Below are 60,948 nucleotides of genomic sequence, written 5' to 3' on the forward strand. Positions count from 1 at the left end.
TTCAAAAGCAAATAAAAAAAAAAGAAAAATGTTTTCCAGGTGAGTATCAATATAGCTATCATAATTTTATAGTCACAACCCAAGCACAAATTTCGTGTTGACCTGTGAATCTGTCAAAAGCTACAATTTTGTCAAATCAAATAGATTTGAATTGGAAGAAAAACCAAAAAACTATGACCCGTAAGTATTTTGCAGCTGAAAACGCCAGAAAATGCAAGAGATTAACGATATACCAGTGGTAACCAAAGAATGCTACAACCTACAATTGAAACCATGAGAAGAAGAAGGAGTTAAGTGAAATTTTTAAGTTTTTCCATCGGTGTCAATATAACAACTTAAATTTAAGTGTTATCGGCATTCATCTCGTGTCATTGGTTTAGAAGTAAGCTTTATATCTCTTCTTCTCATGGCTTCAATTGCAATGTTATGTATGTTATGTATGTATTATGCAGCATCTCAAAAATGATTAGTTTTGAAGTGGAGAATATAATCTAGTAGATCTAGTATTATCTGTGCGAAGTAGACAAGAAATGCATTAATTTCTTTGAATTTTGTTCTTTTTTATGGTACAAATGCATGTGTGTATACCTACAAAAAATTGTAGCCTGGACTTTTTTCATAATTGTGATGTTTTTTTAATAATTCTTTAGCTCATTTGACATTTGGGGCATTTCACGTGAAACCAGCAGCGAAAAATGTCGTGGGTCGTCAAATTTGTTCATATTTGGTATATGTATTCCTCAATCGATTTAAAAAATACATCTGGGAGGATTTTGAATTTTAAGCCCTGAAAGCGGAGTTATGGGCTTCTTAAGTTTTGAAAAACTCTGGGAAGAGTTTATTTGAAAAATTTATATAAATTAAACGAAGGGGTTTCAAAATTATTTTAATGATGGATTATATGCAAAATTAGACGTGCTTTTCAAATATGAAACCTAAACCGGAAATAGATTTATTTTTTCGACAGAAAACCGGAAGTTGGCACTTCAAATCCAAATTTAAGAAACTTCGACCATTTTGATATTTTTTTAAATAGTCTTAAAATAAAGCTTATACAATTTAAAAACTACTTTAAAATTGTCATTTTTTTCGTTTTTTTTTTCTTTTTTGGCTTGCAACTTTTTTAATATTAAGAATATCGAAAAAGTTCTCTTAACATAAAAGACGCGAAATTTCCTACGTTTCTTGTATACACAACTTTTATGTAGGATAAATAGAAATCGAGATATTCAACAAAAACTAAAATCCGAAATGGCGGCTGAAAGGTGAATTTCGCGAGTGCGAAAAATCTGGATAATGATATTCAGCCAATGCTCTATCGAATGGGCAAAAAAAATTTGGGGGTGGTACAAACTGCTGGGTCAGAGCAGAGAAAACTGGGTACTTCCGGTCTTACATGCACGAAGACCCGTCACTAAAACCTATGTATCTTGAGATCCCACTCTGAAATTTGGCTTGTAGTTTTTAAATTGTATAAGCTTTATTTTAAGACTATTTAAAAAAATATCAAAATGGTCGAAGTTTCTTAAATTTGGATTTGAAGTGCCAACTTCCGGTTTTCTGTCGAAAAAATAAATCTATTTCCGGTTTAGGTTTCATATTTGAAAAGCACGTCTAATTTTGCATATAATCCATCATTAAAATAATTTTGCTACCCCTTCGTTTAATTTATATAAATTTTTCAAATAAACTCTTCAAAGAGTTTTTCAAAACTTAAGAAGCCCATAACTCCGCTATCAGGGCTTAAAATTCAAAATCCTCCCAGATGTATTTTTTAAATCGATTGAGGAATACATATACCAAATATGAACAAATTTGACGACCCACGACATTTTTCGCTGCTGGTTTCACGTGAAATGCCCCATTTTTCAAATAAAATAATAATTCAAATAAAAAAAATAAATGAAATGACATTTGACACTAATGGAGAGTGAATAAATAGAAATTCTGTTTAAAACCTCCATTAGCTCTAAAAATCCCTCTTAAAAGGTCGAATTTGGTGTTTTAACTAAAACTACTTTTAAATTTAATGCTCAATTAGTTAATGATGTCAAACTTCAAAAAAATCCTTAAAAGAGACTGAATTAAACGAAATTGGTTTTTAATTTTAAAATTCCCTTTTTTAATGGCGATTTAAGTTTAATGGAGAGTGTCCGAGGTTCGATTCCCAAAATTCACATTGTTTTTTTTATTTTCTCAATAATCGTCAATAAATAAACGATAGCTAAATAGGTCTCGTTTTTGGAGCATTTATTCGTTTTTGGATGCAACTATAGACTAGACTAACACGACTTCTAAGGATACGAAAACTTTTATTTATATAAACTATTTAGGAAATATTGAATCAGAATTGACTTAAAATAGCTTTAAAGATTCTCAAACTGTAAAACGATTATCATCGATTCGATTATCGTTTTCAAAATTACGGAATGACTTCCCTGAAATAAGATTATTTTGTCTTCATTTGGATAAAATAAGCTAGAAAATGATGTGACCTTTTCCACAGTAAAGTTTTGGATGAGCTCCGTTTGAGTAAGTTACTTGGTCAAAAAGTTAACTGATTTTTAACTTAATAAATTACTAAAATGGCTTTAGCATTTTACGAAATGTTTTAGAATTTTTCGCCAATAACCTTATATCCTAGTTCATTTCTTTCAAATGAGGTGGAAATTAACTCATTTCAGATTTGGAAAATAATTAAAAACTAAAAACTGAACGGATTAAAAAAAAAAAACAAACAGAGAGCAAAACTTTTACAAGATAGGAGGTAGTGAAACTTGATATAAGAATTCTTAAGGAACTGCTTGTTTCGCAGTTTTCATAATGCTTTCTAGCCAAATTCACATATATGTTGTTTTGATATTGATTCTTATGAAAAATGCAATTTTGCTGCGTCGAATGTGCACTCGATCTACGATTTTATCAAAAATTCAATTTTAATACATGTCTGTATTGTTTAATAGATAGGGGTCAAAATAATGGAGGTGAAAATTCGTTTTATCTCATTTACCGATTAAAATAACATTAGACACGCATCGTTTCTTTTTTATTTTATCTAATAAACTCAAAAAAGCGTTCCCAAACAGGACATGTCCATAACTCAAAAACTGGAATTCAACTGGCTTAAAAAGACATTTAAAGCATTTCTTTTCTTAACACCTTTTATACACAATATTCTTTATAAATAAATTTGTATATCTCTTAAAAAAATAAATGGTATTATTATTTATACATTAATAAAATTTGTCTCAAGAAATATGACGCATTGTACCAAAATTTAATAAATTTAATCATCTAACGTACAAATGGTACTGCAAGCAGTTTTTATAATATAAGTTACTTTAAGTTTCATTTATAGTAAGTAACCTACATTCCAGGAACGCTTGTTTTGGTATATTAGTATATTAAGATTGAAATTTAATTTTTGTTGTGATATAATCTCAAAAATATTTTGTTTTACTTTGTGACATAAAAAATAAAAATCAATTATGGTCAAAAACGTCATTTCCGGTAACGTCATTGCCGAGAACGATTTAATCTGAATAAATAATGTAGTACGTACATATTACATACATAAGTAGGCATATAATTTTGCTTGTTTTTAGTATATTTAATCAGAATCCTATACAAGTATGGCCGTAATATATAAACTTTTATCAAAAAAGTTACCAAGAAAGACAAAAAAAATTATATATGGCCTATGTATTTCGGACATGCAAAAAAGCATTTTTTATAGAAATTGGTCTCCGACCAAGGAAATAAAGTCATTTGTGAATTATTAAAGACCTAATTTATAGACCTCTATAGTCGTTTTCAAGAGATTACCACCAACGTTTTTGTAGTATACTAATTTTCGGGTTTGTCGGTAAAAAGAAGAATACACATTTTTGTGCTCTGCTCGTTTATGAGCGGACAAATGATAGCTATAAGCTATGTACATATGTATAAATAAATTTTGAACATGAAATTTTTAACTTAAAACAAAGTTGATTTTTTAAGAGTTCGATGCTTGAATTTTCACACTTCTATGATGTGGGCCCATTATAGGTACTTAGCAGTTGAAAAATTATTTTTTTTTTAATTGAAACACGTAGTCGCCCAGTTATTTCAAGTATTAAATTTAAAGAATGATTTTGACTGTATACCAAGTTGCTATTCTCACATCGATAAAAGAAGTATAGAAACATTTTGAGTACGAATATAATTCATACCAAAAATGAACTTTGTCCACTCACCGTTAAGGCATTTTAAGCTCTCATTTAATATGTTAACACAAAAGTTTGCAATTCTTTTTTAATTATGTGTGAAAATTTGAAGTGCTGCAATTTAAAAATGGATAGTGATACATACAGGGTGTCCCAAAAGTAATGGATCAAACCAAATATGATGATAGGCCAACTTTAGGGCTCTCAGAATTTGGTAACTTGTTCATCCCAAATCCTTACGGTTTTCGATTTAATGCAGTTTTTGTGAAATTTCGAAAAATCCCGACTTTGCAACAGTATTTTGCTTCTTCCGCTGATAATTGATTTTTGTTTTTCACAATTCTTTCACTAAAACATTGCCTAATAATAAGAAATAATTAATTAATCAAAATATTTTTTATTTCATAAGCCATTTTGCTGCAAATTAATTAACAGTTCCATGTTTTATAAAAACTCAATTTCTTTCTTTTATTTCAGAGCAACAGCCTGAAAAAAATTTGTATGGTGTAGCACTGGTTTATTATCTTGAAAACTTGTCGTGTTATTGCAGTTTCCAAAAATGTATAAAAGTTTCCAAAGTTGAAGTCAGAACTGAAGATATTACAATTTAAAAGCAACAAAACAGGGCTTTTCAGAGAAGAATAACAAAGAAAAATAAACACAGTTTCTCGAGTGTTGTTTGTTTATTTCTTTTTGAACAAAAGACTCGATTTTTGTTTGTTATTTTGCTCTGAAAACGTCTGTTTTTTTGCATTCAAATTTTAATATCTTTCGTTCTATTTGCAACTTTGGAATTTTTAATACATTTTTGAAAACTGCTATAACACGGCAAGTTTTCAAAATAATAAACCAGTGCCACACTATACAAATTTTTTTCAGGCTGTTGCTCTGAAATAAAAGAATGAAATTGAGTTTTTATAAAATATGGAACTGTTAATTAATTTGCAGCAAAATGGCGTATGAAATAGAAAATATTTTGATTAGTTAATTATTTCTTATTATTAAGCAATGTTTTAGTGAAAGAATTGTAAAAAACAAAAATCAATTATGAGCAGAGGAAGCAAAATACTGTTGCAAAGTCTGGATTTTTCAAAATTTCATAAAAACTGCATTAAATCGAAAACCGTAAGGATTTGGAACGAACAAGTTACAAAATTCTGAGAGCCCTAAAGTTGGCCTATCATCTTATTTGGTTTGATCCATTACTTTTGGGACACCCTGTATAAGAAATTAAATGTGATATACACTCGTTAAGTGGTAGAATATTATCTACACTCTGAACTCTTATACCTGTGACTCACTGCTGATTCCTACATATAAGATATAACTTGGTATAAAGTTATACCATATTCACATATGTGTGTCGGGAAATACTAGAAGAGAACCAGCGCAGCGTATAAATACTAGGTTTTTAAGCATAGCATAGCTTCTATACTATCAGTGTGTCACAGGTATTAGTTTAAACACATTAAAACTTTGTATGTTTCACAAGTACATATGCTTTTCACTGCTAGCTGTGATCTTTACCAAATAAATTTCATAATGACAAAATGAAAAACTGCCAACAAAAGTCCGTAAGATGCCCTCTTTTCATTGATTAACTATTTTTGTGCGTTATTTCGACAATTTTATTCTTAATATAATTATTTTAGACTGTTTGAGGCAAAGGTGTTAATTGTATAGTGTTAGTAGGCAGTGAATCTGTTAGTTCACTGTTGGAGTTCCCCGCCTTGAGAATGTCTTTTCTAGACATCTGCCTATCAACAAAAGCTTGTTCTTCATAACGGGCACACATAAAAGTATCATCTCTATCTGTATCGTCACCATCTCCATTGCTATGGTTTGTAACAGTCCCATCTATAGTTGCTGGCAGATCTCCATCTTCGCGATAGTTTGGATTTGTAACGGTGAGAATTCCATATCTACCACCTTCGCCATCTCTCAAATTATTATACATTCCTTGCTGAATTTTAGGGCCTCTCGAAGATGTGTATAACTTTAGAATGCGACAGTTACAGGTAACCAATAAAGTAGTAACTATTCCCTATGCAAAGAAAAAATTATATATGTTAATAAAGTTGTTGTTTCAGAAAAATCAACTAACCTGTACTCCTTGCGCAACAAAGTATACAGCCCAAAGTTCTATTATACCTATTAAGGCCGCCAGTGTACCAAATATGTTAACAATGGTAAATAAAAACAATATCTGAAAAAAAGTTTAATTTTTGAAACATTCTTGTATAAATAATATGAAAGTATTACGTTGTGTAACAAGGGTAAAATTAGTGTCATGACATGAGTCATTACCGGCCAGTCTCCATGTTCTAAACATTTTTTTGAAAAGCTCATAAAGGATCGTATGATGGCATTATTTGCAACCAACAACTACATAATTTGGATTTCGTGGAGGTAAAAACTAGGTTGAAGATGCTATATTGTTTGATCCTTTTATGAAAACTTTATAAAGCTGGGTTTAGGGGCCGAGTTTTCACTTGTTTTAAATAGTCGGCAAGACATCAAAAAGTTAAAATCAATAAAATATAAAGTGATGTTTGGAGCTTACTACCGGTGTCCCTTAAGGATCTGTGCTGGGTCCGATGTTATTTTAATGCATATTAACTCTGTCTTCAAACAATCATCAGCAAAACAACAACATTCGCTGATTAGTGATTTTCAATTGGCTGTAGATATCTCAGTTAAAAATGATCGTGTCATGACATAGCAAAGGGCAGTATTTAAGTACAAAATGGTGAAACTGTTTCACAGTTTATTTTAAACGCATTTCTTTATAATGTTTGCGACTGCAAATTTAAAAAAAATTATGCAGAAAGCTTATTTTGTTGGAAAATAGAAAAAAATTCTTTACTTTTGTACTTTTGCAAAAAATGGCCAATGTAGAATGTAGTTAAAGCCTAGTACGCAGCTGAAGTGAAACGAAATTTTCCATACCAATATATAGGCTATTGCTTATGTAGTTAAGAAAGGAACTAAGACATTCAATGGGTTATAAAAGAAGATAGAACCGCGGAGTGCTATAAAATGAGAGGGTGGAAACTGAAGATAGGGGTGCAAAAGCCCCCTTTTTGGTTTTTTCAATATACCTCGTAAACCGAGCAAAATTTTGATATATTGCAGATAAAACTTTTTGTAGAAAATTAAATTTCCTTTTGGGATAATGTTTTTAAAAAATTGAAAAAAAAAAAAATTTCCATACCAAAATAGTCGAAACAATCATAAAAAAAATATTAAAAAAATCGATTTTTTGAGTTTTTTTGGCTTTTTTAGTTGTACCTACTTTTTTTTTGGTTTAAGATAGACGAGTGATTCCGATAAAGAAAGTATTTTGTCTATTTTTCAATTTTCTCAAAAAGTAGAAGGCATAGGAACATTATGATTTTCATGATTTGATAAGAAATCAATTAAGGCAGTTTACTTTGTCGATCAATTTCGTATTGAAGTCCACAGTCTTTGTGAAAATTGTACTCAATGTGCTTTTTAAACTTTTTTTTCACAAGTTTTGACTTTGAAATCGGGTATTTCAAAAATAATTGATTAAAATAACTTCATTTTAAAATTAATATTAAGTTTTTAATTCTAGCTTTTGAAAAAAGTATCAATCAAAACTGTAAGTGTTGCCGTTGTTTTCTAATAATTTTTTTTAGAAAATAGCCCCTCCTACCAAAACGCGGGGACATTGACCCCTCCCATAGTAAACAATGATTGTATTTAACCCCTCTACAAAATCTCACTATTAGTTCTTGGTGCTTAAGTTATCGAACTTTCCCCTCAAATGTTTCTGTTTTGCTTGAGTAAAACTAAAAATACGAAAAAAAGATGGATTAAAATGGCCATACTTCGGTTAATTTTCAATGAAAAAATTTAGTGAGCACAGCATTTTGAAGGAAATTTAATCTTCTGTTTTTCTTTGGAGCAATGTTTATGTCTATCTCAACCCAAAAAAAAAGTACAACTAAAAAAGCAAAAAAACTCAAAAAATCGATTTTTTTGATATTTTTTTTATGATTGTTTCGACTATTTTGGTATGGACATTTTTTTTTTCAATATATATCAAAATTTTGCTTGGTTTACAAAGTATATTGAAAAAACCAAGTTTCCACCTTCTCATTTAATAGCACTCCGCGGTTTTATCTTCTTTTATAATCCATTGAACGATTCCTGCAATAAAAACCCGTGAACGTCATAGTTCCTTATTACCCTGTTTTTTTTTTACATAATCAATAGCCTAATAGCACAACGATATCTTGAACTAATTTTTTTTTGTTTTAAAACATATTTTGTGATGTTTTTTCTTATTGTTTTCTTATTTTTTTTTTATTTGTATTTTTATTATTCTGAGTTTGATAATTGATATAGCCAATACTCGATGGTATTTTTTCGTTTAGGTACATGTTTGCTGTTGACTTTGGAGACTTAAAAATTTGAGATTTTTTTAGATTGATTTTTGACATAAGTTATAAAATATCCAAACAGCGATAAAAACCAAAAAAATAGCCCATTAGCACTTATTCTAGGATTTTACAAGGATGTTTTTAGTGCATATCCTTAAATTTTCCCTTTTCTCAAAAAATACCAGTTTTTCATAGATATATCTGTTTTTTCATTGGATCGCTTTGATTGCACTGACTTTCCTGAATCTAAATCTCTTTTCAGAAAAATACTAGCACGTACTTGTAGAAAATAACCCTTTTAGATTCGGTTGACCTTGTACAAAAATAAAAATATTATTCATATTAAGCTCAAATTTGGAGGACTCATTTCTCATAACATGATCTCTCATATGACACCGAATTTGCATTTTTTAAACACATTTTAAGATACTAAATGACAAAAACAGCAAAAATATCTAAATCCTGCAGTTTTTAGTAAATCCCAAAAAAATAAACACCTTAATTAAGGAAAATGTAAAATGTCAACGCCCATTATATTTAAAAAGTCAAATATGTAAAGAAAAATACATTAAACGAAATTTTTACGTGTTTTGTAATTTTATGTACTATTTTTCTATTTACATAGAAATATCTTTATTTTTATAAACCATTCCATAAACTGCCTTGTAAAGCTTCAAATTTGTTTTTCCTAGAAACAAAAGCATACTTTTCTTATATAGTTTTTGATGTGCTGAGTTAGAATCCGAAGTCAAGAAAATTCTATTACGTCAGGATTTTGAGATATTCGCATTAAAGGATCACAAAATTATAAAATCTGAAAAAAACTACAATATCTCAAAAACCAGAGCTGACCGAAATTTTTTAAGTTCGGATTCAAAATCAGCACACTTAAATCTATTAGAAATGTATACTTTTGTATCACTTGAGATCACTTTCTTTATGGTAAAATATGCCAAACCTACTAAACTTACTTAAATTAAGATATCTCGGAGAAAAAAAGAGATATTGAGAAGATTGAAGCTGAATTTGAAAGAAAAAAATAATAATAATTTTAATTGAAAAAGATTACATTATGCCGAAATATTTCTTCGAAAACAGCAAAAAAATGGGTTTTTGAGATTTTTTAACGGGAATATCTAAAAAACATGCTAGGCCAATTCTGACTTCGGATTCAGAATCAGCATACAAAAATCCTTTAGAAAAGTATAGTTTTTTTAAAAGGAGGATTTCCTTGCAGACCAGTGTTGTTAATGTCAATGGATACGAAAACCTTCATGCGAAATTTGGTTCCTCTACCATAACTTTTAAAGGTTTTTCGGTAGTAAGTTTGCAACTGTTATAATAATATGGTCTGACAGATGGAAAAGAGAAATAACTTTTTTCAGAGATGACAGATTGCCTATAGATTTTTTGGAATTAGCTTTAAAATACCTTAACATCATGTATCACTGTGTGTAATTAATAACGTTGTATATTATTGCCTATTTCGCAAATAAAAATTTCGTGATTTGACCTTGGAAATCGTGACTTGCGGACATGAGATTTTTCTGGACTTTTGAGATAAGTTATAGAATGTCAAAACGAAGATATTTCACCTTATTTGACTGTACTTTGTGTTTTATTATTCTCGTGATTCAGATAAGATTGTTAACGCCACCTACCCACCAATGCAACAAGTTATTTCATTGACGACCCTGTTCTCATTAATTTCATTTTTACTTTTTCGCACTTTGCGCCTATTTTGTATTATATAACCTTATATAACCTTAAATTTGAATATTAATTTGGCTAGTTGCACTTATCAACGTGCTTTTAATTTTTATGCCACTGAATTGTAATACCAAGGTAAGAAATTTTCATTTATAATTTAATTATGAACACAAAAAATGTTAATGAAGTACGATACTAATAAAAAAAAATACGTTTCAGTATTTTTAGGCCTTAACAAAGGAAACCTCAAGAGTTTTATTTAAGGCTCTAAGATCTTGGCCACCACAATTCTTAAAAATACTTGTGTTCTACCTGCTGCATCATGCCAAACGGAAAACCACCAAATGCGATGTCATCACCATTGTAATGCTTGGTTCCATTTCCGATGCTTCAATGTAGACTCTGCAGTCAACGACACGAGTTGGATGTGTGAACCCTGTCGACATTCTACACCACACCAACCAAATCCACGTTAGAATCCACCTTCACGTCCACCTTCACGTCCGCCTTCACATCCACCTTCGCAGCCACCTTCACGTCCTATCAGCCCCATCGAAAATGTGAAGTCCAAATCATCGAAGTCCCGCAGAAGAAGAGATCTTCTTATCCAACGACTCGAAGAAGAAAAGCAACTGCGTGAACAAAGTACTTACAAGAGAAGTACAAAATTTTGTCTGAATTTAGCAATTCGGATGAGGATCTAGAAAAAGGTAAGTCGGTAGAAGTAGATCATACCAAACTAACCAAAATGTGGGTAGAAAATTAAAAAACCATGTACCAGAAACTTGTGCTATGAAAATACTCATGAAAACCCTATTAAGTCTGTTGTTGTGCCTCAGAGGCAGCCTGACCCATGCAACGTCAAACATTTTGAAAGTCAACCATCACAAATCCAAACTAAAATTCCAGCTGTAACCTTGAACCCTAATGATCGACCTGACATTTCGTCTCCCTCCACAAATTTAGAACCTAAACACGCTAATTTACTTTCACCATCTCAGTTAGCAGCGCGACAGGCAATATCAAAATATTTACCCTTGTTTCATAGTCATCCAGAAGAGTGGCCGATTTTCATTAGCTGCTTCGATAACAGTACCAGCATCGCTGGCTAAACGCATGCTGAAAACTTGATGCGCCTACAGAGATGCCTACGTGGTGCCAGCGTTACCGTTAAGCGAATTTAGTCGCTATTAGCGACCTTTTTGAAGCCTTAGCGACCAAGCGACGACTTTTTATTTAAATCGACCTTTTCACTAATTTCATAATAGCGACTTTTTTTTTCTTTCTAATAATTTTATTTCTTTTTTAATTCTGAACATTTAGAGCTTCAAATTTGTGTTTCTTTCTTCGTTCTGAACGAATTCTGAGCTTGTTCAGAGCACCATCGATGGACTCAGAATAAAATAATTGAGCAGACCGAGTTGAATGCTGAACACAAGCATTTAGCAAGTGAAATTGAAAAATAATTTCAAACTAATAAAATAATAATCGGTCTAGTTTTTTATTTTATTTCTTGTTTCTGTAAATAGGCAAATGTTCAGGTGTGTTTTAAATATAATTCTGAGCGCTCAGAACAAGCTTTGTTCAGAGGCTATTCAGAGCGTGCTCAGAATGTTCGGGCTCTGTTCAGAGCTTTTTTTTGAGTTATAAAAGAAAAACGCGTACCCATAAACTCATCCATTTCCATACCCACCACCACAGTACACATAATAAGGTAATATCTTCCGAACGTTGTTAAAATTTGTTTGTCAAAAATGGGCACCAATCTGTCAGGTCGGCCTTTAATTTTAATATTTCAATAGCAGTAAACAGGAAGTTTGTTTTTGTTTTAATTTATAAAATGTCATTTGAAAAAATTATAAATAGAAAAACATTCGGTTTTTGTGCGTTTTTCTACGGTTATTTAAAACAATTAAAAATAACGGTAGCTGTCACTATTCTTCAAACTGACATTGGTCGAGAAATTGTCAAAACATGTGCTCAGAAGATATTACGCGTATAGCCGAACAAAAAGAGGGAGTTTTAAATGGAATTTGAAAGGGAAAAAATGTGTTGGAAAGTTTGAAGGCCTTTTTTCATTTAATATTTTATTTTTGTTCAAATTAAATGTTTCAAACTTCAAATGTTACAGGCCAAGCGTAGCTTCCAACTAAATTTAATTTCCTAAAATGAAGACTGTTTTTTTTTAGTTTATAATTTTGTTATTTTTTTTGTTTTTAATAAAAAATTTGTTTCAAGACAACTTGTGTTTATTTTTCTATGTAAAAACATATGAAAACGGTTTAGCGACTTTTTTTTTTGTCAAATAGCGACTTTTTCAACAAAAAGCGACTGAAAGCGACTTTTTTAGCGACCTTTCAAAAATTTTCAACGGTAACGCTGCGTGGTGCTGCCCTCGAAGCAGTGAAGAACCGGCTCTTATTGCCAACGATGGTACCTGAAATTATAAAAACACTTCGTATGCGATTCGGTAGACCAGACCACATACTTCATGCTATGATTGCCAAAGCTAAGAACCAAGCACCTCCAAAAGCCGATAAGATGGAAACGCTTATTGACTACGCACTCGCAATCCAAAATGTATGTGCCACAATGGAAGCGTCGTGTATGACAGCCCACTTGAACAACCCCACGCTTCTTAAAGAGTTTGTTGACAAATTAACACCGCAACTTCTTTTAAATTGGGTAATTTTCTCAAAAAATTTGCAACAACCCACGTTGCACAGGACAGTAAAAAGTAAGTGACAAATGAGTGAAAACTCTTCAATTTTTCGCTAGAGCTGCGTACTGAAAAACGAAAAGCAAAACGAAATTTTTCGTTCAAGATTTCGTTAACGAAATTTTGTATGGAAAATTTCGTTTCGCATCAGCAGCGTACTAGGCTTAAGCGATAAAGACTTTTAACAAATATATGAATATTTATTTGAGTTTTTTTTATTTCATTTCAGATTTTAATTATTTATTTATTTACTTTCTTTTCTTGAATATTGATATTAAACCGTTGAATTTACAAATATGTACCTAAGTCAATGGAAAACAAATGATTTTTTTTATTTTTGATCTGTCATCTTTTGAAGCAAAGAAGTAGGGGTTTGTAATACAACAGAACATTAAACTGGTGTTTAGCAAAACAATGCTGGAAAAATGACTATCAATAATAGCCGTGTTAATTTAACACGGTAACAAGTAACGACTTTATGAATTCTCTACGAATACGGCCCAAGAAAATATAAAATTTATATATATATGTACATTAGGGTGTCCGTTATTTCCCAAAGTGATGTTTTCGGGGCTGACACCCCCCAGATCGAAAGTTTAGGGCCTAAATACGGGGAAATTTGGCAAAAACAAATTTTTTGGAGGTCATTAACCCGTGCCTCTAAGGTCATACTTTCCCCATACAAATTTGTATGAGAAATTTTTAACTCATACATAAAATTTTTTTTCTCTCGAGTTAAATCATCTATTTTTAAAATGTTTGTTGATTCTGGTTGGAAAATAGTTCCTTTAAAAGATTACATTCAAAATTTTCCGTTAAAAATTTTTTTTATATTTTATTTCGGTTTTTGAAATTATTAGCTGTTTTCGTAGTTTTTGCTTTCACCTATCACATAATTTTAAATGCAGTTTTATTGGTTTTTAATTCTTTTCAAATATTGCATTCAAAAATTTTTATTTTTCTAAATTTTTTTTTAAATTTTTGCCGTTTTTATATTAAATAAATATTATTAAATACTTTACCCTTTCTTGTTTGCAACTTTTTTGATGTCATTTTTTAGGTGAATAATTATTAAACAAAATTAAATAAAAAAATTGTAAACATATCTTTTGTAGTTCGAAAAAAATAAATTTAAACGTATAAAAACGGCAAAAATTTCAAAAAAAATTTAGAAAAATTAAAATTTTTGATTTTTGGTCACCCCCGAAAGCATTACTTTGGGAAATAACGGACACCCTTATGTACATACATATATGGAAAACCTTACGGGTTTGCGTCAAAATAGTGTTGTGTTGTATTAACCCTTAAACCCTACCCTGGGGTCCAGCGACACTGCAAACATACATTTTTTTGAATTTTACAAAAAATAAGTAATAGACGCCGCCGAAACTTTTAGAATTCTCTAATTAACGTAGTACCCATCTAAAAATTAGTCATTTATTCATTTTCAAGTTGTAAAGTTCAAGATATCCACTGTCTGGGGTCCCGTAGACCCCAGGGTAGTAATTGTGAAAGTTTATTTTGGTAATTCGATGGATTATTTTTGAATTCCTTTAGTGGGTTATTAGGGTTTTTATTACTTTTAAAGAGTGTTTTCACTGTATCTAATATTTCTTTTATTATCACTGCTGTATGCAAGTGTTATTATGTCTGTGATCTCGTTTTGTTTTTCAATTTTAGTTCGAAAACACAAGAATTATTTGGGCAACTTTGCCAACCAATCTCCAGGTACGTATTGGAGAAATTTAAAAAAAGAAGCGACCAGTAGCTCAGTAAACATCTACTCTAAACACAAAAAAAGGATTTGTCATTTGTCCACGAGAAAAGGACCTCAAGACGAAAATAAGGTGCAGCAGTTGTAGAAATGCACTCTGTTCGGAACATAGCCCCTCAGTGTGTCAAATGTGCCTGAACACAAATTTTTAGAACACTTTATATTTTAAAACATATTAAACTATTTTATTAATAAATAAAAATTATTGTTAAATTGATTTTTTTAATAAATTCGATCAAAAACCTTTTGGGGTCTCCTGAACCCCAGGGTAGTAATAGTGTCTCTCCCGGGATGGGTAGGATTTAAGGGTTAAGAAGATCAAAACAATATTCTCAAAAAATACACTTATAAAAACAATGAAAGATACACGTGTTATATTAAGTCCTGCAAAGCAAGTTTGGTTTCCACACAATCAAGAAAAATTGTGAAATTATCTTAAGTCATTCATCCACATCCTGATCAATTAGAGATGTATAAAGGATGCAATTTATTAACGCTATGAAAAAGGATGGCGCAGATGGTGAAATAAAAAGGAAAACAACTTCTAAACAGATCTCTGGTTCTGTTAAGACTGTTAAACGAAAACGATGTCTTAATAGAATTAAAAGCAACTCCTTGCCAAAACACCGAAAACCTTTTACGAAATCAAAGAACTTTTCTTGAGCGAAAATTTCCATCTTCGTTATCCAATGCAATGGTTCGCTACGACACGACAGTATAATAACTAGAGATGCCGCGAACATTGATTTGGCCGAATACCGAATATTCGGCCACGCTCCTCGGCCGAATACCGAATATTCGGCCGACGAATATGTGGCCAAGGACACTCAGAAAAAAACGTTAGTAATTTCAAAAATGTAAATTCCCAACAACTTCGTATTGTAACGATGAATAACTGAACTACTTTTAAGATAAATGTCTGAACACACTATGTACCTACTACTGCAAAGGTAGACATCTAAAATCGAAGTATATATGAGGACTGTTCGCCAAGATCGAACGGCGGACCCATACAAGTTGTGGTCAACACACCTAATTTAATGAAGAATGTTTCGGAAGTTGACGCGAGTTTCCGTTAACTTTCACATGACCAAACGCGAAGCGGAAACAATTTTTGCCACCGGGAGAAACAATTTGTGAGGTGAAAAATAAAAATTCGCACGAAATTAAGATAACTGTTGGCATTACAATGCAATGCAAATGCCACTTGCCATATGTTTTATGCTACATTCCACTTGCCACTTGTCACATGCCACCTGCCACTTACCGTTAAACAGGTTTTTGGGTTGACCGTTTTTTATTTTTCTTTATTTTCTATGACAAAAGTCTACAGATGAGAGTTATTTTTGAAAACAAAAATTTAAAGTCAACCAAAGAGCTAAAAAATGATTTTACAAAAATAAATCACAGACCTAAACTTAAATAGGTATAAGTTGTGAATATGGTTTCTCTTAAGAGAGCGATGAAAGCTCTTCTCCTATTTTTTTGGTGGGAGAAAATGGAAACTCGGAGTATATTACCTTCACCTTGTATAAGCGTACTACGATGTGCCAGCCCCAGCATTATGTCAGTCAGTTATTTACTGCGTTCCTCTGGGGGCATTTATCTACTGCTTTCCCTGTGGAATAATATTCCACTTTCTATCAGGCGAGCATTTGAACACTTGAACACTTTTTAAAAAATCTCTTTTCTTATCTAAATAATGAATATTGAAAAATCCCCTTAAATTATTTAGTTATTAAGTTTTTTTTATTGTAACTAAGTATTAAACATTATCTTTCCAATTATAAACCTGTACTTGTTATAAGAGCAATCTTCTTTGTACAGATGTTAAATAAACTGAATAAAACGAAAATGAAAATGAAAAATAAAGCTGCCTTCATGGCAGTTTGTTCAGAGTGAATTACAACTACAATTTTATTATCACGGTTTCCCCTTAATTCATAATTAAAGATCCGTTATTAGCAAAGAGCGTTTGTTCACTTTTTTTCGCCTTTATTAACAAATCATGGGTTTTCCGCAAATAGTTCCACTTTCCAGTCTACCTGCGAGTTTGGTTGTCAAAACTTAATCAAGAATTAAGTTTTTTATATTTTGCTGACGTTTTTGACATTTTGTTTGTTTATTTTAATTTAAAAAAAGCGTTTACATGCCTGATTCACAATATTGCAAGACGACTGACCGACGGGACGAGAGCGTTGCGAGAGTAAAATCGATAGGAAGATTTCGATGTTTGACCAAATAATTTCCTTCTTACACACATTTTTTTATTCAATGTCAAAAATAGACAATCACCCTAGGCAAATATCCTTGATTAAAGATGATCGAGAGTGAACAAACTGGCCCTAAACTACTTTTTCAATAAAGTAGTAATAGTAGTAAAACCCGCTTAAGAGAAACGGCAAAATTTCACAGTCATTTTTTCACTTAAGCCGGTATTTCACTTAAACGAACCCCGCTTAGTGGTCGACAAGCAGTAGATGAATGCCCTTAAAGGTACGTAGCTAATATTTGTATACGAACAAACTCACCCTAATAAATAAGCCACATTGTAAAAGTCTTCGTTTGATTAGTTTACGTCTGGTTTTTACGTCAACTTGCATTTGTGCGGATATTTTCGCCGTATGCTTTGCCTGATATGCCAAATGGAATCCAATAAAAAGAATGAATATTGCTGGTACCATGTAAGCCCAAATATATGCTTGACCATCCATTATCCTATTAAATAATAGTTTTATTTTTTGTATCATGTAAATAAATAATTAAACGTTATTTTCTTACCAACAATGTCTTGCTTTAAATTCATCTTGAGAAGTTCTAACGTTGTCTGTTTTTTGAAACGATTGTTTTGGAGTTGACGTTTCATTGCATTTAAATGCAACTGCAATCCCTACCATAAGAAGAGGAAATCCCCATGAAAAACAACTGTAAATATTTTTAAATTAATGGATTTGGTATTTTACTCGAAGAACTTACTTGTATTCTGTGAGTAGACGGCACATATTAGGTTCCGGTCGAAAGATCAAATTAACGCTATGTCGGAAAGTTCTAAGTGCCTGATGGCAACAACAAGCCATCCAACATAGTGATGATAATTTCATGAACAGAAATGCGAGCGATAAAGAAACGCAAAGTTCAGGGTCCTGCAAAAAAGAAATTACTTGTAATTTGTAATTGTAATTTATTTATTAATTAACATAAGCATTATAAAACATGTTGTTTTATATTATAAGTAACACTTAATTGTAAGATACAATAATCGAGTGGGTAACAAAAGTACAAAAAAATATACATATATAAAAAAAAAAACTTAAAAACAGTTAGAAAAATTTTAATTTTTAAATTATCAAAGACAAAGAAACCAAATGAAGCTAGCAGCAAAAATAATTTTCAATAGTCTTTTTAAACAGAATGCAGTTGTTGTGTAAATTCACAAACGCATCACTGCAGAGATGATTTGCGATAATTCCCGTAGCACGTTTATAAACGCAAATAATTAGCATCACTTAAAATGTCAATTGTTCATTATTGCAAAGTTAGATAAACTGATGCGCAAAGCGCAAATATCAAACAAAAAAGCATCAAGAATTTTCTTGATAAGTTGTTGATGCCGACGCGATTTGAAGTGATTTGAAGAAATGGAGGAAAAGGACAATGAAAGTATTTAATCAAAGTCTAAATTGTTTACAAATTATTTAATTTGATGAAATTCAGGGAATATTTTACCAGCACACAAATTAAAACTAATAGAAACCAAATTAATATATGAAAGTGAATTTATTGCAGGCAGAAAATCGAAGTCAGTATTGTGGAGGAAAGTTCTGGAGGAGATAAAATGTGTGGCTCCAGATTTTAATTAAAACAAAGAGTTTTTATACTATTGGTATCACGTCCATCATTAAGCAAAAATTGTTATTAAACGTAAAACTTTTAATCAATCAGCATCGCATTGTAATCATTTGAGCAACGATCAGCATCGCAAAAAAGCAGGTAGTCAGTGAATTTACCCGTTGATTCTTCTCAAGTCGGCACAGAAACAACGTACTTATGTTTTGGAAAAATAAGAAAGTTGCTTCTACGCAACTGCGGAAAAATCACCTTTTCGTATTATAGGTAGTCAGATGTACCGGTCTGAATCAAATTAAACAAAAACATTAACACGCTGCTATCCAGGTAACTTTGTAAGGTATGTTGTAAATCCTATTTGCGTATTGTGAGATGTGATCGAACCGGTGACATGAAATAACGCCCTGCGAAATAAGGCCGCATCGGCCCTTATTTCCATTTGTAATGGAAATTAGGCCCTGACAATGCTTGCGGACTTATTTCCACTTCAACAACGAAATTAGGCCCGTCGGGCCCTATTTCGTTTTTTCCACTTGAAAATAGAAAACAAGAACATCTGAACTTCCAAACTTCATTCTTAAAAAAAAACTTTAAATGTTATTTGAAGTTCAGAGCGTATAAACGTCAGATGAATATGCGGGTATGCTACAACCCCTTCCTAGGGCATATTATAGGATTTGGGGTGGAGGCAAGGTTGAGTGAATTCATTATTTCTTTTGGTTTCCTAGAAACTTTAAAATTTTGAAGAAAATATGCTCACACCCAACTTAACACCCACCTTGAATCGATGCAGGGAACTAACTTAAAAATGTAATCTGTTGTGCGTAATAATTCTACTTTTCCGTTATATTCCATCATTTATGGTGGGAAATAAGTTTATCCAAATATGTGTCAAAATATTTCTCCCTTCAACTCGAAGAACAAAAATACATTTAAGAAATTCAAAATAAATAAAATTGATTTACATACTTACTCGTAGTAACATAAGTAGATTGAGATTCAATTTAATTCCGATGTTAAAATGCGAAACGGAAGAAAATTTTTTAACTCGAATTTTAATGCGAAGCGGAAAAAAATTTTGCCCACGTGAGGATCAATGTTGAGGTTTGAAAATTAAAAATTCGCGCGAAGACAATTCGCGGGAAGACAGCCACCTGTGTTATTGATGACCCTGAGCGCACCGTAGGTTTAACCGATTGCACACGACAGATTATTCTCCCAGGTTAGGGTTTGATTGAACTTGATGTCTAAGTTATTCACATTTGTTACGTAAGGAGATTTGAACAACCTAATTCTACGCAAGGAAACAATCAATAGCATTTTAACTTATAACGATGGCTTGATTTTTTTTTGGATTAAGTTTAAGCTGATTATTTTAGGCCCAATTGAATACTCTCACCAGGTCTAAATTTAATCGATGCGTGGCATCCTCGACCATACCAATTGGATAACTTAGATACATTTGGACATCGTCCGCGTACATAAGTACCTTACAAAATTTTAGAACCTCCGGAAGATCGTTTATGAACAGCGAAAAGAGCAGTGGGCCAGGAATTGATCCCTGTGGAACAACGGAATTGTTTGGGAGAAAATCAGAAAGCTTAAAATTGAAATATACAGCTTGAGTTCTTCCAGATAAATTGTAAGTTTCGTTCAGTTTTTTCAACAAGATCTTGTTGAAAAAAGGCCTTTGAAAAATCAAGTAACACCAGCGTAGTAGCATTTTCTCTATCTATCTCCTGACGAATATCATTTACTACTTTTAAAAGTGCTGTCGAGTAACTATGATGTGGTCTAAAACCCGCTTGAATGGGTGAGAGTAGCTTGTTAAGAGATTTATATGTAGACATTTGATGATACATGATTTTTTCAAAGGCCTTCGAAATAAAAGGTAAAATTGAAATGGGGCGGTATTCGACAAAATGAGAAGAAGAGTTCTTGGGGATAGGAATAATCCTAGAGGATTTTCACATTTTAGGGTATTAAGAGGTGGTTAAGATGGAGTTGAATATATGCGTAAGGAAAGGAATTAGGTATGTGTGGTATAATAATTTAAAAAAAAATTGGATCCATGTTATCTAAACCTATAGCTTCTGATTTGATTGCCTGATCAAATTCAGATCTATTAAGGTGAGTATCACAATATCCTTCGTCATTCATAATACAGACCAAAGCTCATTCACGTCACAATCCACACCCAGATTGCTTGTTTTTTGGTTATGCCTAAAGATTTAATATTTCTCCAAAGCTGTCTTGATGAAAAATTATTAGATTTTGACCGATAGAATATGCATTTGGACTTTCTAATTTCTTTGTTTACAAGATTCCGGAAATATTTGTAACTATCGTAAAAAGATGGAATCCTATATCGTTTCCATCTTTTGATAATGGCATTTCTTATGGAGATAAGTTTTACAATTCTTGGATTAAACCACCCACACCCACAGAGGCTGCGCTTGACCAAAATTAGACGTGTGCGAGAGTAAATTAGCGGGGCCCTGGGAAAAATTGTTATAACAAACTTAAGACAATAGGTGTTTCATTTCAATGTAGGTGAAAAACAAAATGCACGACTCGATCTCACGAATTTGTTCTAAGAAAACAAAATGAATTCGCTCCTTCAAATCAAACAAAATAACAACATCTTATTAAAGCGCATTAAAAAAATTCAAAATCGTTAGGAATCTTTATAAACATTTTTCGGAAAAAAAAAATATTTTAATACAGTTGGTATGAAATTTTGCAGCAATTATTAATCTACATTCCAAATATCAGAGAAAATTTATTGTAAAATTTTCTAAAATTTAACTGTTCAAATAAAAACTCAAACTTTTTTCATCAAAAGATAGAAACTATTAAAAACTAACACTCGATTTCTTTTTTTACTTGCGATATAGGTACTATAGGGCAAGTTTAGGATTCGTAAAAAAAATCGAACTCGAGATAACAATTTTACATGACATTACGATGATGGAGAATGCCAAAAAAGTGGGTCCGGCAATTCTGTCTGTCTGTCTGTCTGTCTGTCTGTCTGTCTGTCTGTCTGTCTGTCTGTCCGTCTGTCTCTATCTGGAGCTGCAGCCTAAACGAGTGAAGTGATTTTCTTCAAACTTGGTAGTTAGCAGTTTTTGGTGATTCCCTAGAGGGGAAATTGAAATTTTTTTTTTATGACCAAAACTAACGGTACCTGCCATATAACGGAAATAGAAAAGTTAATTTTTTTCAAAAACGGCTCTAACGATTTTGATTAAAATTTTTGTGTGTAATACTACACATAAGGGCCAACTTTTTAAATAAAAAAAATATTTTTTGTACCGTTATTAACGGTACCTGTCATAGAACGGTTTTTTTCGTTTCTGAATATCTCGTACAAAATTAACCCGATTTAAATGAAAATTTTTATACAAAAGTGTGTAAGTAAAGATAATATTAAAATTTTAGAAAAATTTCAAAAAACGCATTTTTGGTTTTTTAAAAAATATTTCAAATTTTTTTTTTGAAAAATCAATTTTTTGAAAACGGATCAATGAAAAATTTTGAAATTTAGTTTTTATGTGTAAATTAATTATTTCTTCAAAATGGCATACCAACTTTTTTTTTGAAAAATGTTAAAAAAATTTTATATATAAAAAATTATTTTTTTAAAAAACGGCTCCTACAATTTTCAAAATTTTTTTTCTAAAAATACCTTTTTATACGAGAAATAAAATGGCATATTTTTTTTTTTTTTTAAGATATTTTAAAACGGAGTTTTATTAATTATAAAAACAGATTTAATTTTTTTATACTACTTATGAAATTTCTTCAAAATATCGAATTTTAAATTTCTTGAATAAAAAGCTTTAACATTATAGTTACTTTAAGCATAAGAGCAAGTACGTGCGACCCCAGTCGTGCAATTTATTTTTTAATAAAATCATTACAATATCTAATTTTTGAGTAAGTTCTACTATTCTAAAATTGGTAGAATATAATATATTTTTTTTTTTAATGTAGAAATATTTGTTTCCGCCAGTTTGTCCTCGGTTCTTTTTAAAGAATATAAAAATATCAATTGAACCACCAATTGGAAGAAGGGAATAAATCCATCTCAACTTATTGGTGGCAAAACGCAAATAACTGCATAACTTCTTTATTTGACGGTTCTAAGAATGCGGTTAGGCTAGTCTCACGTTTGTCTCAAAATTTGAAAATTGACATTTTTCAAACAACCTGTAGTATTGCTGAGTGCCATATTTAAAAAAAATTAAAATTTATCAGTTAGAAAAGGAAACAAAGCCGGGATTTGTTCTTTCTTTAAACTTTTTTTTTTAATCACTTATATTTCTATTAGAAAAACAGTTTTTGTTTCTTTCTTCGGTCTAACCGATCGATGCGATGGTTCACGTATCTACATAATATAGACGGCATCAAAATGTAATTTTAGGAATATTTATTGCTTCTTTTAATTGGTGATTCAATTTGGCTTTTGAGTTGGGAAGACGAGATCGGAAAAAACCAAGGGGCTTTCCCTACTAGATACAGGAAGATAACTTAAAGTTTAGATTAAGTTTAGTTTCTGTTTGGCTTATTACCTGAAACTTAAAATATCTCGAGGAATAAAAGAGTTTTCGGGAAAATTTAAACAGTTTTTGAAAGAAGAATCTGTCCTTATCATCACCCTTACAAATTTGTTTATAATGAACTACCCCACATAAAAACAGAACCTCGAAAACAGTCAAAATAAAGTTTTTTATCATGTTATAACAGTAATATTTCAAAAACAGAGACCAATTAAATTTATCTGACTTCAGATTCGAGTTCAGCACATCAAAAACCTCTAGAAAAGTTTATCTTGGTTCTTGTGGCAAAAAAAGTTCAATTTTGTTGTTCAGTTCACATTTTTCACATTTTTGTTTGAGCAAAACGAGGAAAGTTTGGTGTATTATGAATCCGCCCGTATTTTGAAACATCAATGAATTCGCAAAATGTGTTCGAATACGGAATTCCGAACAACGAAAATTCGAAAATTCAGTTGAATGGTGCTTTTTAATCATTTTTCAGGAGATTAACAAATTGGCTGCGGAAAACAAAGTGTTTAAGTTGGTACAAACACCAAAGAGTGAACAATTATAAATTAGTTTATTTAAATTGCAAGCGCTAGCGAGCAAACAAATTTTTTTATAGGCAATAGAGTTTACCCATTCTTAAGCTTTATACAAAAATGTATTTTGTACAATTTTAAATAGGTACCTATACAAAATTGGAAAATAGCCTTTTTTCTCACTGAGATTTTGTTACCAAACATTTTTTACATTTCATTAAGTTTTAAATTAAATTGGAAATCTAAGAAGCAAAAAATTTTAAATAATCCAAGTTGTTTGGCAAACCAATTATATATGTGCTTCACTTGAGAAAAAAAAAGTAAAACAATAAATCTGTTGGAAAGAATTTTGCTAGCCAACAGAATTAAATAAAAGATTAATTAATTTGTTTTAGAGCCAATTTTTCAATCTTCTAATAAACAGTCAGTTAACTGTTCGACGAATAAAGTTATTAGGCTCATAAACAATCAGATAAAAACATTGAATTTTTCAATCAAGAATAATTTATTCTACAGAATAACAAAAAAAAATTGTCAAATTCAAAAATATTTAAAAATAAACGTCATTTTTATTCCTGATTGTTTTTGTTTTCTTGTTTTCCACTGTATTTTTTTCAAAATTCTTTCAAAACAGCTTTGACAACTGACACAATATTTTTGTTGAGATTATTCCTTAGAATAATTTGTATTCGTCTCTGAAAGAAGCAGATAGTTTTATTCTTAGGAATAAGCTATATCTGCTTGTTGAAAAATTGATTTTTTCTCTATCCTTAAGAATAAGTACTAATTGACTGTTTAACTGACTATTGAAAAATTGGCCCTTAATCCAATATAATTTCAAGTTATTCTGTTAAATAAGGTTACAAAATTATTTTTTTTTCCTTGTTTAATTTATTTTAAGTTACCCAGATCCTTATGTCGTTTTCGATTGGCAGTCCGGAAGCGTCCGGAATCATTCAGAAGACTTCTGAAAGTGTTTTATTAGCACAAAAATGACAGACAGAATGCTTTTCAGAAGCGAAATTCTCTTCTCGATTTAAAATCAGATACATATAAATACTAATACATGAATACTAAAATGTCAACAAAAAATACTCAATCTTTCTTTTTTTGTTGTCATTCAAAAATTTATTATTTAATGAAATTAAAATTAATAAGAAAGTTAAAATGGGTACCTTAATGCAATGATATATTTTTTTAACCATTTTCTTCTTCATCGTCGTCTTCAGATTTATAATTTTTCATAATTTTTTCGTTTGGAAGAAAAAAAACAAAATTTATAGTATAGGAAAGATAGTAAAAAAACAGGCATATTGTGGAACGAAATATAGGACGGCTGAATTTTTCAAATCTGAAAGAGGGGTATTAGAAAAGCTTAAGTCCTGGTTTTCGGGACGCCACCCCCCTGGCGAAATCCGCCATTTTGGAAAACGCGAATCGCTCTATATCTCCAAAACTATTTGTCCTAGAGAAATGGTTTTTAGACCAAAGTTCTTGAAAATTTAATTATCTTTTTCTTTGTGATACATTATTTTTCTGAGCAGGCAATCATTTTGAGGTTATGTTGTTTTAAATTTTTTTTTCGGTTTTATTTTATGTTTTTATCATTCCCGGTAATAGTAACATAATTTTTTAAACAGTACAAGTTGTAGACCATCAAATTTCCAATAATTTGGCATATTTTTGAAAGTCATTCGATGTAGGAGTCGTAAGTTATTGATCTGAAAACTATATAGTCTAAGTACAGGAAAGTTAGTAAATTAAACAGGCATTTTGTGAAACGAAATATAGGGAGACTGATTTTTTCAAATCTGAAATAAGGGTATTAGAAAAGCTTAAGTCCTGGTTCTCGGGACGCCAACCTAATGGGGAAATCCGCCATTTTGAAAAACGTGAATTGGTCTATATCTACTAAACTATTGGCTTGACCGAATAAGTTACTTAACCAAAGTTGTATGTAATATAAATATCTTTTCTTGTGCATTCATTGTTTTTCTGCGAGGACAACACTTTTAAGGTTATGTTGTTTTATTTTTTCGGTTTTTAAAATTTTTCCCAGTCTTTACGATAGAAACATAATTTTTTCACATGATTAAAGTTGAAGAACATCAAATTTCCATTAATTTGGTTTACTTTTGAAGATTATATAACTTTTCAAACCAAAGATACGGAATTTTAAGAGCAATCCCTTTCAATATTTTTACAAAATATATACTAATATGTTTTTGCATATGGTATGAAAAAAAGGCTAAATCGTGTATGAAAAAACAAGAAACATATGATATGAGAGGGAGTTATTAAGGTGGGTTATGGTAAAACTTAGAATATTGTGCTACACATATTTTGTTTTAAGTCAAACATCCAACTTTTATGATGCTAAAAAATTATGTTTCCATCATAGGGACTGAGAAAAATTAAAAAAATCGAAAAAATAAAAAATAAAACAACATAACCTCAAAAGTGTTGTCCTCGCTGAAAGACAGTGCATGTACAAGAAAAGATATTTATATTACCTACAACTTTGGTTGAGTAACTTATTCGGTCAAGTCAATAATGTAGCAGATATAGACCAATTCACGTTTTTCAAAATGGCGGATTTAGCCACGTGGTTGGCGTCCCGAGAACCAGAACTTAAGCTTTTCTAATACCTTTCTTTCATATTTGAAAAAGTCAGCCTCCCTATATTTCGTTCCACAAAACGCCTGTTTTTTTTTACTAACTTTCCTGTACTTAGACTATAGTTTTCAGATCAATAACTTTCGACTCCTACATCGCATGACTTTCAAAAATATGCCAAATTATTGCAAATTTGATGGTCTATAACTTGTATTGTTTAAAAAATTATGTTACTATTACCGGCAATAATAAAAACATAAAATAAAACCGAAAAAAAAATTAAAACAACATAACCTCAAAACTATTGCCCGCTCAGAAAAATAATGTATCACAAAGAAAAAGATAATTAAATTTCCAAGCACTTTGGTCTGATAACCATTTCTCTAGGACAAACATTTTGGGAGATATAGAGCGATTCGCGTTTTCCAAAATGGCGGATTTCGCCAGGGGGGTGGCGTCCCGAAAACCAGGACTTAAGCTTTTCTAATACCCCTCTTTCAGGTTTGAAAAATTCAGCCGTCCTATATTTCGTTCCACGAAAAAGTCTATCTTTCCTGTACTATTATTTGACATTTGAAATTTCACAAACACAAAAAAAAAAAAACAGAATTGAGTGGAAGCGATTCAAACTGTTTTATTGGATTTCAGAATGAGTGAATCCTTGAGTGAAACCAATCGAAAACGGCATTAGTGTTGCGACTTGCGAGGTTCAATTCAGAAAGAAGGTTTTTTTTTAAGATAATTTGACATTTAGGAGGTAGTAAAATGGCGGACCACACTTCCGCTGATGTTAAGCGAAGAGGTGCATGAGTAACAAAATCTTTATTGTTTAATTTTCTTTTTCTAGCGAAAAAATAAATATTTTTCTTTCGTATCTTTGCAAAAAGTGGCTAATATAGTTAAGACCATGCTTCAACTCATCTCTTCTTCTTCTTCTCCATTATCGACGATAGTCATGATCTCGGATGGGGTCACAACTCTCCCACTCTACTGCTTCACACTACGGCTCCTCATGTGGGGTTCGCCGGGTTGACCTCAGGAAACGTCGCACACAGGTAAATTTTCCCAAAAACATGGCCAAAATTATTTTTTGTGTTTATTCAATTTATTATTGCATGATTATATCAAAATAAGATAATTTCCATAAAATTCACCATTTTTAAGTAAATTTAAAAAATGAAAAAAGTCGTTTTTTTTTTTACTTTACGCCATAGGGAGGGAAACGCATTTTTTGTTTTAGGATTTAGTTTTCTCAAACCACTTATTAATGGGTCAGAAGAGACCAAGAGATTATAAAACACATCTTCCATATTTTGTTGCCTCGAAAATTTTCTCGGGAAACTTTCTCGAAACGCTTTATATCTTTGTTTCGTGATTCTTGGGCTTCTTCGCCGAGCTTTCCAATGAATGAATAAATTTTATTGAGGCTTAAGTTTGGATACATATGGTTATTATGAAACTAAGTTAATTTTCCTTCAACAACTATTGAAAGTGCTTCTTCTGCTGTATATGGAATAATTTTCTGGTCAATTTTTTTCAAAGCTTTTGATATTTTTCAGCACGTGAAGGAGTTGAAAATATTATATTTTTCATTACATTTGATGAACAAGTTTCCCTTTTTTCGCAGTTGCATGGCGCAGCATAGCTTAATTCTTCGGCATTATAGTTAGAACGTAAATCTTCTGTTTTACGTCTCTTTGACCGTTCGCTTAGGTCTGAAAAATCCATTTGAGGCCGTCCAACAAAGCCATGGGCTCAGCATGGAAACGATATTTCATATTGCAACCAATTTATATTTTGTTTTAAGAAGGTGTTGTTATTTCTGGAGGCACTCAGCCATCTTCTTCTATGTTTATATATGCAAAATCAAAATCCGTTAAATTTTTCTCTATTTGCTCCGAAATTTCAATATTTCAACCTTTGGTACGTGACGAACAGCTTTTTAAAAATTCAGAAAGCTTATTTTTTGAAAGAAAAATGAAAGTTAATTACGATCCTGTGTCAAAAAAGAAAAATCTAATTAAAAAAAAAAAAAAAAAATCACCGTCCCCAACACCTTTTGAAGCCAATATTATAAAAAGTCGCAAAAAACCGCAATGTTTTAGGATTGTTTCCCATTAAGGAAACATTTAACTATTTTTCAACACTATTTTCAGTACAGAAAAACGCAAATCAACTTAACTTTTTCATTATCAAAGAAAAAAAATTTGTTTGTTTTTACTGCTCAAACACATTATCTTAAAAAGCTTTAAAATTTACTTTAGACTTAAAATTTTGCATTATCTTTGTCATTATCTTTTTTTAACATACCACTAGCAACAGAATCCATGTTAATTATTTTAAAAATCGCCAAAAAAAATTAAATACAAAATAAAGCAAACTACTTCTTATAAGAAACCAACCTTGCTACTGCACTCGTTAATTAAAATGCTCTACTTTGAAAGCATCTACTGATTAAACAGTTACAATTTGCATCGCATGATCAATCAGGTTCTAAGCTTATGTTATTTGTAAACAACTTGGCATTAAAAAAAAACAACAAATCGTAAATTTTTTTTTTGTAGTTTTGGCCATGAATTTGGGAAAATTTACCTGTGTGCGTCGGCAGGCTTCTCGATTTTGAATTGTTCCATGTCTAAGGCCAACTGAATGCAGTTGTCGTTGCATTTGTCTTCTCCATGAGTTCTTAGGCCTGCCTCTTCTTCGCGATTGCGTTGGAACGTCGTATGCGATCGCCTTTTGAACTGGGTTCTCAGGGTTTCTTCTTTGTACATGACAGTACCAGCTTAAACGGTCATGCTGTATTTTATCCAAGACGGTATTTTTGACGTGAAGACTTCCTCGGATTTTCTTGCTTCTTATTCGATCAAGCTTTGTTACTCCTGCTGTGATACGAAGCATCTTCATCTCTGCTGCTGTCAGTTTACTCTCATACGTTTTGTACATTGTCCAACATTGTGAACCGTATGTAAGTGCTGGGCGAACAACTGCAGTATAGAGCTTTCCTTTTAGTTTAGGGGGCATTTTTCGGTCACAGAAGATGGCAGAGTTTTCGCGCCACTTCATCCACCCTACACTTATTCGGTGGTTGATGTCGTTATCACAAGAAGCTTGGTTGTTGATCATAGATCCAAGGTATTTGAACTTTTCGCACTTGGTAAGTATTGTGCCATTCAGGTAAATGTCCGGAATAGGGCCGTCTGGGTCAGAAAATGGACAGCAGAGATATTCTGTCTTTTTCGCGCTTATCCGGTACCCACTTCCCTCCAGAACATCCACCCATACATCAAGTGCTCGTTGCAGGGATGTTGGATCTTCACTTATGATGGCGCCATCATCAGCAAAGAATAACTGACTCACTTTCGGATCCGTCACTTTTTCTTCAAGCAGAAAGTCAAGGACGGTAATAAAGAGCAAAGGACTCAGGACGCTTCCCTGGTGCACACCGACTTTAATTGGGAACTCTTCGGTGACTCCTGCGGGGCATTTTACCTTCGTTTTTACTTCCTCGTACATGTCCTTGATCATCCGCACGTAGATTTCCGGAACCCCTCGCTGTCTCAGGGACACCCATATCAGATCTCGTGGCTGTCTATCGAATGCCTTTTCGAAATCAACCAGCACAATATGCAAATCCCTCGAGGAATCACGGTGTTTTTCCATTCGGATTCTTAAACTCTGTATGGCATCTGTGGTTGATTTACCCGAGACAAACCCGCACTGGTCATCAGACAGCCGTATTATTTTTCGTAGTCGGCCGTCCAAAATCCGCTCAACGATCTTCATGGTGTGTGACATCAGCTTAATCGATCGGTAGTTATCACAGTTTCGTGTGTGTCCCTTTCCTTTGTAGATTGGGAGAAGGAAACTTTCTCTCCACTGATTTGGCATTTGGTCACCGCTAATGAGTTTGGAGATGAGAATCGTGAGCCATTTACACCCAATGTCTCCCATCTTCTTCCACTCTCAGAGGGTATTTCGTCTGGACCAATCGCCTTTCCTTTCTTGGAGTTTTTCACCGCCACGCTAACTTCTTCGACTGTAAGGTCGGGTACTTCTTCTAAATTAGGTTCGGCTGTTGGAAAGTAAATCCTGGGAAATTGCTCATTTAGGAGTTCGTTACAATACTGTCGCCACCTGTGGAGAATTTTGTCGTCATTCACAAGTAGTAGGCCTTGAGCATCGTTAATGAACTTTGGTGAACGTATTTCCTGAGCATTCCTTCTCCTTTGAGCGGCAATTTTGAAGATAGCTTGTTCATCTTGGCATGTCGCAGTTCCTGGAGAGCCTGGTTTGCATCAGCAGCTGGATCAGATATTTCCCCAAGCTCGCGATACATGCTTTCCGTACTCTCTGCCTTATGCTGGGCGCATTTCTTCTTTGCTTCCTTCTTGTAGCGCTTGTAGTCCACTTCGAGTCGTGCTTTTTCATCTCTATTATGAGAGGGGCATTTGCACCAAGCTTGGAAAGCGGTCTTTTTCCTTGATATCACTGCTTTGACTTCATCGCTCCACCACCATGTTTCTTGTTCCCGTTGGTAGTTTCCTTTAGATGTTCCTAGCAGTGACCTCGCCTTCACCAAGCAAGTTCTTTGCAGAGAGTCCCACATATTTTGTACTCTGCACTCTTCGTTTTGTAATCTGCTGGTGGTCTCGCACAGATAATTTCTCATAACAGAGATGAATGCATCGCCTTTTTCCTTCTCCAGGTTGTACCACTTGATACCTCCGGTAGCCTCTCTTTGTTTGTTTGCAGCCTTCGTCTCCATAAAAAATTCTGTCAGTAGGAGACGGTGTTGCTGGGCGATCGCTTCTCCTAATATCACTTTGCAGTCTTTCACTAGCGGCTTCATGAAACTAGATACCAGATGGTAGTCGATCTGTGTTTCATTTCCACCGCTGCTATAAGTGATAAGGTGTCGGCTTTGTTTAATGAACATGGTATTCAACACTATAAGACCATGTGACCTGCACATGCTCAGAATTTCTTCACCAGGAGGGTTTCTAGTTCCGAATCCAAGGCCACCATGGCAGTCCTCATAGTCTTCGTTGCCGTTCCTCACATGTCCATTTAAATCTCCACCCACAAACAAAAGCTCTTCCTTTGGGATGTCTTTAATGAGGTTGTGGAAGTCTAGCCAGAATGCATCTTTTTCCACCTGCTCACATCCAATTTGGGGAGCATATGCACTGACTATATTCCACACCTTTCCTTCCATCACCAGTTTAAGAGACATCAATCGGTCACTGGACTTCGAAATGGCCAAAACGCTTCCAAGAAGCTTTTCCGCAAGGATGACACCGATTCCGTTTCTACCTTGCTCTGTTCCGTAGTAGAACATCTTGTATTGTTTTGTCTTGACGTCTAAGAAACGGGCTCTGTTTCCAGTGTTTGGCCACTTGGTTTCTTGGACGCACAAGATGTCCACTCGCCTCCTCTTCATCATCTCTTCTAATTCACAGCTTCGGCCGTTCATGCTACCCACGTTCCAACTCGCGACTCTCAATTTTCTTCTAACCTCGTGCATTACTTTGCTAGCCCCCGGAATCCGTATAGCTCTGACCCGATTATTTCTAATCGGTCCAGGATCAGTACCGTGTGTAGCAGCGGTACTGCCTGGCGGGGTAGTGCTGTTCGTGTTAGCAAGTACTTCCATAATGCTCGAAATTTTTCGGAAAATTTCGCGAAACGTTTTTCGCAAATTGTCGACACTGGCATGCTCCTGTTTTTGTAATGTGATCGTCTTTTACTACGCCGGTGATCTCCAGTCGCCTAACCCAAGGAATTGCATGCACGCTTAATGGAAAGCTCTTAGATGTTGGTGTGTGTCGCTAGGCTTACCTTGATGTTATTTTGCCTAGATGTGATTTGCTCCTTATAGACCTGTGCTCTGAATATGTCGGAGTAGCTCATCTAAGGGGTTCACCAAGTAGTTCGGCCTAACTGGAACTGGTGACGCTACCGTTGATTCTGTAAATGAATTCTTCCGCTACCGTCAATTGTTGGGAGTGCCTTGGTGGGAACACTCCTTCGTTGGGGGGGGGGGGGTAATTAGTAGCAACAGCCTACTCCGCTTCGACCTGTCGACCATGGGAGGCCCTTCTGCGAAAACAAGTTTCGCGATCGCATAGCTCTTAGCTTCATAGTAGTAGTCACCGTAAGCCCATCCGCCACGACAAGGCTTACCCCCATGGATGGGCATGCTTCAACTCATCTCAATGCAATTATGTATGAAAATCCAGTGAAAACAAGCCAATTTCAATTATTTTTTGTTTGATTGTTATGAATAAAGAAAAGAGACATCATGGCTTTTCGGATTTTATTATTTCCAAAAGCCATGACATTTTCATTTGGCGACCGCGGGGCCCCTCCAAGCGTGGGGCCCTGTGCGGGGGCACACTCCGCACACCCCTTCCGCCGTCCGGCACACCCACGACTCCGAACAGTTAATTTTTTTATTGGGACACTGATGTTGAATATATTATAATTCTCGTGGGCAGATAAGAACTTTATTATAATGGTAGAATCTTGTTTTGGCAGTGCTCGGAAAGTTTTATTTAGTTGGTGGCTGAATGTTTAGTGAGTGTCAAAAAAAGTTGAATTTTTTTTTACATTAACACAAAAATAGTTCTATCTTATTCGTTCTTAGTGTTAGAAAAATACAGTTGAATGTTGTCCATATTTCAAAATTTAATTTCGGGCTAACTATTATTTGGCGGGAATTGGTCCATATTTCTTAGTAATTTTACTTAAAATTTTCTCGGGACTCTGTAGTAAATGAATTTTTGTTTTCTTATAAAAAACAATACGATAGGGACAAAAAAAAAACACAGTGTTATTGGAGCTTAAACAATCCATCCAAGCCGAATAGGGAGCAAAGCTATATTCATTCTTTTCTAAATCTAAATTATGCGAAATTAAACGTTGGACTTTTTGTTGCAATGTACCTACATAAAGTATAGGATGTCAATGGATTCTCATAATTTTATGGTTATGAATACATAATGCAAGGCGAGATTATCTTTTATCAATTTAAAGTAAGTTGATACATCAAAGACGGTGACACTCAAGTTTCATGTCTTATACCTAAGAATTTCCATAAAAGGCAAATAATAATTTAATAAGATTAGGGCAGTTATATTCCAGATTCATGACAAGGTTTCTTTATACTTCACCATGGTATGGATTATATTGCGGATTTTGTTTTCGTAATACCTACATACATCCAGCAAATATTGTGTACCTACCTACTTTCAATTTTATTAGGGTTTTGATCGTAAGAACTATGAAATGGAATGGATTTTCCAAATAGTTTTATTATAAAAGAATATTAGAGATTAATGTTAAGGTACCAAACATAAATGTTTCATACAATATACCATAAAACTCAGTCAGTAAATTATTGAAATATTAGCAAATAATCAGAGATGGCAGATGATTTTCTACATTAGTAGTTAACGTAGTTAAATGTAGCAGACGTAGCGCTGAACGTCAAAATGTAGTTTGCAATGTCAAATCTACCACCAAATTGAAAAAGATAACTGTGAAATTCTGAAAGTAAACTGTCTCAGGGCTGCCAGAAATGATTTAGTATGATTTTCATGTTTTTTGAACTAAAATCATGTTTTAATGTTTTCGTGCCCAAAATCATGTTTTTTTTAATCCAAGAGAAAAATCTTTATAATATTTTTGTAAACCAACAATCTTTTTCACTTGATGAACTGTTATTTTTAATGGGGGTTATCATGAATAAAAATTTCCCTCGAAATGTTTCCCATGTTTTAAATATGGGAGCGAAAATTATCATAAAAAGTTTCCCTCGGAATTTATGGGTATCGGCAATCAATTTTCCAGGGGAATTTAGACATCATTTCTTACGATTTTTTGCTCCCTGGAAATAAATTCCGAGGGAGATTCAGGATCGCACAAAAAATTCCAAGGAAACAAAATTCCCCTCGAGATTCACGATAGGGCCCAATAAGTCATTCAATACCTACATGAAGTATGTATATATGAAATTAACCTTAAATGAGTACAAATTATAACCTGATTTATTTTTTCAAGTTTAGTTCCCGCCCTTTTTGTAATATAAATTATAATTACAATGGCCACCTTTTGAAAAAAAGTGGGTAAATTACAAAAGCAAATAATTATTTTTTCCTTCAAAGAGCAATTTTTCCCGAAAAAAAACTATAAAAGTTTTGAAGCCAAGATCTAAGAATTCTCCATCATAAAATGAGTTTGATAATTTTCACTTTAAGAATTTTTGCAAAAATTACCCTGTGTAGTTACCTATACCTCTGATACTTTATACTATTTTCTAAAATGAACTCGAAATAATTTGTTTTATTCCCCCCCTAGTCACGATGTGGTTGTTCATTTTCTTTCAAATTTTGCTTTTTTTTATAAATCATGTTTTTTGAACTGAAATCATGTTTTTTATCATGTTTTTTTTAAATTTCGAAATGGCAGCACTGATACTGTCTTCAACTCGCCGCCGGTCGCTTCGCTATTTATTCGTAGACGCCAAAGTAAATCAAATCAATTTTTCTTTTCTAAAGTTAATCAATCTTTTCTAAAGTTAATCAAATCAATTTTTCATTATTGAAATTAATACAAAAATAGAAAGTTAGCCCAGGGAAATTAGTAATTTAAATCGCATTTTTCGCGGGACAAAATTTTTTTCATGGAATGTGTTCGGGTGGTTGTCCTTATCATGGAAAAGAGATTGGTATCGTTTTTATTGAATAGCTCCATTGTTATTCATTTTAACAAAAAATGACAAAGGTAAGACTTATTAATAATAAAATTATCTAAGAAATGATATACAAAACAATTCCGTGAGTTGATTAAATAAAATTTTATAGTTGGTCAAAGTGCGGGTTTGTATCGCAAGGTTGGGACAAAATGACATTTTTTCATATATCTGACGAACTTTTGATTTGTTTGGATAATTCTTCAAGAATGAATTGTAGTACTTATAATTACCTATAAAATGAGCCCACAATCGTTATTGTCACCATCGTATTGTAGAAGTAATCTAACTCCGAAACTCTCCATTTACTAGTCAAAAGTAAGAAAAAAGCTGTTTTTTTGCTAGTAGGCCGAGAAAATTTTGGGAGTAGAGGTATAACCAAAATATAAGTACGCAGTTTTGCAGCCATACGCGTGTTAATGTCGATTTCAAAGGTCTGACAACTCTAATTTTGTGCTTTATACGGTTTTTGGGGGGTTAAATAACGTAAGTTTGCCAGTTAATGTGAATGGGCTAAATTTATACTATTTCAAATTATAAATATACAAACTGATGCTCTATTATTTTTCCTAAATCTGGACACCTCAATCTCGGCTATGGGGTTAATAGAACTCACGATATAAGCTTTTTTAACTAACCATATCAGGCTTTTCAATTCAAATAAACAAACAAAAATCGAAACAAAAAAGCCTCTAAAACATAATCGTATAAACGGCTTATACACTTAGGAGCAAAAAAATGGAATCAAACTTTTGCGTTTTTTAAAAACGTTAATTGGCCAGGATGTAATTGACATACATGAATGTTAATTGCACCATTAAAAAGCTTGAAACAAAGGCTTTAAATCAATACTAGGAACTTTAAAATCCGTTCACTTTATAAGGATCCAATCAACATAAATGAAGCATGTAAGCAAAAAAAGACTGAAAATGAAACAGAGAGTATCTGGAAAATTTAACATTTAAAAAAAAATAAGTGCAATTTATTGACAGATAACGTCAATAGTAACGGTAGGAAAAAAAAACTGAAATTGAAGCAGAGAATATCAAGAAAATTTAACATTTAGAAAAAAATGAAGTGCAATTTATTGACAGATAGCTATGATACTATCGTATGCATTTTGAAGTTTTTACCAACAATTAAAAGTAAAAAATTCAAGCTTTTAAATGAGACCATAAAACTTGAAGAAACATTATTTTATCCATTGCAATTTTTGTTTTAAATAAAAATTATCTTTTTTGATTCCGTTTTTTTGCTCTTAAGTGTATATAGTTCTATTGGTCACATCCTCAAGATTGGGGTGTTCAGATTTAGGAAAAATAATAGAGCATCAGCTTGTATATTTATAATTTAAAATAAGTATAAATTTAGCCCATTCACATTAACTGGCAAACTTACGTTATTTAACCCCCCAAAAACCGTATAAAGCACAAAATTAGAGTTGTCAGACCTTTGAAATCGACATTAACACGCGTATGGCTGCAAAACTGCGTACTTATATTTTGGTTATACCTCTACTCCCAAAATTTTCTCGGCCTACTAGCAAAAAAACAGCTTTTTTCTTACTTTTGACTAGTACATGGAGAGTTTCGGAGTTAGATTACTTCTACAATACGATGGTGACAATAACGATTGTGGGCTCATTTTATAGGTAATTATAAGTACTACAATTCATTCTTGAAGAATTATCCAAACAAATCAAAAGTTCGTCAGATATATGAAAAAATGTCATTTTGTCCCAACCTTGCGATACAAACCCGCACTTTGACCAACTATAAAATTTTATTTAATCAACTCACGGAATTGTTTTGTATATCATTTCTTAGATAATTTTATTATTAATAAGTCTTACATTTGTCATTTTTTGTTAAAATGAATAACAATGGAGCTATTCAATAAAAACGATACCAATCTCTTTTCCAAGATGGCGGCTGTTCCCAACCTCCAATTATGCCAACAAATCGACTTTTATGATAAGGACAACCACCCGAACACATTCCATGAAAAAAATTTTGTCCCGCGAAAAATGCGATTTCATGCCCATATTTTGACTAATTTCCCTGAGCTAAGTGTAAATAATTAAGGAAAAAAAGTTAATAGATAAGTGAAAGTGAAAAATGCCCAATTTAGGTGGAGGGAGAAAGCTCCACAATTACTGGAGTGAAGGGGATTTCACTCCAGTGAAACTGGAAAATAACAGAATTGGAGCACTCTGCAATGAATGCTCCAACATTCTAAAAAAACACCACAAAATCCAGGCTCCAGGCCCACAGGTATATTGAATAAAAAAAAAAATTATATAGGTATCCATATAGATTATAGCTCAGGGCAATTAGTCAAAATATGGGCATGAAATCGCATTTTTCGCGGGACAAAATTTTTTTCATGGAATGTGTTCGGGTGGTTGTCCTTATCATAAAAGTCAATTTGTTGGGAAAATTGGAGGTTGGGAACAGCCGCCATCTTGGAAAAGAGATTGGTAGCGTTTTTATTGAATAGCTCCATTGTTATTCATTTTAACAGAAAATGACAAAGGTAGGACTTATTAACAATAAAATTATCTAAACAATGATATACAAAACAATTCCGTGAGTTGATTAAATAAAATTTTATAGTTGGTCAAAGTGCGGGTTTGTATCGCAAGGTTGGGACAAAATGACATTTTTTCATATATCTGACGAACTTTTGATTTGTTTGGATAATTCTTCAAGAATGAATTATAGTACTTATAATTACCTATAAAATGAGCCCACAATCGTTATTGTCACCATCGTATTGTAGAAGTAATCTAACTCCGAAACTCTCCATGTACTAGTCAAAAGTGAGAAAAAAGCTAGTTTTTTGCTAGTAGGCCGAGAAAATTTTGGGAGTAGAGGTATAACCAAAATATAAGTACGCAGTTTTGCTGCCATACTCGTGTTAATGTCGATTTCAAAGGTCTGACAACTCTAATTTTGGGCTTTATACGGGTTTTGGGGGGTTAAATAACGTAAGTTTTCCAGTTAACGTGAATGGGCTAAATTTATACTATTTGAAATTATATATATATATATTTTTTACGATTTCTGTCAAAAGTAGACGTCCTATCGAAAAAAGTTAAATGCAAAAGTTGTAGATAGTATAAGTGTCTACAATTTTTACTAAAACCATTTTCTTATATAACACTGGCCAACAATTTTCAACTGTTTAAAATTTTTCAGAAAGATTTATATCAAATTTTATAGATTTGGATTCAGTAAGCTCAAAAATAATATTGGTTTCTTTCTAGATTTTATTTTAAATGTTTTTGGATTTTTGACGAATTTAATTTGAAAAAATAGCCTATTTTTCAAACACAAAAGTTACAGAAAAAAGTTTTGATTTTTGAAAAGTTTGGAATGCAGTTATTTAGAAGAGCGGTTAATAAATCAACCCGTTATTTAGATCAAAACTTTTTATTTAAGATTGTATGGGAAAACTATATACTTTTGTTTTAGAAAATATTGAGAAAAATTGAAAAAAAAAAAAAACAAAAAAACTATTTTTAAGATCGATTTTTCCGTAAATGACAGTAATATTGGCGAGAGATATTTTTCCATAGAAACCAAATTATACTTTTCTTATGGCCTTTAACTTTCTTAATTTGAATCTAGCATTAGAATAGCTCTAAGGTGCAAAGTTTTAGAACGTCCAAAACACTATTTTTGTGATGTTTTGGTTTCTATAAAAAAAACTTATTGACTAGTGACATCCAACAGGGCAGACAAAATCGAATGACTTGTTGCTTGTTTTGTTTCATTGTCAAAAAGTTTTTTTTTATAGAAATCAAAGCATATTTTTCTAATGGTTTTTATTGCGCTGAGCTCGAATCTGTAGTCAATAAAATTCTATCACATCACGTTTTTGAGATATTACCATGCCAAAACATAACAAAAATAGTGTTTTGGACTATGTTTCTCAACATCGAATTTTTATTATTTTTAGATCCTTCAACAAGCATTCAATTCCAACGAAGGCATTGAAATAGCCGAGGATTGCCTTACTGCAGCTATAGTCACATCAACTTGTTTACTATCGCTGCCAACAACTATACCCTCAACAACAACTTCATCAACATTAACACCAATGAATACAAAATGTACAACATCATGGTCATCCTCATCATCATTCCACCCTATTTTTACCCCGTCAGCGTCGTCCTCGTCATCTTCATCATCAAGAACCATTGCAATCTCGCCATCGCCGTCCACATCAGCTTCGACACTCAAAAAGCTTCCTAGCTCCAGGAAGCAGCAGCGTTACCACTTGCAGAAAAAAAGTCGAAGTAGATTTGAAGAAAAAATGGAAGTAGATTGAGAAAAATCGAAGTAGAATTCAAAATATCATTTTTTAATAAAAATCCATCTTAAAAAAAAATTATTTTTCTTAAATTTATTTAAGTTAAATAATTTAATTAGTAAAAACAACAAAAACCAAAAAATTGAATTCCTTCAAACTCTATATTTTCGGTATAAATATTATTTCAATACATTATTTTATAACAATTTTTAGTCAAATATTTGGTTTTCTGCAAAAAGAAGTAGAATTGGCTTATATTTTGATAATTTGAAGTAGATTGTAACAGAGATTTTAAAATGAAGTAGAATTCGTTATTTTTGTGATGGTGCGAAGTAGGAAGTAGATTTAATTTTTTTTTGAAAAAAAAGAAGTAGATCTACTTCAATTGAAGTAAAGTGGTACCACTGGGAAGCAGTTTACTAGTCCCAATCCTAAACAAAAATTAATTCGAAGCCACCACCATAAATATCACATTTCGTTGACTGCATAGATGAAAAGGATGCTAAAAAAGTTGACATCGCTTTGGCAAAATTTGTTTATGCGTGCAACATACAGTGCGGTTCACATGGTTAGACGCACCAATTTTCGTTTACATAAATTTCATTTTTTTTTGTGTGTGTGCAAGAATAACCAAAAATATTGTGTTTATTAGAATAGTTATTTAGTTCTTAATAGAAAATCAAAAAGAAATAGTGGGTGAGTGGAAGTTAACGGTACTTTTTAGTCCTTCTTGTCTGAGATGTAAGAAAAAGGGCAGCTTTTTTCGGTTCACATGATTAGACGCACACCTTAAATTAGTTAGTTTGGCGAGATCTATTGCGCTGATTTGATTAAATTTGGAAGATTAAGCATCAAGAAGTTATTTTTTAGTGATTTTCATTCAAAATCTGTTAAAAAAAAGTTCTGAGCGCGAGAGAATAAGGGAAAAATGACGCGTTGGATTCCAAAGGCCTTTCCATAAGCCCCATTGCCAAAAAAATAGGATGAAGTGACTATTTCGAAAGAAATTATTTAAAAAACAGTGGCTCCTACGAAAAAAAACTTCAAAGGAGGAACAATAGAAGCTTTAACACCCCAGGAAAAATGAAAATTTATGAAAAAAGCGTCAAAAACAGCTCTATCCCCGAGCAAAATTAAAGAAAAAGCTCGGTTAACGGGAAGAACATCAAATTTTCGGTGAATTTTTTTGAATGCTGAACATCCAAGATTAAAATAAAACTTAAAAATAGTCTTTAAAAAACGCCATTTGAAAAAAGAGCGGTTTGAAACGAAAACTAAATCGAATGTAATATTAAATGGCTCCCGAAACCATTACTCCTCCTTTTCTTGAATGTTGAAGTGTCAAAAACTTTTCCTCCTTGTGAAAATCGTGAAATTTGTGGTAATACCCAGGAGAACAATTCAAATTAAATTCTTTTTCATTAGAAAAAACACATTTCGCCAATTTAAAAAAAACTTCAAAAACTTGTTTCCCACATTATGTGAAGACGTGCGATCTCCATCCGCTGTTTCTTTCAAATTGTGATTTTTAAAAACTATTTTTAAGTTTTATTTTAATCTTGGATGTTCAGCATTCAAAAAAATTCACCGAAAATTTGATGTTCTTCCCGTTAACCGAGCTTTTTCTTTAATTTTGCTCGGGGATAGAGCTGTTTTTGACGCTTTTTTCATAAATTTTCATTTTTCCTGGGGTGTTAAAGCTTCTATTGTTCCTCCTTTGAAGTTTTTTTTCGTAGGAGCCACTGTTTTTTAAATAATTTCTTTCGAAATAGTCACTTCATCCTATTTTTTTGGCAATGGGGCTTATGGAAAGGCCTTTGGAATCCAACGCGTCATTTTTCCCTTATTCTCTCGCGCTCAGAACTTTTTTTTAACAGATTTTGAATGAAAATCACTAAAAAATAACTTCTTGATGCTTAATCTTCCAAATTTAATCAAATCAGCGCAATAGATCTCGCCAAACTAACTAATTTAAGGTGTGCGTCTAATCATGTGAACCGAAAAAAGCTGCCCTTTTTCTTACATCTCAGACAAGAAGGACTAAAAAGTACCGTTAACTTCCACTCACCCACTATTTCTTTTTGATTTTCTATTAAGAACTAAATAACTATTCTAATAAACACAATTTTTTTGGTTATTCTTGCACACACACAAAAAAAAATGAAATTTATGTAAACGAAAATTGGTGCGTCTAACCATGTGAACCGCACTGTACCTTTTGCTGTGGTGGAGTCAGATTGGTTCATAGCACTTTTAAAGCTGTTACGACCATCATAAAAGCCACCATCAAGAAAAATATTGGCTGAAAGGCTTCTTGACACCGTTCATTTGGAAGTGAAGGAAGATTTTATGCAGCTGCAGACTGAAACGGATGGTGTATTGGTGGTAGATGTCTGGACAACAAGTGGGCAAACAATTTTTGTGGAATCCTTCGATTTCACCAACATCAGTGAAACCGGAGAGGAACTGGCAAGGGCATGTGAGAAATCGATCAAAATCTGCAAAGAGAAGTACAACAGCACAATATACGGTGTTATATCAGACAATGCCAGAAATATGTTAAAAATGGGCCGCCTGCTTAAGGATAAAGATTCTGATCTTATTCACGTAACGTGTAACAGCCACACAGCTAATTTGTTGGCAAAAGAAATTGCCAACAAACATCTAAACGAAGAGGTTGTGAAAATTCAAGGTTTTTTTTAAAAACCACTCTAGCCTAGAAAAAAAATAATAGACTACGGAGGCAAAATGTACGCTGGTGCACCTATAGAGACAGTTTTGAAATTTTTTTGCAAAATTTATACCATATAGATTACCTGGCGTAATCTACTCTGCCATCTCTGCAAATAATGTAATAAAGTGGATTGTTATATAAACATTTCTAAAAAGTGAAAAAGAACAAAAAAGTGAACATTTTTAAACTGATTTTATGATAGTTTGTCAAACTGGAAAACTATGTAACAAAAACTATGCAGAAAGCTAAGATTTTGGTTTAAATATATATAAATTATAATTTATACATAATTTTTTTTCTGCGCTGGGAAGGAAAAAAATATTTTCACATTTTTGTATTTTTCATAAAAGTGGCCATTAGCCTTTAGTTTTCAATTTTGATGAATGAAATTATTTTACCATTTTGCATCCAGTATGCTGTTGAGCTCTTGTAGCCCCGGAGCAAGACTGAATTTGGGGGTCTTTTTTAGACAACCCTTTATTCTGGACCCAACTTTTTTTTCAACTTACTTTACTTGGAAAAAATACATTATGAAAACATTTATTTTATTATAGTTTAAATTATAGAGTCGTTTGTGGTAAGTGTGCGCACTTTTGACTTTGAAGATGTATTTCAAACAAAATATAGGATGTACATAAAAAAAGTAAATTGATTATTAGAGATACATGTTTTAACTTCTTAAATTCAATTAAAATATAACTAATGTTTATAAAATTAATTATGTTTTTCTAAGAAAACCAAAATAGGTCATATTGCGCACACTTACCCCTTCGAAGGGGTAAGTGTGCGCAGGTACTTTTGCTTAGTAATCTTAATGAATATTTATTGTTCTTTTTTTCAATTTTTAAAGACAAACGAGGGTGAAATTTTGATGCATTTTGAAGCATTTTATGCAAATATATATATTTTCAGTGAAATGCGCACACTTGCCCCCAAATTTTTGCGTACACTTACCCCAAATGCAGTTTTTTTTATTGTTTTTGATAAAATATTAATAAATAAATACTAAAAACAATAACATTTTAATTGGAACATAAAGTTTAAATAGTAAGCTCAATAAAAAAAATCAATTGCCTTCACTTTAAGTCAAAGAAAGGTCACTGTCAGAGTTTGAAAATTGTGAAAAATTTTAAAGAAAGTTAGCGTTTTTTTCTCGAAACATTAAAAACAACATAAGTATAAATATAACGGACTTCGAAGAAGATCAGATATCTGATTAATTGTGCATCAGCAGAAATTTAAATTTTTACACTGGTTTCGAGAAAATAGCAATGCGCACACTTATCGGCTTGCCACGAATTTTTTTTTTTTTTTTTTTTTTTTTTTTTGACGGGAGGAAATCTTCAAAAGACACTTGGCAGTATTCGACACCAAGTAGTGTGGGACTCTTAACCACTAAAACCACCTCTTTATCAGGACCAATCTTGAGAGATCGACATCAGATTTTTCTTTCTTAACTTTGTAAAATCACTTTGGGGGAAGTTTAAACTTTTAATACTTTCCCATGTTTTTTTAGACCATAAGCTCATGAGGCTTGGTTCTTCTTAATCTCCGAACATGGTTTCTTGTATTCAAGACGGACACCATTTCAGAATTGGTATGACATTGCAGTCTCTGATTATGGGATACAGCGTATTTTTTAACAACTTCTGTAACCGTTTCTATTTGTAAGTCACGATGTAGATCGCTATTTCTTATGTACCAGGGTGCATTAACTATTCCACGAAGGACTTTGTTTTGGAATTTTTGGATGATTTCGGTATTTGTTTTCTTTGTACAGCCCCATAATTGGATACCATAGGTCCAAACAGGCTTTAGTACTTGATTATACAGCATTATTTTGTTTTGGGTTGATAAATCAGAGTTGTTACCAAGTAACCAGTACATTTTTCTATATTTCAAGTTTAGTTCTTCTCTTTTCTTTTCTTTTTGATGTGCTCTTTCCACTTTAGCTTTGCATCCAAAGTCATTCCAAGGTATTTGGCCGTATTGGCGTAAGGTACAGCTTGATTATTAATGAATATTGGAATATTGTTTATCTTTTTATTTGTAAAGTTTATATGTGAAGATTTTGTTTCATTGAGTTTGATACGCCATTTTTCGGTCCAATCTCTGACTGTGTCGACGGCATATTGCAGCTTTACTGCTCCCCTAGAGACACATTTGTCGGGTACCAAAATTGCGGTATCATCTGCAAAAGTAGCCATTATGGTGTGATTCCCAACTGGGATATCCCTTGTGTATAGTAAATACAGGGTAGGACCTAGGACACTTCCTTGTGGTACACCGGCTTCTATTTTCTTCAATTCCGAATATTCTTGATCGTACCTTACTCTAAACAATCGGTCTGAGATGTACGATTTTAATATTTCATAGTACTGTCTGGGAAGATCCCTTTGCAGTTTGTACTCAAGTCCCTCATGCCAAACCTTGTCAAAGGCTTGAGCAACATCTAAGAAAATAGCTGAACAGACTTGTTTTTCTTCTAATGCTTTTTCTATTACATCCGTTATTCTATGAACTTGGTCTATCGTGGAATGTTTATTTCTAAAGCCAAACTGATGATTTGGGATTAACCTTCTTTCTTCTATAATTTTGCTAAGTCTCTTCAGAAGCAGTTTTTCAAAAACTTTTGCCATAATTGGTATAAGCGAAATTGGTCTGTAAGACGTCACTTCTGTAGGTGGCTTACCTTGCTTGGGTATGACAATAACTTCAGCAATTTTCCAATGGTGTGGGACATACCGTTGCTTAAGGCATGCATTTATTATATATTGGAGTTTTATGAAGGCTTTCAAAGGCATTTCTTTCATAACCTGAGCAGTAATAAGATCGTAACCTGGTGATTTTTTATTTGATAGTTGATGTAAACACATACTTTTTACTTCTTTTAATCTTACAATTGGTATTTCACTTTCATCTATCTTATCAACAAGCTGTAAGCTATTTTCAGCCGCGTTTGTTGGGTATGGCTTAAAAACATTCGCAAGATGCTCCGCGAAAAGGTTAGCTTTTTCTTTTGGGTTACCGATCCATTTCCCATCTTGAGATTTCAAGGGAGAGTTTAGTAACTGCGGTCTTTTCAGGCGCTTGGCTGCTTTCCATAGCGAAAAATCGGTTGAAGCATCAGTCGTTAAATTCTTTAGGAATGTACTGAGTGAATCATTTTTGAATTTATAAATTTGTTTTTTAAGATTGTTGCTTATACGGTTAAACGTTGTTTTATCATCTGGAAATCTAGTATTTTGCCATTTTCTTCGAGCTCTTCTTTTCTCTATTATCAACTCTCTTATCTCTAAAGGATATTTAATTTCACTTTGTCTTCCATTAGAAAATGTTGGAGTACTTTCTTCAGCGGCCTGTTGCACATCAGCAATAAATTGTTCCACTTCATGGTCAATTTGCTCGATTGTATCCATGGGAGATCTTAAATTTATAAAACTTAAAAGCCTTTCTCTAAAATCACTCCAGTTTGTTTTCTTATTTACAAGCTTTGGATTACTTTTTTCTATTACTTCCGATTCACTTAGTGATAGAATCACTGGAGTATGATCTGATGATTGCCACGAATGACTCTATGATAGTACAGAATGAAAAATAAACAAATGGTTAGGGATAATCTCACAATTTTAAAGATTACACGCAAAATGCATGATAGGTAAAAATTAAGAAAAATGGTGTCTGATCTGTATGTGAGAGTTTAAATAGAACAACTATTATGTGTTTTTATATTATTTCTTAAGTTTTTTTTTTATGTTTATATTATATATTTATACATTACGTATAATGTTATAAAATGTATTCAATATAAAAAGATCAGATTTACAAAAACAAAAATTATTTCATTACTCTCGAATTTTTGCAAAATGTCAATAACTATGTTAAAAATTATTGTTTTTTAACAAAATTATTACCAAATATGTATAAACAGGATCTGAACCTGTGAGCCAAATTTTAATGAAATCGGTTTACAAGTTCAGATTTTGTTTCATTTTTGTATAAGTGGTTTGGACTTTGGAGTTAAAAAAATACGTTGGAACTTGGAAGTGACGTACCACTACTGCACTGGGTCCAGTCCAAAATTCATTTATTTTTATATTTATTTATTTCATAATTTTGTTATGTATGAAACTATGATCGGAGATCATAAAAACTTTAAAATATGTTTTTAAACTAAGAAGATTTTATCATTTCTCGATCTTTCATAGATTGGTCCTGATTTACCGGTGTTTATATTTGGCAGTCCAAAATTACTATTACTAATACTAAAAATATTACCTATTTTTGAAATTTCCGCAGGAAAAAAAATCTTTTTTTTTTAATATTTGGATGAGAAAAGGCGAGATTTCTGAGCTTGCCCCAGTTGCTCTAAGGGCTAGGAATGGCACTGGGGCCAAGAGTAGGGTTGCCATACGTCCGGGATTTCCCGGACATCATGTACTCTTTTTTGACCGTGTGGGGGACGTCCGGGATAGTTTCTTTTAATTGTCCGGGATTGTACTCTTTTCAAACCTTAATGTATGTATCTCACTACTTGTATGCTACTCTTAATTCATTGCTTATTCAAAAAATGTATCGTGTTCATTTAAAGCGAGAGTTATTTATTTTGGTTTATTATCTGCTCAATTTTTTTTTATTTTCTGTTCTAAATCAAAACTCAAAAATTTGCGTATGAGCTATTGCTCAGTGAATATTTTTGATCACCAAAAAATTTTGAATCTTTATAAAAGTTAATATTTAGTTTGAAATTACAGTATTTCTGAGGCTCGTAACTGTAATGGCCATATTATTCACTAGTTTAAAAAATACATCTGGATGTAAAGAAATTAAAATGTGAAAAATAAAGCCAAATCCATAATATTCACTACCACACAGAGAAAAAAATAGTCATTTTGAACTATTTTTTAACTGTTTTCATAGTTAAAATCGGAATAACTATTTTGGATTTATTTTTGACAATTGACAATTTTACATCCAGATGTATTTTTTAAACTAGTGAATAATATGGCCGTAAGTTTTGAGCTACAAATTTAAGACTGAAAGAAAACGATTGTAATGATTCTGCAATCTATAGAAATAGTTAACATTCTTTTAGTGAGAAGATTTACTTTTAGAGATCTATTTATTAATTTCGTTAACCCCTATTGTTAAACACTTTGGCGCATAGTTGTAAACGATTAAGTAAAAAGCTTTTTTTATAAAAAAAACTAGGGAAAAAAATCGTTTTTTCCTAGTTTTGTGCTCTTTTCTAGTCCTTGTTTGTCCGGGAAAGTGCGGGATTTTGCATCTGTATTACTAGTTTCGTCAAAATGTATCTGACAACCATAGCCTAGAGTTGTGGGTTCGAGCACCACCTTAAGCAGGGTGCATTCTATTATTTATCCCCAAGCTTCGACTGGACGCCACCCTTGCGGCACGGGCCTTGCCGTGGGAATATGTACATGAAATAATAAATTAATATTATTCTCTATTCATTCACTGAAAATAATAAATTTCGTAAAATTACGAAAATCGTTTCATACACTACATTTCGTTGGCCCAACGAAACTTTCGTTGGCTCAACGAAAATATGTAATTTTTCGTAATATGAAAACCCTCATCAATTAATAAAAACGTTTCATACACTTTTTCTCCCTTTTTAGTGCCAAAAAATCCAATTCAATGAAAAGATTCATCAATTACCGAAAAATTTCATACTCATTTTAAAGAATAAAAATAAGAATTTTTTCCTTACTTTATCAAAGTTTTAATTAAGTAACGAAAAAATTCATTAACTTATGAAATTCAACATTAACTAACGAAAATCTTCATAAGCTTATGAAAATTCTTCATATACGATTACATTGGCTTATGAAAAAATACATCAGTTAACGAAAAAAAATCGTTGCTTTAAAAAAAAAAAAAAACCTAGACTTGGGTGCATTTCTGTTTTATGGATTAAAAATTTAATCTTGCTGGATATAGTTCACATTAGGTTTTTGTTTAAAAATCTATGTAAGTTGAGCTGAATATAAAAAATATTTGCGTATTGACAAGGGTTCTCGCGGATAAGTCAACTGATGAGTCCAAGTGAGCTCCACCGGGTCGAAACGCCAATTTTTTGTTTGGACTGCATTAAATTAATAATTTAACAAGTCCAATAAGTATATACTATAATCTACTAAAAAAAATAATTATTACAACGAAAAGTTTCGTTAGCTAACGAATATTTTTTCGTAATTTAATTAAAATATTCATAAAATTTACGAAAAAATTCGTTAGCTAACGAAAGTTCTTTCATAAATTAATCAAAAAATACATTGACTAACGAAAAATATCACCGTGGTTAATTAAATACGTTAATCGATGAAAAACTTTCGTAAAGTGATGTAAAAATTCATTAATTCTCGATCAAAAATTTTTATGAAAAATTTCATTAAAATACTATAGTTTTCGTTGATTGATGAAGTTCTTCATTAACGTATTAAATCCATTTCATTGAGCCAATTAAATTTTTCATCGACTGAAAATTAATTAAATTTTCGTTGGCTCAACGATTTTTTTCGTTGTATTTACGTAAGGATTTGGTTCAGTGTTGTACCAACAAAAATGTTTCCTATCTTGCTTTACAGGATTTAGTTGAAATTAATTAGGTAAGTATGCCTAATCGCAATATCTTAAATAAGAGTTATATCTAGACTCTCGAAATGTTTTATAAAAGGCATATGTTTGCATGTAAATAGGAGCGAAACGTAGGTAGGTACTACACATTTTACTCGAACCAATTAGTCAAAACTGATTAAAATAAAGTTAGTATTGATTAGAAATTAAACTTGCATTAAAACTGAGTCTCATTTTTTCACCATTGCCTAGATATTGTTCAAAACAAAATTAGGGAAAAAAACCATTCAAAAGTTCGTTTATTAAATTAACCTACAACTTTGTCTGTGTAGGTAATCTTATATATATTTCAAAACATGATGGATAGGCATGCTTTAAATTATGTGCTCACTTACCTGTATGCCCCCAACTCCAATAACGAACAAAAGCTGTGCCATAAATAAAGTAGCCAAAAGGCTAAGGAGGGCCGTTCCAGCAAGTGAACGTAAATCTGAAAATAAACTAAAAATTGGATTTTTTGTCAAAAGAAAATTCATTCTACATTGATACGCTGTGGTAAGATATAAACATAAGTATTATAAAAGTACCTGCACACACGGCTGCCTTGCCTAGAGACCATTAATTTACATTTAGCTTATTTAGATGAGTTTTAAGGGGGTGTAAGTGGACCCGTTGGGAAAAATTTATTGTGTCGGAATAAAATGGGTATATTTAAAAGTAGTTGTTGTCATTTCATTAAAGCAAAAATGCTGGATTTACACAAATTAAAATTAAAGTTTGGCACAGAAGTATTCAAGTTCAGTTCATAATGAACGTGAGCGACTATTTGGGTCTTTGATTTTTTGGATGAAATAATATTTTTATTGTACCTAGAAACGTAAGCTTACTGAAGCTGGAAAGGAAATTAAAAAAAGTAAGGTGCTCAGAAAATTTAATACCTAGGTAGGTTGTATGTGTAAAACGTTTATATGAAAAAAGTTCATGCTGTCGTATCCAAAACCTTAATGTCGTTTTCGATTGGAATCACTCAAGGATTCACTCATTCTGAAATCCAATAAAACAGTTTGAATTGCTTCCACTCAATTCTATTTCTTTTGTGTTTGTGTTTGTTTTTCTGTGAAATTTGAAATGTCAAATATGGCATAAGACTTGAAAAATAATTAATATGTGAAGAAAATAGTACCTAATATTCAACAAATTAATCGGGAATTCGTTTTGCAAAATATTTTAAAAGCTTAATTTATTTGTTTGAAAATAAATAAACAAATTAATTTCAGAAAACGAAATAAATTTGATTGAAAAATAATAATAAACAATGATTGAGTGTATCTTTGACATGTGAGTATTCATGTATTAGTGCTTCTTGATTTGATTCTGATTTGAAATCAAGAAGAGAATTTCTCTTCTGAGAAGCGTTCTGGCTGTCATTTTCATGCCAATAAAACGGTTTCAGAAGTCTTCTGAATGATTCCGGACGCTTCCGGAGAGCCAATCGAAAACGACATAAGACAAAGTGCTCGGCTCGCTTAAAGCAAGAATGTCAGGATTTAGATTTTTAACTTTTCAAAGTTCAGTTCATATTGTGCGACAAAAATTGCCTCTTTAATTTTGTTTGATGAGAAATTTTTATTGTTGTATGCTTTTTGATGTTGTGAAATAAAAAACAAACTGGTTATGCTCAGAAATGTGAAATGCAGTTTTCAAGTGAAAACGAGTATGTTCAAAACTAAGAATAAGCATGACAGTGTGTAAAAAGCATAAAACTGAGTTTGAACTCAACAAGGCGAGCAAGCATACAAACGGAAATTTGTTACGACCAGAGTTTAAATTATAAACAAAGAAAACTCTTCAGCACCAAAGGTCAATTAAGGTCGCGACTCGCGAGACGTGAGATGAATGTAAAAAACCCAATTTCTTTGACAACTAAAAAAGGTTAAGCTTGGCGTTCTAGAATAATCATCACGCATTAAATGCATGACTGATTCGGTAGGGTGACGTGAAATAACGCCCTACGAAATAAGGCCGCATCGGCCCTTATTTCCATTTGTAATGGAAATTAGGCCCTGACAATGCTTGAGGCCTTATTTCCATTTCAACAACGAAATTAGGCCCGTCGGGCCTTATTTCCTTTTTTCTACTCGGAAATAGAAAACAAGAACATCTGAACTTCCAAACTTCATTCTTAAAAAAAAATTTAAATGTTATTTGAAGTTCAGAGCGTATAAACGTCAGATGAATAAGCGGGGATGCAGCCCCTTACAACGCCTTTCCCCCTTTCAAGGGCATATTATAGGATTTGGGGTGGAGGGAAGGTTGAGTGAATTCAATATTTCTTTTAGTTTCTTAGAAACTTTAAAATTTTGAAGAAAATATGCTCACACCCAACCTAACACCCACCTTGAATCGGTGCAGGGAACTAACTTAAAAATTTCATCTGTTGTGCGTAATAATTCTACTTTTCCGTTATATTCCATAATTTATGGTGGGAAATAAGTTTATCCAAATGTGTGTCAAAATATTTCTCCCTTCAACTTGAAGAACAAAAATACATTTAAGAAATTCAAAATAAATAAAATTGAGTTATATACTTACTCGTAGTAACATAAGTAGATTCAATTTAATTCCAATGTTCCCGCGAATTTTTAATTTTCACACCTCAAAATTGATCCTCACGTGGGCAAAAAATTTTTCCGCTTCGCATTAAAATTCGGGTTAGAAAAATTTTTTTCCGCTTCGCATTTGAACATTGGAATTAAATTGAATCTACTTATATGTTATATGTTACTATGAGTAAGTATATAGCTCAATTTTATTTATTTTGAATTTCTTAAATGTATTCTTGATTTTACTTATTTCTTAAAAGTTTGTACTAGAAAAAAAAGAGTGCAAAAACTTTGTGAAGATACGCGATTTCTCATTTTAATTTTTCAGTGCAGACTTTTGTAAAAAAAAAATATGCCAAAGACACCTCATCCAATAAGATACAGTATTAAAAAGAAAAATTATTTTCCACCTCCCACTTCACCCAAAAGTGAAAAAAAATTGTTGTTGTCACATTCAGCGAGAACTAACTTCCCAAAAAAAGTGAAATTATTTCCTACTCTAAGTGAAGTAATGTCCCATAAGAAAGCCACATCCCCCTTCCATATTCTTCTCACTTCTTATTGCTTAGGTACTATGAACAGGAACACGAAGCAAGATTTCGCTTCCTCCAGAAATGCGGCCTTATTTCTATCTCGAATGGGGTCTTATTTCTATATTGCAACTGAAATAAGGCCCGTCGGGCGTTATTTCGGTTTTTCCATGGAAATAAAGCCGCATTTTAAATGGGGCCTTATTTCGTAGGGCGTTATTTCACGTCACCTTCGGTAGTTTCGTGAAGTTTTTTTTTATGAAATTTGTATTTAAATTAAAATCATAACTTTAACAAAATATAAAAACGTAGGTAAGTTATTAGTAGAGTAACTAAAGCAAATTATTAGGGAACCCGGCCGAACAGCTCTGATTTTGACGATTTTTTTTTTCAAACGTAGGTAATTGAAAATACTTTAAAGTCTATAGATTAAAAATTGCCGGTGTTGCCGTATTGTTTTTTAAAATTAAAATTAATTTTTTTTTAACAAAACCATTTTTTTTTCTTAAATTTCATAAAACAAATGATATCAAAAGATTCTCTAGGTAATTTAAGGAAAATATATAGAATGCAGTAAGGGACAATCTTCCATCGTTTAAGCGATAAATGCAATTTTCTAACATTCTGACCTCAAACACAAAAAAAATATTTTGAACACAACGGCAACACCTACAATATTTTAAAATGAATTTTTAAAAAGCCAGAAGCTCATTCTTTTCTCTTAAATTTAAATCCACTAAATTTAGTCAAAACTTTTTGAAAAAATGGTCCTCAAACTCAGAATTAAAAAAAAAAATGTTATTAGAAAAATTTAAAATTACTTTTTTCCAAACTTTTTCTAATAAAATATGAATTTATTTAAAAAAAATTTTTGGCCATAAATATTATCAGTTGAATTTTGAAGCAAAAAAGGTAAAATATATCACACAAATATGAAAAATTACTTCAATTTCAATACTTTTTTTTTATTAAAACTGAATTTTTGCATTGAAATAATTAATTTTCTCAAAGACTGTGGTAAATAGGAACTTTAAATTTTTGCTATTTAACTTTCAACAGTAAGGGTTATTAAATGATTAAAAAATAATTTTATGTTTAGATGTTGAACTTTAAAAAAAAAATAAGTTACATTTTCTTTCAAAACTTTTATTAAAAAAGTTCTTCGAAAATGAAATACTTTTTAGTTTTTTTCATAAACCGTAATAGATATTGGAATTTCCTTTTATAATTTGAAATCATAATAAATGCGGCCAAAAAAAATAAAAAAATAAATGCATTTTATATTACGACCAAATTTAAAAAACGACGTGTTAAAATTTTTTCAATAATTTTTTTTTTTTTTCAAAAATCTGAGTTCAATTACCATTCTTTCAAAAGCCGTTCATTCAATTAACTTAATTTTAATTTTACATATATGACTAAGCTTCTAGCTTTTAAAAAATGTATATTTGAATATTGTAGGTGTCGCCGTTGTGTTCAAATATTTTTTTTTGTGTTTGAAGTCAATTAATAAGAAAATTGCATCTATCGCTTGAACTATGGAAGATTGTCTCTCACTCCCATATATTTTGTTTTCCTTGAATTTCCTAGACAATATTTTGGCATCAATTAATTTTTGAAATTTAAGAAAAATTTTGGAAAAAAAAATTTTTTTGTTCACAAAAATCTTCAATAAAATTTAAAAAATCAAAACGGCAACACCGGCAATTTTTAATCTATAGACTTTAAAGTATTTTTAATTACCGACGTTTGAAAAAAAAAAATCATCAACATCTAAGCTGTTCGGCCGGGTTCCCTAATATTGCCAATTTTTGAGCTTTAGTTACTCCACTATATTAAAAAAAATTAGTTTTATTTAAAACTCCTTACCCCATGATTTTTTATGTTAAATAAAAAGACACGTGTTTCAGGAATTTTCAATTTTTTAAGTAAAAGTCGGAAAATTTTGGGTTTTTCGGTTTGAATCATATTTGACACATTGAGCAGAAAACGAAAAAAAAAAATTTAATTAAATTAGTTATACGTAAAAACTACGCGCTGGAACTGTATGAGTCTCAATAAAATAGATTAAAAGGCCTTTTAATCTTTTTTAAATTAAATTTATACCATTCCGCACGTAAACGTAAGAAAAAACGGGTGTTTTTTCTTGTTGCATGATGGCTCATATATGGGCCAACAGGAGAGCAACATTTCTGCACGGTGGCTCATATATGATCCATTCACTTAATGCCACTTTCAAATGACTAAAACTTGATAAATGTAAAAAAAAATGTATTAGCAATAGTAATCACATTATATCCTTTATTGGCATATTTTTTTTTAAAATTCTTACTCTTTGTTTTATATTTTTATTCAATTTTCAATTTTTCAAATATGCTCCGTCCTGCCTATCACCAGTTTGGCCACTTTAGCGGATAATTATGCTCGCTCAAACATTATAGATGGCGTTTTATAATGATATTTAGGGGCCTTATATTACTTAATTCGAAAAGTATAAACAAAACTAGATTTTTTTTTTTCAAACTTTAAAGTATTAATACTTTTTATGGTTTGGCTCATATATGAGCCACTGTGCGGTAAAGGGTTAACTTCAATTTAATTTTTAAAATATAATTGACAAAACGATAATCGTTTCACAGTCTGAAAATCTTCAAAAAAAGCGGTTTATATAAATAAACGTTTTCATCAGTCATTCCTTTATTTAGATAGTCGGGGGTTGTACAGGATACACTGGCATTTCCACTATCATGATTTTCATGCAATTGGCAAATTAAGAAACGCACTCAAAAATAGTCAAGATATAAATGTTAAATCTTCTTAGCTAAGCAACAGCGCAAATAATTAAGCACTTTGTAAATATTTTTGTTTGTTTTCTTCCGTAATAACTGACTCACCTGTATGTGATAAATGCAAAAGCTAGTCCAACCAAACTAATAGAACTTCCAAGAACAACTCCAAGAGCTATTACACTTCCTTGCGAGCCCCATTGATTACTGAAAGTCAAACTAGAAGAATTTACTGGAGGAATAAAAGTGTGCAGGTGATGTGAATAGAAAGTTTCCATCTGAAAAAAAAAAAAAAATAAATAAATCAAAAAAAGTTAGAAAATTTATGTCGTTTTCGATTGGCAGTCCGAATATGGCAGAGAAAACGCTTCTCAGAAAAGAAATTCTCTTGATTTCAAAACGGACTATTTATGTCGTTTTCGATTGGTTTCATTCAAGAATTCACTCATTCTGAAATCGAATGAAACAGGCTAAATAGCTTCCACTCAGCTCTGTTTTTTTTTGTGTTTGTGTGAACTATCAAAAGTCAAATATCTGATTTTTGTTTTCAAAAATCCTAAAAATTCGATATTATATTATTTGCTTTCTGGCAAGCGAAAGACATGACATTAGAGTTAAAAAATTATAAGCTAATGCTCGAAGAAAATGGTAATGTTCAACAGATTGGTGGGAAAGTTGTTGTGCAAAACATTATAAGTAAGTATATAATGCGTTTATTAGCTTGAAAAGAAAATGAGTTAAAAAAAATCTTTTTTCAGCGCATGAATTCTTTTCGGCACCTTTTGAAGAGGTAGCAAATTGCCCAAGAAATTAACTAAGAAGCAGCAGAAGTTCAGCAGAACAAAAATATTTCAGGTAAAATAATATGTATTGTACTCATTAACCATACTAATATAACGTCTTTTATACAGAAATTTTTAAGTGGTCCGACTCACAAACTGAACTATTTTAGAGTTATATGAAGAGAAGAGTAAGTTGGTTGGATCAATGGAATAACACCGAAATAAAAAAAGATAGCCCCTTTCCTAAATAATGCACAAAATTATAGGGAATGATGATTCCATTTATCCAGAAGTGTTTATCGGCCCCAATCGAATGGTCAAGAAAAACTATTCGTTCATGAGCCTTCCTTCAACTTCAAGACAAGCTTCGCCCCCACTCTCACAAAACTCTCCAAGTGATGTTCCCGAGAATCGCTCTGCAAATGTCAAGATTCAAAATGAAGATGAAATTCCGGAGTTTCTGCCGACAGAAGAAAAAAAAGTGTTTTAATGAGAGAATGGTGCTGAAGCTGATGCTTCTTCAGGATAAAGAACGTCGTTCTCTCCGCAAGGAATGGAATAAAGAAAAACGGCACAGAGAGTGGATGAAATTGTTGTCAAAATACTTCTAATCTTCGAATTGTTATGTTTATCGTTGTTTAGGCTTGTTAGTTTTTTTCCGTAAGTTTTAGTCTTTGTTTAATTCCATTTATTTTGAATAATGTGTAAGCTGTTTTGTTGATTTTGGTTAATAAAGTATTTTTTATTAACAAGTGAAGTGCTTTCAAAAAATAAAACATAGTTAAAAACTATCTGAAATTTGGTTTCTTTTATTCTCTCCCATTCGCTGCAAGCTGGAATTAGATTGCTGGGTAACAATCTCAGTATCATCACCATCCACTGGAGTTTCTGGACTTTGAACACTCCATTAGTCTCCCCCATCGATGCAAAATCACTATCACTTAAATAATTAAACTTCAAAATAAAAATATTTTTATTTGATTATTCACCAATACAGACATAAAATTTCAGAATTTAGTGGAAGCGATTCAAACTGTTTTATTGGATTTCAGAATGAGTGAATTTGTACCGTGTTTTGAACGATTGTATTGTATGTATACTAAAAAGCTAAAACTTCTTCGAAACAAGAACTTAAGAGCTATGTGCCCAGAAACAAAGAAATGTATATTTCACTTTTAGAAGAGTTTAAAAACCTCTCTTAATTTATTACATATTTTCTTAGGTGTATGGAAAGTTGTTTCAAGCAACATCCTAAATGTTTTTGGTAATTTGTCAATATAAAAAGAAATCAGATTGCTATTCAGTATCATTGACCTACTATATATGGACTGCTAGTCATTTGACTTTTCCATACAAAAAATTGATAAAAAAAATGATTCCAGGTCTTTCTAGCTCTACTAGCGGTATAAACTTAGACGGCGAAAAGAGGAAAGTTTTAATGAATGACATTTGTTGTCAAAAGGTAGTGCTTTCTCTGTTTTTCTATATTTGTTCCTTTCGCACTTCGCACAACATAAACAGAACAAACTGCAAACATTGCGGTGTGCCTTTTTTTGTGTTTTTAATTGAAATATATTTCGTTTTAGTGGTTAAGTGCTTAAAATATCTAAATATTTGAAGAAAAAATAATAAAAAAAGTGTTTGGAAAAAATTGTTTTGATATTTTTCGTTTGTTTCTTTATTTTTTTTTTTTTGTAATAATCCAGTCAAATAAGGATTTAACCTCGGAATGAATGTTAGTAGAAATTTTTTTTGCTCAATATCTTCCTTTTGCCATTCTATAACATAACTCAAAAGTCTAGAAAAATCTCATGTCCGCTTGTCGCGATTTCAAGGTCAAATCACGAAATGGAGATTTTCAAAATTAGCAAAAATAGGCTATGGTATCGTCAGATTGTCAGATTGTCTTGATTTTAGATTTTTTGGAATCAGCATTAAAAAATACCTTGAAATCATGTATCATATGTGTATATAATACTATAGCCTATTTTTGCTAATTTTGAAAATCTCCATTTCGCGATTTGACCTTGAAATCGCGACAAGCGGACATGAGATTTTTCTAGACTTTTGAGATATGTTATAGAATGGTAAAAGGAAGATATTGAGCAAAAACAATTTCTACTAACATTCATTCCGAGATTTACCCCTTTTTTCTCCTTATTTTACTGTATCATAGAGATTTTTAAGCGCGAATATCAAGTGCCAAAAATGTTGCACTTATTCTCCGCCTTTGTCTAAGGCGTTAGTATCGGGAAGAAACAAGTGGAACCAACCTGAGAGTGCTTCTAGCAGTCCATATAATATTAAGTCAATGTTCAGTATCTTAAAAAGTACTTTAGATATTTGAGATGAAAATGTTCTTCACTTCTTGAGAACATGTCCAATATTGAAATATTGGGACCAGACGGTATTCCTGCAGCAGTTCTGAAAAATTGTAGCTCAATTTTACTTCTTTCACTTAAACTTATTTTTGAATTATATCTTAAGTTAGGAAAATTTCCTAGCATTTGGAAACAAGCATTTATCACCCTTGTTTTTAAAAAGAGATAAAGCCAATTTCAAGGGGCACGGTAGTACCCTACCCAGCCAAGTTTTCTAGCAATTTTGGCACTACACCGTTATTTACAGGATCCAACTCAGGCCATTTTCGGACTATCTCTCAGCTATAACTTCTATAACAATGGACACAGAAATTTCATATTTGTAACATTTGTTGATCTACTCTTAAGTACCTGAGATATATGGCTTCAAAGATTTCAAAAACTTGAAATTGAAATTTTTCACAAATGAAAAAACCGAAAATTTGAAATTGTTCACTCATAAACAATGAAAATTTAATTGATACAAATTTCAAATCCAACATTAGAACTTGGTACACTTTTATATCTTAATGCTTTTTGTGCCAGTATAATTTAAACATAGGAGAACTTGGCTCTTTTTTAACAGTTACACTGAGGGAAAAAACAACTTAAAATCAACGAAAACCAAGTTGATTCAACTATTTTAAAATCAAAGTAGAATATTGTTAGTTTAAAGTGGTTTGCCATTATAAAACATCTTTAAATCAAAGTTGTTTCAACTTTGAAAAAAAACATCAATTTATTAAAAAAAAAAGAAAAAAATTGGCAGCCACCAGGGATCGAACCTACAACTCTTGGGTCACTAGGTGAATGCTTTACCAACGTGCTATCTCAGTGAAATAAGGGTGATTAAATGCAAGAAAAGCTGAAGTCGCACAGAAATAAAAAAAATTAACGTTGTTTCAATTTTAATTTGAAGATGTTTCATGTTTGTTTTTTCAACATTAAATCAACGTTGAACATATTATATTTGACGTTGCGTGTTTTTCCTCAGTATAATGTTTTTGTTGTGATATTTAATTACAAACTTTTGGTTTTCCTTCGTGAATTGGATTTTTCATACCTATCTTGAAAATAGATCTTATCAAGTAAAATTTCTTCGTTGCCAAATCAGACGATCCTCAAGAAAGTCATTTAGGACCTCTTCTTTTTTTTTGAAAGTCTTTTATGTATCAGTATTCATCACAGTAAAATTCTTATTTTTTGCAACTGATATGTAACATTATAAAAGTATTGAATCAATGATCGGAGGCAAGAGGACATAAATCAGTTTGTTATATGGTTAGTTCTAAATCCAATAAAATGTCAGACAAAGACTATTTAAAAAAAAATCGTGCTCCTAGTTTGTATAAATATAAAATATGCTACAGCATTTTTCATCGTGTTCAGAGCCTTAAGGACCTAGAAATTTATTTTAGTTATAATCTTGATTTTACAAACCATATTAATATGGTCGCGAACAAGGCCTTCTCAAATGTGTATACAACTGTTCATACCCAAATTATTGTGGAAAAACATTATCTTATACGAAATTGACGGAACCATTATTTTGAAGTGTAAAGTAAACATGAATAATCCCTTTATTGATAGACCTTAGAAGGAAGTTCATGCAAACAAAAGATTTGGGGTTTTTCCATTAATTAATCATACTTGATTTCACGGTCTTATTCCAGGCAACAAATTTATTTTATTCTTTGATTTACTTTTTTTTTAATGGACGCATTCTGTTTCATTTTAATTTTTTTTTTATTTAATGACATGCACAAAATAACAAATTTATTTTAATTCTCTGTTTTAAATCTTCTTTTCTTTTTAAGCAAACATCTCGCACTTATACAATAATTTTGTTTTGCAACACTTGGTTTATTATTAGCCTGCTAATCTACATAATATAAAAGAATACATTTTATGTAAATTTTAAATCTTACTCAAAAGCCAAAGTAGGTACAAAAACAAATGTTATACAAAACAAGCAACTAACACTAAGATCAAAGAAATATCCTTTCCCTTTTGTATCCTATAAATAATGTATTTATCGTGTAAATTATGTATTTTATCCTGTATAAATTCAAATTTCCTTCAAATCAATTCAACTCCGCACAAGACTTTATGAGTAAACCAAAGACTACAAGAAAACTCTATCCGTGAACCGTGAAGCCTTGTTGTGCAACACCAAAACGAAATTCCTTCTAATAGTTTGGAAAGTTAAAACCCATCGTGTCAGGCAATCTGGATTGGAACCAAAAGTAATGTTCTAAAAAAAGAAACTTCACACTTTTTCTATACTTCTTACTTATGTATGCAAAATAATAACACGACCAAAAGGCCAACATTATACTGGTCATTAGTTTAATTTTATTGATTTTGTTTCACGCAAAAAAATTTCCCGGCAAAGTGTTCAGAATTCTTTTGTATTAACTTCTTACTCCCGCACAAATATAATAACAACCACAAAAAAGAATCAACATCCTAACAAAAAATGACGTGATTACAGGTGTCCTTGCTACATGGCGCGAGGTATGAAAATGAACACAATTTAATTGATATAAATATAGCCAACAACACCGCCACCGTGACTAACCTTAGTAAATAATCCAATGATACCTAGGTATATCTTCAGAATTGATGGTGTAGATTTATGAATGTTATTTATTATATTTCTTTTCTTATTCACTCGCTTTTTGAATTAATATCTCGGAAATAAAATTAACCAATTATTACGATTAAGAGTTAAATAATTGCATTACTCAATATTTGTAGTGATAGTAAAAGTAAATATATTCCACATGTCGTTGCGATAATTCAAACATGGCAATGTACGAAATCAACGCGCTTCCGTTCGGATCCATAGACAACGAAGTACTGAGAAAACTTAATAAGCTTTGAGCAAAGAAGAATATCCTTAATCCTTCCCAACTCACGTTTTTTTTTCAATACTTTTTTGAAACAGTGGTGCCGTGCAAAAAGTGTAGGTCATAAACAAAAAATACCAAGACTGGAAAATTTCCTACGTCTTCCCCCCCAAAACCCTTTTGTGTACAGTGTTGTCTGTGAATATATGTGAAAGCCACCACGTTGGTAAATGACGTTAACACGCACACATTTATAGATTCACGACA

At 31.9% G+C, this 60,948-nt stretch overlaps 1 protein-coding gene and 1 long non-coding RNA gene across 2 annotated transcripts; one reads left to right on the top strand and one right to left on the bottom strand.

Annotated features, from left to right (window-relative positions):
- Positions 1–5,853: 5,853 nt before the first annotated feature.
- Positions 5,854–60,725, bottom strand: LOC129912084 (adhesion G protein-coupled receptor L4-like). The gene is made up of 8 exons (XM_055990194.1): positions 60,411–60,725; positions 54,796–54,965; positions 49,164–49,269; positions 17,794–17,960; positions 17,599–17,742; positions 17,349–17,535; positions 6,310–6,411; positions 5,854–6,249 (listed from the first exon to the last, which is right to left on the bottom strand). Exons 2-8 carry the CDS (start codon positions 54,963–54,965, stop codon positions 5,854–5,856), a joined length of 1,272 nt encoding a protein of 423 aa, XP_055846169.1. The 5' UTR covers positions 60,411–60,725.
- On the top strand, positions 5,998–9,259 carry LOC129912085 (uncharacterized). The gene is made up of 3 exons (XR_008771738.1): positions 5,998–6,112; positions 6,180–6,235; positions 6,296–9,259. It is a non-coding gene; the product is annotated as an uncharacterized LOC129912085 (long non-coding RNA).
- Positions 60,726–60,948: the final 223 nt, after the last annotated feature.

This window comes from Episyrphus balteatus, chromosome 2 (assembly GCF_945859705.1).
Source record: "Episyrphus balteatus chromosome 2, idEpiBalt1.1, whole genome shotgun sequence".
Lineage (NCBI taxonomy): Eukaryota > Metazoa > Arthropoda > Insecta > Diptera > Syrphidae > Episyrphus > Episyrphus balteatus.

Coding starts and splice junctions, on each gene's coding strand:
- LOC129912084 (XM_055990194.1), bottom strand. CDS start 54,965: ATGGAAACTTTCTATTCACATCACCTGCACACTTTTATTCCTCCAGTA. Junction 6,412..17,348: donor AATGTGGCTTATTTATTAGG/GTGAGTTTGTTC, acceptor ACTTTTTTTCAG/ATATTGTTTTTATTTACCAT. Junction 6,250..6,309: donor TTGTTGCGCAAGGAGTACAG/GTTAGTTGATTT, acceptor TTCTTTGCATAG/GGAATAGTTACTACTTTATT.